Source organism: Sarcophilus harrisii, chromosome 5 (assembly GCF_902635505.1).
Source record: "Sarcophilus harrisii chromosome 5, mSarHar1.11, whole genome shotgun sequence".
NCBI lineage: Eukaryota > Metazoa > Chordata > Mammalia > Dasyuromorphia > Dasyuridae > Sarcophilus > Sarcophilus harrisii.
In genome coordinates, this window is record NC_045430.1 from 86,060,154 (window position 1) to 86,132,242 (window position 72,089).

The 72,089-nt window shown below is 34.3% G+C and overlaps 3 protein-coding genes, 1 long non-coding RNA gene and 1 pseudogene across 4 annotated transcripts; 2 read left to right on the plus strand and 3 right to left on the minus strand.

Moving 5' to 3' along the window:
* The first annotated feature begins 14,286 nt into the window (after window positions 1-14,286).
* On the plus strand, window positions 14,287-15,249 carry LOC100917272 (olfactory receptor 10A4-like). Its single transcript, XM_003772461.1, has one exon. It carries the CDS (start codon window positions 14,287-14,289, stop codon window positions 15,247-15,249), a length of 963 nt encoding a protein of 320 aa, XP_003772509.1.
* Window positions 15,250-16,598: 1,349 nt separating this feature from the next.
* On the minus strand, window positions 16,599-18,865 carry LOC116419417. The gene is made up of 3 exons (XR_004229729.1): window positions 18,688-18,865; window positions 17,485-17,555; window positions 16,599-16,858 (listed from the first exon to the last, which is right to left on the minus strand). It is a non-coding gene; the product is annotated as an uncharacterized LOC116419417 (long non-coding RNA).
* Window positions 18,866-21,008: 2,143 nt separating this feature from the next.
* On the plus strand, window positions 21,009-22,341 carry LOC100917012 (annotated as a pseudogene).
* Window positions 22,342-41,593: 19,252 nt separating this feature from the next.
* Window positions 41,594-42,632, minus strand: LOC100916746 (olfactory receptor 6C1-like). Its single transcript, XM_003772459.2, has one exon. The coding sequence runs from the start codon at window positions 42,630-42,632 to the stop codon at window positions 41,676-41,678; it is 957 nt and encodes a 318-aa protein (XP_003772507.1). The 3' UTR covers window positions 41,594-41,675.
* Window positions 42,633-56,228: 13,596 nt separating this feature from the next.
* Window positions 56,229-57,308, minus strand: LOC100916488 (olfactory receptor 6C3-like). Its single transcript, XM_003772458.2, has one exon. The coding sequence runs from the start codon at window positions 57,270-57,272 to the stop codon at window positions 56,328-56,330; it is 945 nt and encodes a 314-aa protein (XP_003772506.1). The 5' UTR covers window positions 57,273-57,308; the 3' UTR covers window positions 56,229-56,327.
* Between the last annotated feature and the right edge of the window lie 14,781 nt (window positions 57,309-72,089).

Consider the following 72,089-nt stretch of genomic DNA (forward strand, 5'->3'; position numbering starts at 1 on the left):
CTGCTGGATCAAAGGGTATGCAAGTTTAATAACTTTTTTGAAATAGTTCCCTTCCTTCTCCAAAATGGTTGGATTTGCCTACAACTCCACCAACAATGCATCAATGTCCCAGTTTTCCCATCCCTCCAACAATATCATTATTTTTTCCTGTCATTTGCCAATCTGACAGGTGTATAGTGGTATCTTAGAGTTGTCTTAATTTTTTCTCCTGATTAATAATGACTTGGAGCATCTTTTCCATTGACTAGAAATAGTTTCAATTTCTTCATCGAGGAATTGTCTGTTTTCATATCCTTTGTTTTTCAATTGGAGAATGGCGATTTTTTTATAAATTAGAGTTAATTTCTCTATATATTTTGGAAATGAGGCCCTTTATCAGAACCTTTGACTTAAAAAAATATTTTCCCAGTTTATTCTTCCCTTCTAATCTTGTCTTGCATTAGTTTTGTTTTGACAAAACTTTTCAGTTTGGTAAAATCAAAATTTTTCTTATTTTGTGATGTAATGATCTCTAGTTCTTCTTTTTGGTCATAAAGTCCTTCCCTTCCACAGGTCTGAGAGGTAAAGTATCCTGTGTTTCCTCTAACTTTAAAATTTCAAATTTTATCCTAGGTCATGAACCCATTTTGACCTAATCTTGGTGTACGGTTTAATGTGGATCAATGCCTGGTTTCTCCATATTGGTTTCCAATTTTCCTAGCAATATTTTTCAAAAGTAAGTTCTATTCCCAAAAGCTGGGGTCTTTGGGTTTGTTAACACTAGGTTCTATATTTGTTGACTGTTTTTTATCCCTTAAACCTAACCTATTCCACCAATCAATAATATTTTCCTTAAATACCAAATGGTTTTTGGTAACTGCTGCTCTATAATATAGTTTTAGATCTTGGGTACAGTTAAGCCCCTTCTTTTGATTTTTTTTTTTTCCATTAATTTTGAAATTCTTGACCTTTTTGTTTTTCCCGAAACCGGCTTAAAATGAGGGCGGGGAGCCCAAATAAAAGTTGGTTTGGGATATTTTTTATGGCCGGTTTTCGGGAGCTTAATTATTTTTCAATTTGGGAAAATGGTGTTTTTTTTTAAAGTTTTGATTCCCTTTTGGCAGATAATTTTTTCTTTAACGTTTATTTAAACGGGCTTTTTTGGGAAATTTTTGGTTTTTTTAGTGGGTTTGAATGCGATGACTTATGGGTTTTTATTTTGCCCAAATTTCAAGGTGGATTGTTTTTAACGGTAGAATGGGGTTTTTTGGTCCTTATTGCCGGTTAAGCAAAGGTGAAATTTGGTTTTCCTCTTGCTTTTTGTTTTTTTTTTTTCTGCCGTTATGGGCGGCGCCAATAATAAATGGGTAAATTTTGCAACGGTTTTGCTGGGAATCGGTGGTGTTTTGGTTTGGGCCATTTAATTGGGGAAATAGATGCGTGGATTATTTGGGAAAATTTTTTTTTTTGGTTTTGGAAGGATGTTGGATTTTGCAAATTTTTCGATTAATGGGTGGCATTTGGTTTTATTAAATTGGATTATTTAAATAGTTTTTATTTGGAATTTTTTTCGTGGCCTCCTTGGTATTCTTTCTTGGAATGTGTTTTATCCTTGGAGATGATTTTTTTTGTAGTTTTTTCTTATTTTAAATTTTTTTATTCTTTTTCTTAGGGGAGATTGGTTTAATGTTTTTTTTCTGTTTTTCCAACCTTATTTGTTTAGGGTATTGTACCATTTTTGTGTAAAGGGAAGGGAAATTAGGCTTTTTCTTTTTTTTTATTAAATAATTTATATAAATTGGGGTTAATTGTTTTTTTTTGGTTAAATTTCACCTATTTTCCTTTGGGATTTTTTTTTAAAGGGAATTGTTTAATTTTTTTGCCTTTTTTTTTCTGGAAATGGGATTATTCAAAGGAATTTCTTTCCTCCTTTCTTTCCTTGGGAAGTTTTTTTTGGAGGTAGTCATCCATTTTCCTTAGGTTAATAAATTTTTTGGGATAAAGTTGGAAAAATAAATTTTTATTTTTTTTCCTTTTGTTGGTGGAAAGGTTTCTCCTTTTTCTTTTTTGGGATATTAATTTCTTTTTTCCCTTTCCTTTTTTCTTTCATTAGATTTGGCAAAAGGTTTTTTTTTTGTTGGCTTTTTTTTTGGAGAAACCAATTTTGGTTTTTTTTGTTTGTTTTTTACTTTTTCTTTTTTTTCTTTTTTAATTTTAAATTTTCAATTTATTTTTGATTGGGGGGTTTTTTTGTTTTTTTTTTTTAATTTTTAAATTTGTTAATTTTTTTTTTTTTTTTGGCAAGCCTTTTGGATTAAAATTTTTAATCCCACTTTTGGCCTATTTTGGTTGGGCCTTTTTGTATTTTTGGGTTGAAATTTTATTAATTTATTTTTTGGCTTTCAACCGTTTGTTTTTTAAGGTAGTTGTTTAAGTTTAATTTTTTTTTAAAATTTTTTTGGTGTATTTTGCATTTGAAAAGAAAGGGTTTTTTTTTTGTTTTTTGATTTAATTTTAAAGGGTTTTTGTTTTTAATATTGGTTATTTTTAATGGGTTTCCATTGCTGAAAGAAGAAATGTATTTTTTTCTTTTATTTCTTTTTATTTTCTAAAGCCCGGAATTTTTTATTTTTTTTTTCTTTTTTCTTTCTTTTTTGTTTTTTTGGTTTGATTTTTTAATTGTGAGGTGGGTTGGGCTCCCTGGGTTTTTGTTTTTCTTTTTTGGAATTTTTAACTTTCCCTTTAGGAAGTTGGATCTAGATTGGTGATAGAGTTTTAAAGAAAGTTGTTTTTGTATTTTTAGAGGATGGTTTTTCTTTTTTTTTAGATTAATTTTTTTTTGATTTTGGAGGTGGGAAGGCTTTTTTTGACCCTTAAAAACAATGTTTTGTGGCCTTTTCCTTTTTATATGTATTTCCCTTGTTTTTTGTTTTTTAAAAAAATATTTGTGGGGTTTCTGATTTTTGACCAGTTGGTTTTTGTTTTCTTTAAATCTTAATTTTTGCCATTTTAATAACCCAAGGGATTTTTTTATTTTTTTTTGTTTTCCCAAATTTTTTTTGATTTTAAGGGGTTTTGTTTAAATTGGCTTATTTTTTTTTTTTTGAATTTTTCCCTTTTCCTTTTCCCTTTATTTTTTTTTTTTTTTTTTCCCGGTTTTTAATGGGAAGAGAGAATTTTTTAAATTCAAATGTTAATTTTTTTTTTTTTGAGCCAACTTTTGGTGAGGGGTGATTTTCAAATTTTCCTTCCCTTTTAAATTTTGGGATGTGAAAGGTTTTTTGCTTTTTGTGGGATGTTGGTTTTTTTTTACCTTTTTCCCTATCATTTTTCCATATTTTCCCTTTTTGATGTTATATTGTAAAATTCAATTGTTTTTTTTTGGTATTTACAAAGAAATAAATTTTTAAGAGTTGTTTTTCTTTTTTCTGATTTTGATTTTTGGTTGGAGATCAAATTTTTTTTTGGTTTTTTTTTGTAAAAAATGGAATTTTTTGTTTTAATTAAATGCCATTTTTCCTTGAAAAGAAAATGTTTGGGTTTGGTTGGGTGGTTTTTTTTTGTTGATTCCCGGGTTTTTTGTTTTTGGAATATTGATTTGGCCTTTTTGTTTTTTTAATGTGGAGGGGAATTTTTGGTGATTCCTTTTGTGGCATTTTTTAAATTGTTTTTTTTTTTTTTTTTTTTTTTTCTTTAAACCCTGATAGTTTTGAAGGGCCCTATTTTTGGGTTTTTTTTTGGGTTTTTTTTGGAAGGTGTTTCCAGAATTTTTTAATGTTTTTTTACCTTTTTGATTTTTTATTTTGGGCAATTGGTTTTATGGTTTTTTTAAATAGTATTTAGGGGTTTTTTTTTCATTTGTTTTTAAAATTTCCAATTTCAATTTCTTAGAATTATTTTTAAGTTTGTTGTTTTTTGGTAGATAATTTTGGTTTTTTCAGTTTGTTACTTTTTGTTTTTTAATTTGGATTTTTTTTGTTTTAATGGAATTTAGTTTTCTTTTTTGTTTCTAATTTTAAAGAATTTTTTTTTTATTGGCTTTTTTTTTTCTGTATATGGCAAATTAAGGTTTTTAAATTGGTTTTGGTTTGTGGAATTTTTTTCTGGTTTTCCAATTTTTTTTTTTGGTGTTTTTTTTTTTCATTTTCCAGATTTTCTTTTTCTTGGAAAGTTTTTTTGTTTTTCAATTCCTTTCTTTTTGTGGTTTTTTTTTTACTTCTTTTTCTGAGATTTTTTCTTTTTCAATTTTTTGGGTTTTTGTTTTTTGTGGGTGTTTTTTCTTTTTTTTTTACTTTTGGGTTTTTTTGGGAAATTGTGGCTTGGTGTTTGGTGGCTTTTTTTTTTTTTCTTGGGTTTGTTGGATTTTTTTTTGCAATAGAAGTTGTTGATTTTTTTTTTTTTTTTTAAAGTTTGTTTGGTTTTGTTGGGGGTTCCAGTTTCTGCCAGAGCAGGGAGATGAAAAAAGTTTGGTCCGGGGTTGGGGTGTTTCTGGGGAAATTTTTCCCTTCCCCCAAAGGGAGGGTTTGGCATTGTGAGTTTGAATTGGTAGGGTTGTGGGGTTAGTATTGTTTGTGGAATTAAGGGGAAAGTGTTATTGGGAAAGCCCTTTGGGGGTTGGGTTTAGAATTAATTAAACCACCGATTTTAAGGAATTTTTTGGGTTTTGTTTAAGTTTCTTTGGTTTTGCCCGGTAAATTTGGTGAAAGTTTATGGGCCCAAAGTGGGACGGGCAGATTGAAGGGCAACCGGGTTGTGCCCTTCCGTGGGTTTTGCCCCATGGAAAAGTTTTGATTGGGGTTGGGGTTGGGAGTTTTGCGAGATTTGGTTTAATTCGGTTTGAGACTTCCTTGGAATCAATTTCTCTCCCAGTTTACACTGATTCCCTGGCCCCGGAAACAACCTTTTTTGGGGGATTGCAAAGATTTTTTTCTGTTGGTGGGTTTTCTCTTTTTTTTTACGAATTGTAGCAGTCAAGATTACTTTTTGAGGTTGATATAATATTGATAAAGAGGGTAAGAGAAAGAGCTTAGAAAGTCGTTGTGCCTTTCTCCGCCATTCTTGGTTTCTGTCCCCCATAAAATTGACTTTAAGGAGAAAAAATTTTAGACCTTAATTCAATTATGGGTGAAACTTTCCCATCTCATTGAAAAGTGAGAAGGGAAAAGTGAAAAGGGAAGGAATTAGTTAAGCAGAAGGGAATCAGAAACTGTGAGGGAAAAGGTGATGGGGGAGGAACTCTAAGGGGGGAGGAGCGATTAAAGGGAGGGGGTTTGGGAAGGAAGTGGGTTAAAGTTTATACTGGGAAGGGGGGGGAAAAGAAGGGATTTAAAAATAAATAGGGGTTAATAAGATGGGCAAGTTATAATGGGTTTGAGGGGTTTGAGTTGATGCCTGAAGGTCCCAAGTATGTGAGGCTAAATAGTATTGGGCTATACTTATTTAATATACATGATTGGAAAAGAATGGTCCCTCCCACCTCTGTGCAAGTCCTGATGTGTTGTATAGGAAATGGACATTTTGGTGGGTGGAGGCAGAGAGAGGACAGGAAGAGAAGCTGGGAGAGATTGGGCCTGGGTTTGAGACTCTGAGCTGCTGGTTTGTGTGACTGCTGGTGGGCTAAGCCTTGACCTTAGCTGCACAATTTATCGCCGATTCTCTTCCTCCCTTTGGATCCTTTCTTTCACTGAGAATAAAGACTGGACAGTTTTCCCTAACCCTGAATTCCGCTCCTGCTGATTTAAAAAATCACGATCTTTACATTTAGGGCCCAACGGTGGGAACCAAACTGAAGTCTCTGGTGACCAGGAATTTGGGAGTATTGTTAATAGACAAAATAAGGAACTTATTTTTCTTAAAAATAAACCAGTAATCTTTTTGGCCAAAATGGGAAAAAAATGCTGGCTAAAGACTCTCCATCCCGCTAACCCCACCCAAGGGTGGTGCTATAAAAAACATTTGTTAAGCTGGATAGAAATAATGGGTTACTTATAACTTGGGAACAGATAAGGATTTGTGGGTATATTAAAACTGCATCTCCCTTGGTTCGTAGAGGAGGAGCAGATCTCTCCGAAATAACTGGTCCCAGGGTTGGGAAAGATGTCCATGCATTTCCAGAGAATGTGGTCCTCATTCAATTCCATCAAGGCATTTTTATTTATATAATATATTTCCATTAAAAGAAACCCTATCCCTAGAAGAAAGAAAAACCTGTGGCTCCTTCTACTCCTTCTCAAATTAGCCAATTGAATATTAAGGAGGGAAGACAATGGAAATTTTAATGAAACCATTTCCCCAAAGGGCATGGGGAGACTTAAAGTGAGCAAGGGTGTGGTGACCCCCCTAAGGAGCTTGGCCCCACCCCAAGAGGTTGATTGACCCCTTCCTTCCACCAACCCACCCCTCCGGGATTGGAGGGGGAGGGCAGTGGGGGGAGGCAGTGACCGCACCCCCCCCCCAGCATCCCCAGTGTCCAATTCTGAGTAGGCTGCAAGGGCTTAATGAAGGCCGAAAGGGCGTGGACATCCAGGAGCTTCAGCCCTTATCTGTCCTGTAATTTCCCAGTTTGATGCCCTCTGGTCAAAAAGTCCAAGATACCCTCTTTTTAAATAGAAATCATTAAAGATCTTAAAAAAGGGTTTGCCTCTTTTGGGGCTACATCAGCTTATGTTAAGATGCTTGTTACAGAATTTTTTTCTAAGTCTTGACCCGATGACTGAAATCTATAGCAAGGGTATGCCTAGAATGGACAAAATTAATGTGGCTTTCTGAATATAGTGAGTTTTAGGATACAAGCCCAAAAAATAGAAAATATGCATGCATATCACCATGACCATTAAAGGTATAGGTCCAATGCAGACGTCCGAAGGTTAATTATTCAGAGCAGCATATGAGCAAATTTTCAAGTTATCAAATCGGGGGCTTGATTCACAAAAAATGAAAGGTGAGGCCTTCAAAAATAATGAAGGGCGAGAGCCTTTGTGACTTTGTGGGACGTTTGCAACTACTATCAAAGAATTGGGGAAAACCATCAACAATGTTTTAAAACAATTTTAAGGAAAAAAAGGGTGCAGAAGAATTATACTAGGGACTGCACAAGGATGTTTAGAGGAGTTCATAAGACGCTGTGTCACAGTGGGTACAAAATGCCTTTTATCCAGACTAATGAAGACTTCCCCAAGATCCTAATATGGGTAGACAGGGTCCCTTCCGGAAGGGGACTTTTAGAGAACGGCAATGCTTTCAATGTGGTAAAGTAGGGCATCTGAAAGCTCAATGTTGGATAGAGGCAGAGTGAAAAACAAGGTGGGAACAAGACCCAGATCCCATGTCCAAAATGCAACAGAGGTTCCATTGGGCCTGAATGTGACAGGTTCAGGGAAGGGATGAGGGGCCCACCCCGGGGCACCAGGAAAACACTTGGGGATGATGGCAGCCAATGGTGCACCGGAGAGTACCCGACGACCAATACCCCAATGACCAATCAGCCAGGAGCCTAGATGGCAGAAAGGATTACACAATCAATCAGCCAGGGAAGCAACCTGATGGAAGAAAGGGATTACAATTAGGGAGAAAGAGTTGTATGAGCTGAGAAACTGAGATACCCCTGGAGAGGTGAAATCTGTTCCTCTCCAGCCTATGGATCCATTGCTCCAGGCAAATAGGCTTGACCATTTTACCTGTGAGAGAATACAAAAATTTATCCACATATGTGGGAAACTGGGGAATGTGGGTGAAAATCCCAGTCACCAATAAGGCAGCCAATGTGTGACTTATCACCCAGGAGAAATAGGCACAGGTTTACTCATACAGAATCCCAATGCAGCCTGGTGATAGTCACCAGATTCTGATTCCAGATCACAAAACCAGCAATTTGGGGACAGCAGCTGTAAAACTGGACCACCTATGCTCACAATCTATATAAAATGGCCTTCCATTGGAAGGACTGGTAGACACTGGTGCAGATTAGACACATAGAGGTGCCAGCTGGCCCAGTCACTGGCCAAAGATTAAAGCAGACACCTAATTCTGGTGTAGAGGATCAATAGCAGCTGGGAAGTTAGTGGCCCCTATGAGATGGACTTTGAAGGCAAAACAGGAGTTTTACCCTTTATAGTTGAAAAATCCCATTAATCTGTGGGGAAGGAAGTTTTACAGCAATTAGGGAAAATGAGACTTGGTTTTTAAGCAGGGCTGTTGAAGGCCGCCAACACTTTCACCTGTTCCTATCCAATGGAAAACTATAACCAGTGTGGATAGAGCAGTGGCCCTTAAGTAAAGATAAAATTCAGGCCTTATTAGATATAAAGGGAGAGCTTGACCAAGGACACTTAAACCTTCTAAGCCTTGGAATTCCCCAGTGTTTGTTGTGAAAAGAAAGGAAATGGAGGATGTTAACGGATTTAAGAAAAGTGAATGAACAGGGATGGAAACTAGGAACCTTCGCCTGACTTCCATCTCCTACTCAGTTGTGAGAATGGCCCTTTGGGTCATAGATATTAAGGATTGTTTCTATTCTATCCTCTGGATAAGGAGGATATGAAAAGATTTTTTTCAGTGCCCACATTAACTTAGCTGAGCCTTATAAAAGATATGAATACAGTTTTGCCAAAGGAATGAAAACAGCCCTACTATGTGTCAAATTATGTTGTTGCGTTTGTCCAGTAAGAAAAGATTCCCGTTATGCTATTACATTACATGGATGAATTTTGGGATGTGCAATTTGAGGAATAAATGTTAGAGGATGTCAAAAGACCATAAAACACTAAGGAATTAAAATTATAATAGCACCAGAAAAAATTCAAAGACATTTCCTTTTTTCAATATTTAGGATATGAAGTATACCCAAGGTATTTTAACAAAACTTCCTTAAGAAAAGAAAAGCAAACACATTGAATGATTTTCAGAAATTGATGGGGATATCCAATGGATGCAACCAGGTTAGGTTTTGACTACCTATCATAAACTGTTATATGACATTTTAAGGGGAGACAGGCTTTAAATTCACCAGCCAGCTTACAAAAGAAGTCAAGAGGCTTTGGAGAGTTGAACTGGCTTTTATCCAATTGGTTGGAGTACCAAAACCCTTGGAGATATCAGTTTTGACACAAGAAACCCCAGCAGTCCTTCATCAAGGACACAGTGGATAGACGAGTGAACCTCCCGGCATACCAGAACAAAGCCTTACACTACCCAGTGCTTGTGGTGAATTTTATTAAAGGCCCTAAGGAGAGACAATTATCTGGGACAAGACCTGACAAGATATACACCTTTTATACCAATACACAAATTAATGTGTGTTGTGAGACCATCCAAGAAAAATTTTATTAATGGTCCAAATTTTTAATGGGTCTCCATTAAAGATAACTAGACTATTACATAATTCATGGATTCTTGAAGAAAAGTTTCTAAAGTTCCTCAAAGGACCAACTATCTTCACGGATGATCCAAACATAATATTTGTGCTGTGTACCTCATGATCTAACTATAAAGAGAGTGAACTCCTTTTCAGTCCACTAGCAGAATGAATTGTACGCGATCATTCTAGCTCTTACTTATTATCCGGGAGACATAAAATAATATCTATTGGCCTATTCAGTAGGGTGGTCAAAGAATTGCCACGCCCAAATAAAATTTGGGCCTTTTATATATCAGCCTTAAGAAATTCAAGAGCAAGTAGAAAACATCCAGGTAAGATCTATATATTACATGTCCATTCTCTAGTGGACTTCCAGGCCCATATTTGATGGCACCAAAGGCAGATAGCCTTTCTAACATGTTGGTCAATCCCCTTTGTTCCAGGGCCCAGGATCTCATTCTAAATATCATCAGGGTGCTGAGCTTTACGTTTACAATTTGGAATAACAAGAGAGGAAGTTAGAGATGAAAGCCTGTACGGCTTGCCTTCCTTTCCACGTTCTAATGCCTCCAGGGAAGAACGCTCGTGGTTTGAGACCCAATGAAATCTGGCAAATGGATGGACCCATTATAAATCTTTTGTGTCTGTCTTTCATCCACGTTGTGGTAGACATTTTTCAGGATTCACTTTTGCAATTAGCAAAAGAGACAGCCCGAGGGTCACTAATTTCACACAAGCATTTCCATTATGGTTGTGCCACAAAAAAACAGAAATGGTCCTGCTTATATTTCAAAACATTTTACACTTTTGTGTAAGTATAAGATTTTACACACCACGGATACCTTTTAACTCAAGGACAGGCAATAGTGGAGAGGAGAAACAGAGATATTAAGACACATTCCAAAACAAAAGAAAGGGGGAGCCAAGGAACCCTAGAGAACTTTAAATCTAGCTCTTTATACTATTAACTTTGATTTTTGAAAAGATACGGCTCTGGCAGACAGGTTTTATAACCCAGGAAGGTCAGGTCCAGAGCGAAGCCCACCATCTTTAGATAATCGCCAGGTGATGGGAGAACCCAGAAAGTGGTGAATGGAAAGGACTGATAGGTTAACTGTTTGGGGAGGGTTTTTTTATTCACAGGTGGAGAAGGAATCAGATGGGTACCAACAAGCCATATTTGCCTTGTCCATCGCAGAGAGACGGAGCAGACCCTTAAAACAAAGGAGAAGACCCAAGAAATATCGGGTGGCTCTGTTGCTGATTGTGCTCACCATTGAAAGAGGGGCAGAGGGTTTTGACCATGGACATCAAAGAGTTGTTTATTTAAAACCTAGAATCAATTCTTGAGCCAAGGATTTGAAAACCCCAGGAATCATTGGATTCTCTGAGACATAGGACTTGAAAATCCTCAGGAATCATTGGATTCTCTGAACATAGGATTGAAAACCTCAGGAACTTGATTCTCTTGGAAAATGATAAGACAAACACTTAAAATCGCCGGAACTTGGATTCCCCAACACATAAAAAAATACTTTTGCAGGATTCAAAACTCAGGGGGATTTGATTCCTGACATGTGAAACAATGGACAATAGATTGGTTTTGGACTATCTCTTGGCTGATGAAGAAGGTGTATGTGTGACTGTTGTTTACATACCCACCTTCTAGGACTTCTGGTGATCTTTTCCAACACCATGTTGATTTATATTGAGGAAACCAAACTATCACTCTTTGCAGATGATATGATGGTATACTTAGAGAATCCTAGAGATTCTACGAAAAAGCTATTAGAAATAAATCCATAACTTTAGCAAAGTTACAGGTTATAAAATAAATCCTAAAATCCTCAGCATTTTTATACATCACCAACAAAAATCCAACAGCAAGAGATACAAAAGAGAAATTCCATTTAGAATAACTGTTTGACAGCATAAAATAGGGAATCTGTCTACCAAAGGAAAGTCAGGAATTATATGAGCTAAATTACAAAAAAACTTTCCACACAAAATAAAAGTCCAGACTTTAAAACAATTAGAAAAATATCAAGTGCTCCTGGATAGGTCGAAAATAAAATAATAATAAAGATGACAATACTCCCTAAACTAATCTATTTATTTAGTTATACCAATCAGACTTCCAAGAAAAATATTTTAATGATCTAGAAAAAATAACAAAAAAAAATTTATGGAATAATAAAAAGGTCAAAAATCTCAAGAGAATTAATGAAAAAATCAAATGAAGGGGCCCAGCTGTAAATTTGGATCTAAAAACTATATTATAAAGCAGCAGTCACCAAAACCATAGATTAGTTGGATCAGTGGAACAGGTTAGGGTTACAAGACAGAATAGTCAACATAGAAATTTAATTTTGACAAAACCCAAAAGATCCTCACTTTTGGGATAACAATTCATTATTTGACAAAAAACTGCTGGGATAATCGGAAATTAGTATGGCAGAAATTAGGCATGACCCAATTAACACCCCATACCAAGATAAGATCAAATCGGTCCATGATTTAGACATAAAGAACGAGAATCATAAAAAATTGGAGGAACATAGGATAGTTTATCCTCCAGACTTGTGGAAGAGGGAAGAAATTTTGTGACTAAAGAGAACCAGAGACCATTATTGATCACAAAATAGAAAATTTTGATTACATCAAATTAAAAAGCTTTGACAAACAAAACTAATGTAAACAAGATTAGAAGGGAAGCAACAAACTGGGAAAAAACATCTTCACAGTTAAAAAGGTTCTGATAAAGGCTTCATTTCCAAAAATATATAGAGAGCTGGACTTCATTTATAAGAAACCAAGCCATTCTTCAGTTGGATAAATGGTCAAAGGATATGAACAGACAACCAGATGATGAAATTGAAATTATTACCACCTATGAAAGAGTGTTCCAAATCATTATTAATCAGAGAAATGCAAATTAAGACAAATTTGAGAAATACCTTCAACACACCTGTCAGATTGGCTAAGATGACAGGGAAAAAATAATGATGATTGTTGGAGGGGATGTGGGAAAACTGGACATTGAACATTGTTGGTGGAGCTGTAACGAATCCAACCATTCTGGAGAGGCAATCTGGAATTATGCCCCGGTTATCAAACTGGCATACCCTTTGATCCAGCAATGTTTCTACTGGCTTAACCCCAAGGAGATACTTAAAGAAGGGAAAGGGACCAGTATGTGCCAAAATGTTTGTGGCAGCCCTGTTTGTAGGCCTAGAAGTTGGAAACTGAGGGATGCCATCAATTGGAGAATGGTTGGGTAAATTGTGGTATATGAATGTTAAGGAATATTATTGTTCTGTAAGAAATGAATTTAAGATGAATACAGAGAAGCTTGGAGAGAATTACAATGAACTGATGCTAAGGAAAATGAGCAGAACCAAGAGATCATTATATATAAAGATGTAACTGATGGAAGTGGATTTTTTGACAAAGGAGACCTAATTCAGTTTAATTGATCAATGATGGACAGAAGAAGCTAACATCCAAAAAGAAAAAACATTGGGAAATGAAATGTAAACTGTTTTGATTTTTTGTTTTTCTTCCCAAGGTTTCACCTTCTGAACCAATTCTCCTGTGCAACAAGAAAACTGTTTGATCTGCACACATACATTGTATCTAGGATATACTAGACAATTCAAATATATAGGACTGTTTGCCATCTAGGGAGGGGGGAGGGTGGAGGGAAAAATTGGAACAGAAGGAGTAAGGATAATGTTTAAAAAAATTACCCTGGCAATTTCAAAATAAAAAGTTACTATAATAATAATAAAAAAAAGAAGTAATTCCATAACAATTTAGATTTTTAATCTCAGGAATAAAAGTTACACTTTCATCTAGAATTAGATTAGCTTCTACAAAGTAAAAGGTTCAAAGATAAAATTTCCTTGTATATGTTTTCAGAATACTATTAAACTTTCTAGTTCTTGAGAGCAGGGATTGTTTTTGTGCTATTTGTAGATGTAAACTCCATAAAAATCAATGAAGATACAATCTGGGTTTGTAATTGTCCCATTTTATATGTAACAATATTGAAGCACTAGGGAAGATGTAAATCCCTGGTCTCACAACAAGACTTGTTGACCAAGATAATGCACTTATGATGATTTAGTTTCTTCCTTCACCATTATGCTACAGAGAAGACAGTGACTACAGGGACAGGACATCCATTAGGTGTTTTTTTTTTTTGTGTTGATATAGTGATGAGGAATTAATGGTGACACCAAATATATGAAATACTACATAGAAAAGTGAAATGATGTAACATAAAGCAATCTGCCTGTCTAGAAAATCTATTGCAGAAATAAAATTGTCATTCATTCATGTAATTATTTTTTTACCATTCCTCTGAGAGAAAACCAATGGATTATTGGTTCTCTTGTCCCAGAGGATTTCAGCAAGAGTAGAAATATTGCCATCTTACATTTGATGGAGTTGGTTGTGCTTAGAGGCCTCAAGGGAGAAAGAAAGAGAAGAGAAAAACATATTTTGCATTAAGGTAAGCTCAGATATTAACGTCTAAAGGCAAAACTCAGTGTTAAGGAGCATTAATGGTAAAGAGATTATTGGTTCAAAGTAATTTCTTTTGATTTTAGCTTCATGAATATCCTGTGTGGTAAGTTACACAGTTATCCTAGTTCAAATGAAATAAGCACCAGGATTTATTACCATTGGGTAAAGGCAATTTTTTCGCTTTATATTAACTGGTTCCCTAAAAGTTGCAACTAGCAATATTGATTTTTGACATTTTATTATCTTATGCTAGACTCGATATTGGGTGACATTAAAAAGTGTTTAGCACCAAGAATCCCATTTTCTTGATTTTATCCCAGTGCCTTGGTCCAGAAATCACGTGTGTGTGCGTGTGTGTGTGTGTGTGTGTGTGTGTGTGTAATTATATTTATCTTTCAAGAAACTCTTGGTTGTCTCTTTAGATGTCAAGTTCTGAGCCAGTGATGAGGGAAAACCAGACCCTCTGCACACAATTCACCTTTGTGGCTTTCTCCTCTCTAAGAGAGCTACAACCAGTTCTCTTTGTAATCTTCTTGGCCATATACCTATTCACTATATTGGGAAATCTGTTGATCATCTGCCTAATCTGGGTGAGCCCTACACTCCACTCTCCCATGTATTTCTTTCTGGCAAACCTGTCCTTCCTGGAGATGTGCTATATCACCAGTGTGGTTCCTCAGATGCTGGTGCACCTGTTGGTGGAGTCCAAGACCATGAGTGTGACACGTTGTGCAGCTCAGATGTATGGTTTTGCTATCTTTGGGCTCGCAGAATGCTGTCTGCTGGCAGCCATGGCTTATGACCGCTTTGTTGCTATCTGCTATCCATTACGCTATACATTATTGATGAGTCCTCGAGTCTGCCTACAATTGGCTGCAGCATCCTGGACTACAGGAATAGTTATGGAGTTAGTCCAGATCACCTGGATCTTCACTCTCCCCTTCTGTGGCACAGGACAAATTGAGCACTTTTTTTGTGATGTTTTGCCTGTGGTGCAAATGGCCTGTGTGGACACTTCTCAGAATGAGATTGTGCTATTTTCTATTTCTGTGCTCTTCATTTTGATCCCTTGTTTGCTAATTCTCTCCTCCTATGCCCGTATTGTCATGGCCATTTTGAGAATGCCCTCTGCTGCTGGCAGGCACAAAGCTTTCTCTACTTGTTCCTCCCACCTCCTGGTTGTCTCACTCTTCTATGGTCCAGCCATCTTTACCTACCTTCAACCCAAGTCTGCCCATACTCCAGATACAGACAAAGCAACTGCCCTCATGTACACAGTAGTCACTCCTGCACTCAATCCAGTCATCTATACTTTAAGAAACAAAGAAGTGAAAGGAGCCTTTTGGAGAATAATCAAAAGGCAGCCTCCTAGCCAAGCTGCCTAAAGTTGGACCAAAGGCCATAATTAGTAGAAAAAAAAATATCCTACTTGTCTGCTCCTATCAATTCAAGTCTGATAGAAATCTGATGTTTCATCCTCCTCTACATCCTGGTGAATAAACAAGCAGAGGTTTTGTTTTGTTTTGTTTGTTTGTTTGTTTGTTTGTTTTTGGCCTCTTTGTTCTTGCAACAAGATCATCAGCAGGTTCATATACTGTAAATATCATAATGATTTTTTTTTTCTATCACTTTACTTCAGATTAACATAATATGAAGTTAAAGAGAAGATTCTTCATTAGATATGGATGGGAGAAGAGTTGAGAAATCTAGCTGGTTGATTCTATCCATAACAATTATTAAGTTTATGCATGAAGGTTTCTATTTGTCAATCTCACTAGTCCATAACCAGTACATTATGCTTTTTGTTGCATTTTATTCTACTACTGTTCTTTAAATTAAGTTAAAATCTGTCTCCTTGTAAATTTTTGCCACTGCATGGGTCTTATTTCTGTCATTTGGGAATAACTATAATTCTTCTTAGAAACGATAATTCTACAAGAACTGTTTTACAAGGACTTCCCTCCCCACATACACATAAACAGTCTCTCCTTACTACAGACTAAACATTGCAATTTCCTTCAAGTGATCCTAGTTTGGAATTGTTCTAAACCACTTTGACATCCTTATTGGTCAACTCAAGATACAATTTATCTATTCCATGTATCTTCTAAAATGTTTTTCCCAAAACAGAACATGGTATTCCATTTAATTAATCAAAAAGCACCTGTAAGATACTTACTATGTGTCTACTACTGTCATAAGCACTAGGAAATGCAAAAGAAAGATGCAAAGAAAATGCAAAAAAAAAAAAAAAAAAAAAAGCCTGTCCTTGAGAAGCTTACATCCTCACTTGGGACACAGCATGTATTTAAATAGGGACAAACCACATCCATTCACAGGAAGTAAGAGTTAACCTGAGTGTACAAAGCACTAGCAGCTAGGGGATGAAGAAGGCTCCTGTTTCAGGTAATGTGAGAAAAATATAAGATTTAAAGACCTAGCTAAGGACAGGGTGCATTGTAGACTTCTGGGACAGTCTTTGTAAAAGCATGAAAATAGGACATCCAGCACTATATGATAAACAGCAGAGACCAGACTAGTTACACATAGACAAAGTGAAGAGGAATAATAATCAAGAAGAATGGAATGCTAGGTAGAGTCTATGTTGTGAGGTCATTAGAAGTTTGGGTGAGGAGAGATATCAAGGGAGCTCTAAATCATTTTGTTCTAGATGTTATCTTTCTATTTAATGATATACAGAATCCTAGCAATATTTTTTTTTTTGCTACCACAATACCTTCAGTTGAAATGAGTATGCTGTGTATTACATAAAACCTAGTTGGTCTTTTTGATAGGAATTTTTCTCTAGGTAGTTATCCCTCAGTACTTTAAAGTGATTTTTCTTGACCCTTAAAAATACTAGGTTGTGCAGACTTTTTATAATCCTAGTTTTGTCATTCAGTATATCAGATTTCATTACCATATGCATTTTGGATGAAGAAGTCTTCCGAATCTTCAGTGACTTTGTTGATAAATGGTAGTGATGAGGCAATCCTGTAATTCATAATCAGAGATTTCCAGTGGTCACTCCTTATTCCTCCTAGAATCAAATACAAATTCTTCTTTTTTGCTGTTAATGTCCTGTACAATAATTCTTTTTATCCTATTCTAGATTATTTCTACTCATGATCTCTGAGATAATCACGATGGACTCTTTTCTGTTTCCTTACATACTACATGTTACTTCTCATTTCTGTTTTGTTGACCTGATAACTGGACCTTGCTTATCTCCTCCTCCCATTCTTAGAATGTATTCCTTCTTCATTTGCTCTTCACAGAGTCTCTCACTTCAAGCCAATTCAAACACTACCATCTATAAGTCTTTTCACATCTCCTAAACTACTGATACTCTCCCTTCCAAACTACTTTAAATTTTAACTATTTTATTTGTTTTGTATTTATTTCCTTTGTATTCATCCTGTGACAGACAGAGACAAACAGGGAGACAGAGAGACAGAGAGGTAGAAAAAGAATGTCTAGATATTCAGTTGGATAGATAAAATTCATATAAAATTAATAAACATATATATATGTGTGCGTGTGTATATGTATATATGCACACACATGAAAACAAACAAAGTAGTGATATATCTTGTTATTTTAAGAAAAAAAGTACTCACATTAAGGGAGATTGGAAATAACTTCTGTAGAAGATGGTCCTTGAGTTATGTTCAAAGGAAGAAGAGGAACTCTAATGAGAAGAAAAAGGAGGAATGTATTACAGGCATATGGAAATTATATGTACTTTTTTATTCCTCCTTTAGATGTAAGTTCTTTATAAGTAGGCATTGTTTCATTTCTTTTCATTGTGTCCTCAGCACTTAGTCCAACTGCCTGGCTTATAGTAAGTTTTTAATAAATTATTTTTGATTTAAAAAATTATTCAATCAAAAATTCTATAAATAGAGTTTATATCTGGGAAAGCATAAATAGGCCTTGGAATTAGGAGATATGAATTTGGATCTCACCTCTGCCATTTACTGTGTTATGATGAAACTTTGAGCCTCAGTTTCCTGTTTTGTAAAATGGAGGAATTAATCCTTAAACTACCTATTTTGCAGCGTTTTGAGAGGAAAGTGTTTAAAATGCTATAAATGTCAGCTACTATTGTCCTTAATGAGAATTGTTTTGCCATTAACTCTTGTTCATGCTGGTGTATTAATTTGCCTGTAAGTGAAAAGTTGAAATTAAAGATAAATGTTGATATATTGGTCTACCTGCCATCTGGGGAAGGGGTGGAGGGAAGGAGGGGAAAAGTTGGAACAGAAGGTTTTGCAAGGGTCAATGCTGAAAAATTACCCATGGATAAATCTTGCAAATAAAAAGCTATAATAATAAAAAAAAAAAAAAGAAAAAAAATCACATCACAAAAAAAGATAAATGTGGAGAAGTCATTTGCTCTACATAGAGAGTTTTAGGCTCAGGGATACTTGAACTGGTTCAGGAGAGATGATTTTTAAATTTTCAATGTGAGCACTTGTGCTGCAGAATTCAGAAAACACTATTGTTGTATTTATTATCAAGTCTTATATTAAAAAATATTGGATAAAATATCGACAAAACAGATTAAAAAGAGGTTAGTTCCTCTTCTCACTATCAATCCAGTTTCAGAGACTTATAAATGGTGGCATTGATGGATTATTCTTTGATAATAAAGAATTTGAGTCTTTCCATGGGCAGAGAAAGAAGGAAATACTAAGGTCAGAATGTTAGAATATATTTGTGGCCATGGAACATTCATGAAGGGTCACAGAGGCTAAATAACTATTACCAGGGCATATAAGTGAAAGGCATATACGGAAGGACCTGTAAGGTCTGGATACCTTCCTGACTGGGACAATTCATGCCTTCTATGTTTCCAATCTGCCAGTTTTCTCTAGTGATGTCCTTTCTACACTGTCAGATCAGCTTATCTGAAAATGGTTTTTTCATTTTTCATTTGTTGCTCTGTTGATCATATGATCTTCAGCAATTCTATTGATTTTCACTCCTTTGTTACCATTTTCTGTAAGGGAAAGAACAAAGTTCTTTTAAGCCATAACCAAAGATAATAAGCTAACCTATTCAACATGTGTGATTCATCATTTTTAGAAAAATAAAAGAAATGACCATTTTTATAGCCAACATAAGTTTTATAGATTTAAAATACACATAATATATGATTATAATATTTGGTGCTATTAAATTTCATCATTCATTTCAGTGCTTTAACCCATCAAGATCTGTTTGAATCTTAGTTATATCCTCCAGTACATAAACTGTCCTCCTCAGATCTATTTCTTTTGAATTTTTGATTGTCAAATCCATGTTGTTATCCAAAAGAAGCTATTAAAAAAATTTAAAGCACAAGATCATCACAGAAATTGATTCTCATGTTGACAATGAATCATTAATTACTACTCTTTTGGTCTTTATTAGCAGGACCAAACAATGGCCAACTGGGGCTTTGCTTGGGGCCTATTTTTGGCCAATCATTGAGAGTCACAGTAATTGCAGTTTAAGACATGATTCTTAAGAAAGGGGGTCTTGCTAATAAACTCCAAGATATCTTGGGAGAGTTAAGTGAGTAAAACAATTAAGAGCTTCTTCAAGTAAAGATATGGTATACTCTGTGGGCACAGGGAAGAGGAAAGAAGGAAGTAAGGGAAGGAAACAGAAGAGGACAAGAAAGAAGGGAGTAAAGGAGAGAGATGGTAGAGAAAAGGAAGGAAGAAGTGAAGGAAACAAAGAGGGAGGGAGGGAAGAAGAAAGGAAGAGAAGTAAGGGAGAAAGGCCAGAAACCCTGAGGGTCTTTCCCTCTCAGATTTATTCATTTATTTTGACTAAGTGAAAGAGACCATTCTTTGCCTCAATTGCTACCTAATATTAATCATCTAATGTGTGTGACCTCAGTAAATCTGAGACCTGTTAAAATTTTAGTTTAAAAAGCATAAGGTCTGACACTGTATCAAGGACCATCTTAAGCTGTCATCTATATCTGATTCAGGTGGCTCTGCAGGAGAAAATGAGGCAGGTTATCTTGCATAATCTCTGTGAGTAGAGCTGCCCTATTGAGGTCCCACCTAGAACTAATCAGTTAGAAAACTTATTTTCCTTCTCTTCCTCCTCCCTCTCTCTATTTCTTCTTTTCTCCCTCCCTCTTTCATTTTTTCCGCCCTCCCTTCCTTCTTTCATCCCTTTCTTTTTCTCTCCCTCCTTCCATATAGAATAGAAAGTAGAAGGTAATATCTGATCCTCATAACACGTACAAATGAACTAATCCTTTCTTGTGATTAAGCTTCTTTGCTAGAAATATGACTTACTTAACTATTATTTCTCATAACTGGTATATATTATGAACTAAATGGTAGAGTAGATGGAGCATCAACTCTGGACTCAGAGGGACTTGAGTTCAAATCCAGCCTCAGACATGAACTACCTTTGTGATCTGGCACAAATTACTTAATTGTATTTACCTTCCTCATGTTTAAAATGAGCAGGAGAAGAAACTGGTGAACCATAGCTCCATCCAGAAAATATCAAATGGGATCACGGAGAGTCAGAAGTAATTCCATTACAATTTAGATTTTTAATCTCAGGAACAAAAGTTACACTTTCATCTAGAATTGGATTAGCATCTACAAAGTAAAAGGGGCAAAGATAAAATTTCCTCGTATATGTTTTCAGAATACTATTAAACTTTCTGGTTCTTGAGAGCAGGGCTTGTTTTTGTACCTTTTAGAGATGTAAATGCCATAAAATTTAATGAAGATGCAAACTAGGTTTGTAATTGTCCCATATTATATGGGATGTTACAAACATCACTGAAGTACTAAGAAAGATATAAATCCCTGATACAAAAAAAAATACTTTTTGACCAGGAGAATGCATTTATGATCATTTTATTTCTTCTTCCAGCATTATGCCACAGAAAGGACAGTCAGTTCAGAACAGGTGTAATGAATATTGCACCATTACTTTTTTAGTTGATACAGGGATAAGGAATTAATGGTGACACAAAATTTATGTAATGTTATATAGAAAAGTGAAATGATGTAACATGAAGCAATCTGCCTGTCTAGAAAATCTACTGCAGAAATAAAAATGTGATATTGACAGTGATCAGTGTAATTGTTTCTTTAAACATTCCTCTGAGTGAAAGCCAATGGATTATTGGTTCTCTACTCCCAGAGGACTTCAGAAAGAGTATAATTATTGCCATCTTACATTCATTGGAGCTGTTTGTGCTTAGAGGCTTCAAGGAAGGAAGAAAGAGATAACAAGAAAAAATACATTTTGCATCAAGGTAAGCTTGGATATTAATTTCTAAAGGCTCAAAGTAATTTATTTTGATTTTTGTTGCATGAATGTTCTGTGTGGCTTATCTTAACAAAATTGAAATAAGCCTAAAGATGTATTTCAATTGGATAAAAGAAATTTTTATTCACTTTACATTAATTGATTCCCTAAAAGTTGCAACTGGCAAGATTGATTTGTGATATTTTTTATCATATGCTAGGCTCAGTATTGATTGACTTATTAATGTCATAAGTTAACACTAAGAAAGAAGCCCCTTTTCTCAATATTCTCCTAGTGTCTTGATCTAGGAATTGTGTGTGTGTGTGTGTGTTTATATTTTTTTTACCTTTCTATAAACTCTTGGTTGTCTCTGTAGATTTCAAGCTCTGAACCAGTGATGAGAAAAAAAACAGACCCCTCTGCAAACAATTTATCTTTGCGACTTTCTCCTCTCTTTTTTAGCTACAACCAGTGCTTTCTTTGTAATTTTCTTGGCCATGTACTTATTCACTGTATTGGGAAACCTGTTGATCATCTGCCTGATCTGGGTGAGCCCTATACTCCACTCTCCCATGTATTAAAAAAAGATGTTTTTGCCATCTTTGGGCTAGTAGAGTGCTGCCTGCTGGCAGCCATGCCTTATGACCACTTTGTTGCTATCTGCTCTCCATTACACTAACATTATTGATGAGTGCTCCAGTTTGCCTACAATTGGCTGCAGCATCCTGGACAACAAGGAATGGTTACGGAGTCAGCCCAGATCACCTGGATCTTTACTCTCCCTTTCTGTGGCACAGGACAAATTGAGCACTTTTTTGTGATGTTTTGCCTGTGGTGCAACTGGCTGTGTGGACACTTCTCAGAATGAAATTGTGCTGTTTTCTATTTCTATGCTCTTCATTTTGATCCCTTGTTTGTTAATTCTCTCCTTTTATGCCCATATTGCTGCTGGCAGGCGCAGAGCTTTCTCTGCTTGTTCCTCCTATCTCCTGGTTGTCTCTCACGTCTATGGTCCAGCCACCTTTACCTACCTTTAACCCAAGTCTGCCTATACTCCAGATACAGACAAAGCAACTGCCCTCATGTACACAATAGTCACCCCTGCACTCAATCCAGTCATCTATACCTTAAGAAACAAAGAAGTGAAAGGAGCCTTTTGGAGAATAGCCAAAAGGCAGCCTTCTAGCCAAACTGCCTGAAGTTAGACCAAAGGCCATAATTAATAAATTTCATTGTTGTTATTGTTTAGTCGTTTAGTCATGGATGACTCTTTGTGACCCTATTTGGGTTTTCTTCCCAAAGTTACTAGAGTGGTTCCTTCCCTAAGTCAATTCACAGATGATGAAACTGAAACAAATAGGATTAAGGGACTTGACCAGGGTCACACAGCTTTCAAATGCCATCTTCTTGACTCCAGACATGGCACTCTGTCTACTGTATCACCTAGATTTCCATAACTAATAAAAAACTTGTCTAAATAGTATGAATTTGTATTTATCTGCTCCAATCAATTCAAATATAATAGAAATGTAGATCTTTTTTTGCTCAGACCTTTTCCTACATATTGGAGGTAAATAAGAGAGCATAGCAAGTCCTTAAGTAGTATGCTTGATTGTTCTTGCTATATTTTATTATACTCTGTGTTGTTATATTTCCAATATCATATTGAATTTAATTTATTTGGTGCTTTGTTTCCTCAGAAATATGCTAGAGAGAAGATTCCTCTCTAGATATGGAATGAAGAAAATTTGGGGAGGATAGTTGGTAGATTCTATCTATGACAAATAGTAAATTAATTTGTGCTTGAAGGTCTATATTAGTGGCACTCATTTTACCATAGTCAATTCACTTTTCATTTGAATAGGTTTTATTTTAATTCCTTAAAGAGATCTAAAATTTAGGGGCACCTAGGTGATGCAGTGGATAGAATGCCAGGCCTGAAGTCAGGATGATCTGAGTTCAAATCTAATTTCAGACACTTAACACTTTCCTGGCTGTGTGACCCTGGGCAAGTCACTTACTCCCGATTGCCTAAGGGGAAAAAATCTGAAATTTGTATCTCTCATATTTCTACTTACTTTCTTTTGAGGATCCAAAAAGAAGCACCAGCTGTTCACACACCATTTCTCCTTTTCTAGGTTAACTATCACTACTTCTTTCAAATGCTCCACATTTATGATTGAGTCCATTTTCTTTTTTAGTTAGTCACCTCCAAATGAACTTCAAGATACCTATGTCCATGCCAAAATATCTGTCCCAGAACAGAACAAGATATTTCATTAATTAAGGAAGTAAGGTAGTACACCTATTTGTTAGTAATTTATTATTGAACTAACATTATACTAAAGACTGGAGAGACAAAGAAAAAACAAAAAATATATATTTTGTATTCTCAACAAATTATATTCTAATGGGGGTGATAGCCTGTATTTTAAAAATGCTATATAAAAGTACGTTTGTGGTAAATACAAGGTGGTTTCCTAAGGCAAAGTACTAACCATTGGAGTACCAGGAAAGGAACATTGCAATAGGTAACATTTGAGTTGGTCTAGAAGAAAAAAAGAAATGATAAAGAAAGAAGTCCTGAGGAACTGCATAGCAGTCTTTGGGGATAGTCCATGTATTGTCCAGGGAATGAGACATCAGACATTGTGTGAGAGGCATAGCAAGTAGGTGGTATGGCAGGGTGATAATCAAGTGAAGAGAAGTACTGTGTAAAAGAACTTCAAAGACAAGAAAAGATTGAGAAGAGCTTTATATGGTTTTGCTCAGTATATAGATTACCTTTCTCTGGACACTGCTATTTTATGTAGTTCTTAACAAAATCCCATCAGTATTTGGGGGTGGAAGTGAGCTATAACACATCTACCTCTGTGCTTGCAGCACATTAACTCTACCAGGTGTTTTTCATAGGAACTGCTGGTTAGCTAAGTTTCCTTTAGATTGCATTTTATACTTAATTTTTTTCAATTCTTTAAAAAGTCTAGCCTGTGTAGACCTTTTGGAATTCCAGTTCTGTCTTACATGGTGTCAATTATTTATCCCAGTTCTATGTTCTGTGTTGATTGATTGACCATGTCAAATGTATCTTCATTGAAGACATTGATAAAAATGGCAAACAGGATAGGTCTAAAAATATAATCCTGCAGCACATGACCAGAGAATTCCAGTTTTAACTCAGGTAGGTTATAATGTGATTTATTTGTCTGATTTTATTATTATTTAAGATGTGTAGTTGGGATGTTTAATGTATCCTATAGTATAGACATAATAAAAAACAAATCTGGATTGAATAAGGAAGATTATCAATACCTTTAGCTGAAGAAATATTCATGTCATCAAAGGAGATTAGCATTTTTGTATGTAAAGAATGTTCTGTTTCATTTCTCATCTCTGTGTCTTGACACTGGTTTTCCCCCATACCTAGAATACAATTCTCTCCCATTTTCATCTCAGAGACCTTCTTCCTCCAAGGCACAGCTCAAGCATCTTCTTCTATGTAAAGCCTTTCCTGATTCTCCAAATCCTAACACCCTCCATTATCAAACAACTTTATATTTTTACTGCTAGATATTTATTGCCTGGGGTAATTAGGTGGTTTTGTGGATAGTGCACTGAGCCTGGAATTGAGAAAACTCATTTTTTTCAATGTCAAATATAACTTCAGACTCTTACTAACAGTTTGACCCTGGACAACCCACTAACCCTATTTTTCTCAGTTTTCTCATTTGTGAAAATAACTGAAAAGGGAAATGGCAAATCATGCCAGTATCTTCAATAAGCAACCCCAGTGGGGATAAAAAAAATGAACATGACTGAAATGACTTAAAGACAATAAATTAATCTGCACTTATTCTCTATATGTATCTTTTAAAAATATATTATCAATCCCCAAATATTTATTGACATATCAGGCACTATGCTGGGTGGTGCATATATAAGAATCTAAAAAGCAATCTTTTCTTTCAGGATTTCTTTTTTTTTTTGAGACTGGCTTTTCTGAAGCTCTTTTTTCCCTTTCCTAATGCTCTATGTACAATGGTCACTTATAGAACCACAATTCCCACTAGCTAGTATCACTGGACTTGGTTCTTGCTCCATTTCTAACTTGAGTTAGCTTATCCCTCCCTATGCACCAGCATAGTGGCATCCTGTTCTCAGGTCTCATCACAGTGAAGCCAGATTTGGTACACAAACTCCATTGGCTTAGCTCAGTGAAATTCAGAACTGTTGACCTCAAGTGATCTACATCCCCAATCTCCAAAGTAGCAAGTCCTCTCTGTATGTGTAGTCACACCTAGTAAGTTCTTAGTAAATGCTTTCTGATTTTGTGATGTCCTATAATAGAACTATACTTCTAAAGAATCACTAGGACTTGGAATTAAAAGGTCTGACTTTGTGTTCCATTTCTGCCAAACCCTAGCACTGTAGTAGTAGTAGTAGTAGTAGTAGTAGTAGTAGTAGTAGTAATAGTAGTAGTACTAATAGTAGTAGTAGTAGTACTAATAGTAGTAGTAGTAGTAGTAGTAATAGTAGTAGTAGTAGTAGTAGTAATAGTAATAGTAGTAGTAGTAATAAAATGATACAGTGATGTCTTTTGATTCTTGTGTAAATTGGATGTAAGTGAGGCAGAGTTGCATGAAGTCTGCTGCCTCTGTTTTCCAGAGAGGAAGCTGCAGCAACAAGAACAAAAGCAAAAGGAAGGAGGAGAAAGAAGAGAAGAAGGAAGAGGAAGAGGAGGAGGAGAAGGACAAAAGAAGGAGGAGGAAGAGGATTGGAAGAAATAGGAGGAAGAAGAAAATGGGAAAGAGAGTATACCCAAGCAAATATAAGTACACAAAGTATCTTCCTCCAAAATTTATATACATTTTGGTTGTTAACAATTTCTATTTTTTCCCATGAAAACAATATTACAGATTTATGCACTGATAAATGTATATACAAGGTAGGAGGAATATTTTATATATAGTATAAATATAAAATTCCCAAGTGTCATGTTTGTGTGTAGACATGTTTACATATATAGAAACAGATCAGTTTGGATATATAATATTGGTTAAAAGTTAAACTGGGAAGGAGGGTATTGGGGAAAATGTGGAGATGAGGCTTTAAGAAAAAGATGGTACATGAGCAATAGTATAAAAAAAGAGAGATTTTGTAAGGCAGAGATGACTAAAAACAAAAACAAACAAAAAAAAAAAACAAACCATTCACAAAAGTAGAAATGGTTTTATTTCTTTTATTTTTATCCTCAGGACCTAGGAAAGTACCTAGCCTTGAGTGGTATTAGGAAATGCCTTTTGATTTTGTAATGTTCTATAATAGAATAGTTGTAAATAATCAGTAGGATTTGGAATTAGGTAGTTTGATTTTGTGTTTCATGTCTGCCATTGCCTAACGTAGTAGTAGTTGTAGTAGTAGTAGTAGTAGTAGTAGTAGTAGTAGTAGTAGTAGTAGTAGTAAGAGGGGGAGGAGGAGGAAGAGGAGGAAGTGGTTCTTAGAAAAACAATATTGCTCTTACCAGTATTCTTTTAGTTCTGCTTATTTTTGTTTTCATTATTTCATGCAAATCTATCCATGTTTTTCTAAGATAATTAAGCTGATTATTTGTTGTAGCACAATATTATTTCATCAAAACTATATACCACAATTACTTCAGCCATTCCCCAACTGATGGGCATCCCTGCAGTTTCCAGTTCTTTGCCACTACAAATATCTCTTAGACATATTTCAAAACATAGAAGGTATTTCTCTTTCCCCATAATCATTTTGATAAAGAGACCTAAAAGTAATATTGCTGGGAGAACAAATCATCAAGAATATCAAAGTAACTAATGAAAAACTAAGTAAGAAAGTTTAGCTGTACCAAATCTGAAACTACATTATAAGGCTATAATTGTCAAAACTATCTGGTATTGGCTAAAAAAGGAAAAAAAAGTTCATTTGAATAGAAGAGGGATACAATTACAACAGCAAATTGATATAATAACCTTTTATTTGACAAGGGTAAAAACTGAAGTTTGGGGGATAAGAATCATTATTTGGTAAAAATTTGGGAAAACCAATAGACCAATATGTTTACCATATACAAAGAAAACATCAAAATGGATGCATTATATGTCTCCTAGGCAAGGGGGTTACCAGCTTCCTCTGCAGAACAGGGAGAGATGTAAACCGATTTCCGGCTCTGAGGTATGGAAGTGCTCTGAGTGAGTTTTCCCTTCCCCCAACAGGAAGTGGATTCAGCACTGGCTGAGCTATCAAACTGCCCAGTAGGGCTGTGTGGGTTAGTGATTGCCCTAGGCTAGAGACTAAGGGGTGAAAGTGTCACTGCCCCAGGCCAGAGCCTCTTGTGGGACTGTGAGTATTAGCAGCTGACGGCAGACCACGGATTGTACCGAACTCTACCCGGAACAGCATCTCTGCCTGATGCAAATTGGCCCTGGGAAAGCTCTATGGCCCCAAGCTGAGCCCCCCACTGCGCAGGCTGGAGGCTAACCGGCTGTCCCTCCGCGGGGATCCAACCCCCAAGGAAAAGCCCTGACGGGGTTGGGGCAGCGAGCTTTGCTGAGATCTTGCTTTCACTTTCGTTGATACCTCCTAGTAACCTAATTTCTCTCCCAATCTGCGCTGATCTCCCCCCTGGCCCCAGAACCAACCTTTTGGAGACCAGATTTTCTTGGTGGTGAGTTGCTACTTTTATCTTTTAAATTTAGCAGCAAGATATTTTGAGGCTCGATAAATATTGTAGAAGGTAAGAAAGAGCTTGAAAGTTGTGTGTGCCTTCTCCGCCATCTTGGGCTTTAAAACATGAATAAAAAGATGAAAAGAAGATGGATAGTTCATCGAAAAAGAAAGGGTCAAAACCTGAAGAGACAGAAACAGCAAAATCAAAACAGACTGTCCTCCTTTTTAATGATGCCCCATAGAAGAGACCATTAAAGTCTCAAAAGAAGTTAGAAGATAAATGGGGAAAGGAAAGAAAGCCTTACAAGAGAAAAAACTTCCTAAATATGAATTGAAAAGATAAAAAAATTCCCGGAATGAGGGAAACAAAAATTTGTGAATAAAAAAAAAAAAATTTGGAAAATAAGTAGAATTGAAAAAATAAAGAATTCACTAGAAAGTAGGATTTGTAATTAGAAAAAGACAAAGAACTCAAAAGAAAGTAGGATCTGTGGTTGGAAAAAGAAAAAATAATTCCTAAAAAAAAAAAAAAATTAGTGAAATGGAAAAAAAATTCCCAGACCAAAAAAACATTTAAAAACTAATTGGACATATACAGAAAAAAAAAAAGCTAATGAAAAAATAATTTTTAAAAATTAGAACTGAAAAATAGGCTAATGATTCATTGAGACAGCAAAATAGCAAAAAACAAAAAAATGACAAATGGAAAAACCAAAATTATCTTTGAAAACGAAGACTTGGAAAAACATCTAGGAAGTAATCGAGGATTATTGGGACCTTGGAAAACTATGATGAAAAAGAGCCAGATACTTTTTACAAGAAATCATCAAAAGGAACCCCAGATGTAATAGAATCAGAAGGTTAGGATTGAAAGAATTCATTGAAACCTTCTGAAAGAAACCCTAAAATAAAAACCCCAAGGAATATTGTGGCCAAATTTCGAACATGATTAAAAAATTTACAAGCAGCCAAAAAAAAAAAAAAAAAAATTTAAATAAAGGTTTAAAATAGACACCCAAGATCTTTCTGCCTACATTAAAGGAACGAAGGGCCTAAACTGATATTCCGAAAAGGCAGAAGAACTTATGGAAAAAATAAACTACCCCTAAGCTGAGTTTTCTTCCAGGGAAAAGATGGAATTTAATAAAAAATGAATTCCAATTTTTTGAAGAAAAAACCAGAATAAAAAAAATTTGATCTAACCATAGAACTAAGAGACGCAGAAAGGTAAAAATAACTCTTGAGAATTATATTTCTTTCGTGGAATACAAAAAAGAAACATTATAATTTGATTTAAAGATTAAACACAAAAAGGGAAGTAGATATGGAAAAAGTGATGGAGTAAGGTGGGAAGGAGGGATAAAAAGAGGGAAACCACATCCCAAAGAAGCAAAGGAAACTTACATATCAGGGAATTTAGAGGGGAGGAAAACATTGTGTGAATCTTACCTCATCAGAGTTTCAAAGAAAAAAATAATTACATTTGTTTTAGAGAAAATTCTTCTTGCCTTTAAAACCGGGAAGGAAAAAGAAAAGAAAAAGAGTAATAAGGGAAGGGAAAGATTAAAGGGGAGGAGGGATTTAAAAGGGTAAGCATCGGTAAAGTAAGAAAGTTCAAAAAAGGAAAGAGGGTTGGGGGAGGCAAGAAAAGTAAAAAGCATAATCTTTATTAGGATGGCAGGAAATACAGATTTAGTAATTTAACCGTAAATAATGGGATGAACTCCCCATAAAGAGGAGGCAGATAGAAAACTGGATCAAAGTCAGAACCCTACAATATTTGTTTACAAGAAACACAAAAGCAGGGAGATACATATAGAATAAAGGTAAAAGGCGAGCAAAATCTTTATCTTAGGTGAATAAAAGGAGGGGTACCATCCTTATCTCAGATCAACAAAAAGCAAAATTGATCTAATTAAAAGAGATAAGGAAGGTAACTACATCCTGCTAAAGGTACAAAACAACGAAGAATATCAATATTAAAATATATTAAACAAGTGGTATGGATCCAACTTCCAAAGGAGAAGGTGAGAGTTGCAAGAAGAAATAGACAAAAAACTATAATAGTGGAGATTCAACCTTGACCTCACAATTAAAAATCAAACCAAAAAAATAAGAAAGAAATTAAAAAGTAAATAGAATATTAGAAAAATTAGGTATTTAGATCTTTGGAGAAAAATTAATGGAGGTAGAAAGGAATATACTTTCTTCTCAGCAGTTCATGGAACCTATTCAAAAATTGACCAATATTAGGACATAAAGACTTAAAATTAAATGCAAGAAAAGAAATAGTAAATGCTTTCTTTTCAGATCAATAAAAAAACTACATTCAACAAAAGTTAGGGGAAATAGAAAAAGTAATTGGAAACTAAACAATCTCATCTTAAAGAATGATTGGGTGAAGCAACAAATTATAGATATAATTAATAATTTCACCCAAGATAATAACAATGATGAGACGTCATACCAAAATTTATGGGATGCAGCCAAAGTGGTAATAAGAGGGAATTTTATATCCCTAGAGGCTTACTTAAAGCCTTAAAGATCAAAGATCAAATTAAATTTCTCCCCTTGGTTCTGAGAGCTTAGGCTCTTGCTGCCAGTCCTTTTCCTTCTCTCCAAATGAATCCTGGCTGAGAATCCTAGTTTATATGCTCTCCACTGAGTATAAACCAGTCATTGCATCACTAGGAAACCATTATTTGTTGTAGAATTAAATCAATCATACTGAACCATGGCAAACCATTGTCTCCTCAATTCCACTTAGTACCTTGTAAGCATCCTTGTTTCAAGTTCAGAGTTCTGGCCCATAACATTATAGGATACAGCTATGATTCTAGAGATTGAAGTGTGATAGAGTCAGGTGAGTTTGGATCCAGCAAGATAATTATTAAATTATCTTTTTTCATAATTATAACTTTTTATTGACAGAACCCATGCCTGGGTAATTTTATACAATATTATCCCTTGTACTCACTTCTGTTCCGACTTTTCCCCTCCCTCCCTCCACCCCCTCCTCCAGATGGCAAGCAGTCCTATACATGTTAAATATGTCACAGTATATCCTAGATACAGTATATGTGTGCAGAACTGAACAGTTCTCTTGTTGCACAGGAAGAATTGGATTCAGAAGGTAAAAATAACCTGGGAAGAAAAATAAAAATGCAAACAATTTACATTAATTTCCCAGTGTTCTTTCTGTGGGTGTAGCTGCTTCTGTCCATCCTTGATCAATTGGACTTGAATTAGATCTTCTCTTTGTTGAAGAAATCCACTTCCATCAGAATACTATCCCAATACAGTATCATTGTTGAAGTATATAATGATCTGGTTCTGCTCATTTCACTTAGCATCAGTTCATGTAAGTCTCTCCAAGCCTCTCTGTATTCATCCTGCTGGTCATTTCTTACATAACAGTAATATCCCATAACATTCATGTACCACAATTTATTCAGTCATTCTCCAATTGATGGACATCCATTCATTTTCCAGTTTCTAGCCACTACAAACAGGGATGCCACAAACATTTTGGCACATAAAGGGCCCTTTCCCTTGTTTAGTATCTCTTTGGGGTATAAGCTCAGTAGTAGCACTGCTAGATCAGAGGGTATAATAGTTTGATAACTTTTTGGGCATAATTCCAGATTGTTCTCCAGAATGGTTGGATTTGTTCACAACTCCACCAACAATGCATCAATGTCCCAGTTTTTCCACATCCTCTCCAACATTCATCATTATTTTTTCCTGTAATTTTAGATAATTATTAAATTATCAGTGTGAATAGACTTGCAATGGAGAAAGCCATCTACATCCAGAAAGAAGTCTGTCAGGACTGATTATGGATCACAACATAGTTTTTTCACCTTTTTGTTGTTTTCTTGTTTTTTTTTTTGTTTGTTTGTTTTCTTTCTCATTTTTTTCCTTTTTGATTTGATTTTTCTTGTGCAGCATGATAAATATGGAAATATGTATAGAAGAATTGTACATGTTTAACATATTGGATTACATACTGTCTAGGAGAGGGGTTGGGGGAAGAGAAGGAGAAAAATTTGAAACAAAAGGTTTTGCAAAGCTGAATCCTGAAATCTATCTTTGCATATATTTTGAAAATAAAAAGCTATTATTTTAAAAATTATCATTGTGAACATTCAGAGCTCAGAAATTAACAACCACTACAAGACAGGCCTTGATTTATTGTCTTACTGATTGTCTATGCTTAACAATCTGATGGAGGAAAAAAATTAATAAAGGAAATTAAATTTAAAAGTATGTCATGCACTTTTTCCACTGAAAAATTCTATTTTACACATTTACCAGAACCCTCCTAATTCTAAGTATCACTTTAGCAGAGTGAAAATACTAGGGCACTAGATCTTCCTTTTAGGTTCAGTATAGGTTTATTGACCTAAAAGATACTGAAGTGATAGATTACTCCTTGGGTTATAAAGGAGCAGGTGATTGATGGAGTAGGAATGATTGGAAGATGGCATAAGTGTTTGTTTTGTTTGTTTTTTTAAGAAAGACAAAAGCTGATCCCTGTGTGTTTTGTTGAAGACTGACGAGTGTGGAAAACAAAGTGTCAAAGAAAAGTAGTATTGTGTGTGGAGTGATTATTGGGGTGGTTGGAGAAATGACATGACTAGCCAGAAACTGAGAGATAGTTTCTTGTATGAGACACAGCAGGTAGCAATTTCTTGTAGTTAGTGAGATATTGTGATTTGCCGTAGAAAGTGCTTTATTTTGTGAGATTGTTGGAAAGTGACAAAAAGATAGCTACTCCCAGTCAAGTATCTAGTGAATAAAATTAAATACAAACTTGTCCCAGTTCCAATGTCCCAGGGTTCTAGTATCTATAGACAGTGAGGATCAGCCTTAGCAGATCTGATATCAGAACTGGAGAGTTCTGAGGACTCAACAGTTACATGGAAGAAAACATAATGGACATGAAGGTGGGAGGAGATTAAGGAGATCTAAGTATACAAGTAAAAGTATTTGAGATTACAAGATAATCAGAAAGGGGCACATAGCTAGGTAACTGAAATCAGGTGATACAAAGTTCAAAAGGTAAAGTGAATAAGGCATAAGAAGTCTCAAAGTAAAAGTCAGTCTGACTTTGCATCTAACCAATCCAACACTGATGCCTTCTGAAATTCTTTTTGAATCCCTCTCATTCATATGGTCACCACCATGTTTAAGAATTCTGAAATCTTATTGGACCATAATTTATTGGGCCTTTCTCCTGTCTCTTAAATAACATTTTTGCTGTCTCTTAAATAACTTTTCTCTTCATTTACATTGTTACCTCCAATTCTTTGGTTCTTCATTTCTTTCTGAGATCATCTCTCCTGCACTAGCCATTCTCCTCTTCTCCCCATCTTAATTCTTTGGTGAACCATTCAATTGTGTGGTCCTCATCTCTTGAATCTCTTCTTTTCTTCACCAATTAGGCCTAGTTAAGCCTTAGTCTTTGAACATGTTCTCCCTTCATCATGTTTATGCCTACATAGATTTTGTTATCTAAAGGAAGAGAAAAATCACACAGCCATTCTGACTGGATCCACGACAGATTGTCATGCAATTCCAGTCCTCATGGCTGCTAAAAGTCTTATATTATATATCTTCCTTACCAACTTATTCTCCCGATTTCCATTATGTTTCTTCCAACCATTTTCACCTCTCCTCAAATCTCTTATGGCTCTTTTTCCTCTTATACCTGCCCCTTCTCTCTCAGCTGAAAATCTTGTCTCTTATTTTAGAAAAAAAATAATTGAGGCCACTGACTGTGAACTTCCCTGTTTCTCCTTTTCTTCATATTTTATTTTGCAGGGGCCTTCTCCTACTCTCTTCTGCTTCACCCTGCACCACATGATGAAGTGACCTTGAATCCTTTCAAGGCTAAGTTTTATTTTTATCCATATGATCTTACTTCTCATCTCTTTTACAGATTGACCCCTATCTCACCTCTACTCTCTCACTTATTTTTCATCTCTCCCTCAATGTTGATTCATCAAATTTAATCAAATATAAATGGGGGGTTAATAACTGGAAATGAACTATTGAGGAGAGGGCACATTGAAATGGAGGCTTTAGCAAATATTATTAGAGAAATACATCAAACTGTATAGATGAGGGAGGGAGGGAGAGGAAGAGAGAGAGAGAGAGAGAGAGAGAAAGAGAGAGAGAGAGAGAGAGAGAGAGAGAGAAGATAGAAAAGAGGAAAGAGGGGAAGGGGCATAGAGGCAGAGGAAGAGAGAGGGAGGAAGAGGAAGAGAGGAAGGCATGCAGCCCCCTTGCTTCCAGAAAGTTTGATTAGAGGCATTGTTATATTTCCTAAGTTACTCATCTATATTCAAGCCCTATCTAATTGTCAATCATCTTTATATGTTAAAAAAAAATGGCACATCAGAACTGAGGCAGCAATGAAGGCTTTCTCTTAATCTCTCTTCCCTCACACTTGCTCCTTCTCCTAACGAAACACTAGGGGATTCAGTTTAGACTACTTAACATTCCCCAATTGTTGATTATAGCTTTGCTAAATTGGACTTTTAGGAATTTTCAAAACATCCAAACCTTATTAGGAAACTAAATGAATCATTTAGAGATTGCTTAGGGACTTTCTCCAAAGACTATTCAAATTTACTTACTTTGTTATGATCTTAAAGAATCTATGTATGCATATATCTTATTTAATATTTCCATCAACAGGCTAAAAAAGATTTTAAGGGCTTATCAAAACATCAGAATTCCTTTTCCTTTTGCTAAATGGTTACAATGAAATTCCTGAAATCTCAAAGATAATTCTATACTTAGATCCATTCTTTATTTCATAGCAACAGACTACTAAAAAAATTTAATAATCCTCACTGGGATTTATTAAAATAATTTCATCAGCTAGCATAAGGAATTATCGATTGTTATTCTCCCCAAAGATAGAAAAGTTACTAATTGACTTGAAGAAAAAAATAATTGAGAGAAAACTTGGAGGCAAAAGGAGAGGAAGACCTCTTATTTTATTCAAAGTACCTGCAAATTTAAGAAATATGTTTTCCTGTTTAAATTTCAGAGTTAGAGTTATGATTCCTCAATCATTATCAATAAATTTTAGATGGTTTGATATTATTTCCCCATATCTGGGCTAGTTTAATTTTTTAATCTGTTCATTAATATAGATAACATTTAGTGAAATACAAGTGAAAGAAAAGTACTTAGAAAAACATAATCAAATAGCTTCAAGAAACTTTTCCTTTTACTCAGAATATCCTACCAAACTGAAAGAATTCTAATGAATTTTTGGATTTAACATATCTGTGAAATGAGTATCTTGTTAATTTCCTAAAAATTAAAATGTTCACCAAATGAAATTGTTTTCTGCTCCCTGTCTCCCACTGCAAGTTTTCTGATTTCACTGAAGTGGCTAAAAAACAAACAAACAAAAAAACAATGTTTTCTTTCTGTTAACATCTAAAATTGTTGCAAAAAGTACCTTGACTTTGCAATCATTTCCTGGACCATCATCTAGTCCTCTTCTTGCTGGGCCTAATATGTGTGTGTGTGTGTATGTGTGTGTGGGTGAGTGGGTGCTGTATATAGGGTGGAATCAGGGTTTGGCAGGCAACCTTAACTCCTCTTAGGGACTAAATTGGGAACTTCTTTGTCATCTCCTCTGTTGTAATACTTAAATCTCTGCTCTAACATTGTACTATCTGGGCAAAGAAAAATATATTTAAAACCAAAACATAACAATAAAACAAATCAAAACTCCCCTCTTTTTTATTCATATTTATATATTTTTTAATTTCTATATATATATGAACTCATGATCTTACCTATTACAATATAAGCTTTGTAAAAGTGAAGATTATTTGTACTTGATTCTCACACAAATAGCACAATAATTGACAAAACAGGTGGTGCTTAATAATACTTGCAGAGTATTTAATTTAATCAAGCTCAAGAACCCTTCATGAAATTGTTAAAGCCACCCCAATCCCCCTTTATCAAGTTTCCCCAAAAGGTATTTACGACATGCTTAGAAAGGGGTATAGAAATCCTTGTCTTTTAAGTTTAGATATTATCTCCATTTGGAACCACTGCAGTGCTGCCTTGGCCCTAGCCCCAGCCCTGAGCCTGGACCCCAGCATCAGTGAGGCAGGACCTCTGAATCAGCAGTAGTGATGGAGGCTTCTGAACCTCTCAGCCTGGGACACTAGGGGAACTCAGAAGGTCATCAGAGAGAGTCAGTGGCACCAGGGTGAGAGTCCAGTGTGTAGTCCCAGCACAAGTCACACCGGCAAAGCCCAGCATCAGCAAAACAAAACTGTTCCTTTAGCACACTAGATCTTACAGTTACTGTGGGGCAGGGGCACATCTAAAAACCCCAGGGCAGAAAAGAGTCCTTTAGGTCAGATCCCTGCAAGAAAATGAGTATGTTGAGGATATGAATGATTAGGGTCTTTGAGGAAGAGTCATTATTTATGTATTTTTGAAGTCCCAAGTGGACCTTGTCTACTTTTATCTTATGCTAGAATAAGTTTACAAAGCTAACTGATTCTTCTTCAGAGCAAACAATCAGTTTATTTTATCCACGTGCATATGTTTGGTCTAGGTGTGGTTTATAAAACAAATGGGAAAATATTCTGAACATGGATATTTTAAACAATTTCTCAATCTAAATTATATTAGATCATTTTGTTGATATAAAGAGCTAAGGATTTCTCAGTTGATCATCATATAGTATTGCTATGAACGTTATCCTCTTAGTTCTGCTCATGCCATTTTCATCAGTTCTTGTAAAACTATCTAGGTGGGCAAATACTTTATCAACTTTTGGTATGGATACACTATCCTTAGTAAGGAGTAACTCAACTCTATATTTTAAACGAGAGTCTAGAAATCCAAATCCCATTTTCAAGTACCATGTTTATAGCCAGATTTCCTCTTCTACATTCTTTGTCTTCAATGGGCAGCAGAAATGAAAATTCTACTTGTATCGCTTTGATCTTCCTTTTTTTTGCCTAAATCTTTATATATTTAGTACTATGTCTTCTTACAGTTTAATTGATGCTTATCACTAAAGTGAGTAGTAGTCACTGCTTTCATAAGTTTTAGTAGATTCTATGTGATATCTTGGATACAGGACCTGGGGAGGACAATAGTACTTTTTATTTTTGTTTTCAGATTGACAAATAGATATGTCAATAATCACAAGTGAGGAATCCTCATTTATCATTATTCTTTGATTCTTGTGGCTATATTTACTTATTAAATGATATTTTCTATTTCTTCTTCTTACTTTACTATGTTACCCTTTGAAGAACAAGAAGTTAGAAGGTAATAGGGAACAATAATGATAACTTTTGAGTAAAAAATTGACAGACACATGCAGCAAGAAGATTATTCTGACAATATAAAGAGTGATTACAAGATAAAGATGAAATTATGGGCTAGAATGTCTCTTGGAGGTCATGTCATTACCCAGGATAGTGCTATTCATATCTTTTTTTCAAAGGGAAGTAGCTATGGGAAGAAAAAAGAAGGAATATTAAGAAAAATATTAGAAAATAAAATGACATTCTTAGTTTTTGAGGAAATATGAAAAGTAATGGATACAAAAAGTCAAAGACTTCAAATTAGTAAGAATAGATTAATAAATGATGTTCTTAGAAAAAGAAATAGAGAAATTAGGAGATGTTTAGTGAAAAAGTTAAATAACATTTCTCAATGAAAAAAAAGAAAAAATAAATCAAAGATGCAATACAAAATTTTAATCAGTTAATTCTCAAAGGGATAAGGGTCAGAGTTAACTAAACCTGTAATTTCTTTGATAGGTGAATAGGCAAGGAAATTATCTCTCCTAAAGAGAATCAGCAACTTCTAGTAGTAAAGCAACTAACCTAGCATCACATAGCAATAAATGTCGAAAGTGGGACTTGAACCTAAGTCTTCCTAGTTTCACGAATTTTTGGAATTTTTAATATTTGGAATTAAATTAAACTGATCAATAATTTTCAGAGTCAGAGCCAAGGTGGCACAGTAAAGTCAGGAATTTGACCAATCTCTCCCCCAAACTATTGCAAATTCCTTTAAATAATTACTCTGAACAAATTTTAGACCAACAGTAGACCCAAATATTTTCCAACTGAAGACAACTTAGAAGGTCAGCAGAAAAAAATCTGTGACACCAGAGTGAGAGTCCAGTGCGCCGTCCTCATGTAAGTCAAGCCAGTACAGTTCTGGTCCCAGAGCCAGCAAAGCAGGAAAGGGTGTAGGGATCTCTGAAACAGTGGCTGTACTGGTGGCTTCCAGATCTTTCAATCCAAAGACATGAAATAAACTTGGAAAGTAATCAGAAAAGGTCTGTGGCAACAGAGCAGGAGTCCAGAGTGTAATCCCAGTGCAGTATGTGCTAATGCAGTCTTAGTACTATCTTCAGCAAAGCAGGACTTTGTTGCATTAACACATTAAATCTTATAGCTCCAGTGGGTAAGGCAGAAAAGAAGGCTTATAGTTAAATCCTTAATAAAGGATCTCTGAAAATAGTTGCACAAAACTATTGAAGGTTGGGACAATGCACTCTCCATTCTGGAAACAGAGTTCTATTTGAACAAAGACTTAAAAGCTGAATAATGGGCTAGGAAAATGAGCAGACAACAGAAAAAAGTTTCTGACCATAAAAAGTTGACTTTTGAGCAAAAAATGACAAGGTGACAAGGAACATAAAAACACATGCAAAAAAGAAGATAACAAAGTCACAGCTCCTACATCCAAATCCTCAAAGAAAAACAAGAATCAGTCTCAGGCTATGAAAGAGTTCAAAAGGGAATTTAAAAATCAAGTAAGAAAGATAGAAGCAAAATTAGAAAAAGAACTGAAAGTGATGCACAAGGAAATCCCAAAAGCTAAAGAGGAGAAGAATTCCTTAAGAAAGTAATACTGGACAAATGTGAAAAATGTACAAAAAATCAACGAAAAAATATTTTTAAATTAAAATTGAGCAAATGGAAGTTAATGACTTTATAAAATATCAAAATACAATAAAACAAAACCAAAAAATGAAAAAAGTAGAAAAAACAAACATGAAATAGTTCATTGAAAAAACAACTGACCTGGAAAATAGATCCAGGAGAGATAATTTAAATATTAATGGTCTAACCTGAAAGTCATGATTAAATTAACACACCTGTCATACGGATTTACTTAAAGATTTGGGATGGATAATAGTATCTGAGTCAATATTTGAATTTTTTATCTATCCTCTTTTGTAATTGTCATGAGGATATATCTTTTCCATTCAACTTATAAATGTGGTATTGTAGTATATAAAAGAAGGAAACACGTGAAATGATAGCTCAAGAGAATGATGGGGTCTAGTGAAATTTTTTAAGGACAAAAGATACTTGTTCCTCTTGAAGGTAATAAAGAAAGAACCAGTAGAGCAAGAAAAGAAAAGAAAAGAATCTAGTTGAGGGGAAGATTGTGCAAAAAATCTTGAGGAAATACTGGGAGGGGATAAGATAAAGTACACATATAAATGTGTTGGCCTTGGCAAAGAATCCAGTCAATTCTTCATCGAATAATAATGATATGAAGAAAGAACGATGTTTGCAAGAGGTTTTAAGATGAAGACAAAAGGGGGAGAAGTTTACATTAAGAGACCACAAGTTTTCCTAGGAAGAGAAGCAAGATATTCAGATGAGAGGAGAGGAAGGAAGAGATGTGGAGGAATTGAGGAAGGATAGATAAGCAGGAATTAGAAAGTTTGGAATTGCTTCTGTAGGGAGTGAGATAAGGAATCATTTAGGGAAGAGTAAAGACATCTATTGCATTGTTGGAGTGAAGGCCATGGTGAAATTGGATAACATGATTTTATAATGTGTTCAATTAACACACTTGTTAATCCAGCATCTAACAGCTCATGAAGAAGAAAGGAATTTTATGATGGAAATCATCTTAAACTAAGGTTTGGCAAAGAAAGCTCAAAGAGTCAGAGAAATCAACTGTAAAGGATGGTATAGAGTTGAAAAGGCAAACTCTTAAGTAAAGAGTTTAGAGAGAGTAAAGAGAAATTTTAATGTTGATAATGGCCTGAGAAATATGGAATGGTAGTGTGATTAAGGACTTGATAAGGAAGGTGGATAAGTTCTATAGGGAAGACATATAAGAAGCAGCAGAGCAAGAGTTTATGGATAGGACATTATAGTTAGATAAGTGAATGTTTCTAATTAGGGAAATAATGCACTAATGGCAAAATCTACTTTGTGATGATCTCTAATTAAAAAGGGACTGAAGAAATAGGTCACAACATTTAAGGATTATAGGACAAAAGCATTTTAGGTTGCTTCAGAGAAAGTCTACATGGATAGCAAAATCCTTTAGGAAAAAGAGTTAGGCAAAAAAGAGGATAGTGAGCCAAGGATTATACTTCTTCAGAAATAAGAAACAAAGTCCTACGATTTGGAATGCTACAATTACCATAATTTTGACGGGGTGGAAAATTCAACTGAATTTAAGAACTTTAAGGAATGGTGAAATGAAGGAAGCAAATGAAGTCAAAGAAATTTTCTGTCTCTCCCTGGAGGGTTAGCATGAAACATTGGGGCAGTTGGGAAGAAAATGGAAATTGCGGATAACACAGTGGATTGGGACAGGAATGGGATAGTATTGAGGGGAATGGGAATGAAAGAATATAAAGAAAGGTTACAGACAGTTTTCCAAAAATGTATTAAATATACATTATTTAATGTAATGCATAATTATTAACAGAACAAAACCCATAATATGGGCAATAGGTGGTGGTAGATAGAGAAGGAAACTCACAGCCTCCAAAGACTTCTTGCAGAACAAGCAATTAGAGCCTGAGATTTTCATTACTTTAGAGACTAATAGAGATGATAGAAGAAAAGATATTTGGTGATGCTAAATAAGCTATTATTACATAGAAGTCACACAAAGGAGAAAAAAGTGATACACATATAGATGTAAGGAACCTGCAAGAAATAAGCAATCAGAGACTTTAAAGCTATATGAGTTAAGCATTGCATTAAGGAATTATATGTTAAGAAGAAAAGATCAAATAGATGTGGCAAAAAATACATGTCAGGTGGGTGATCAACTAGGAGGAAATCCTCCATTTTGAATGAACTCCCAGTAAAAATCTTTTGGGAAAATATAGACAAGAGTCACATAAAATGGGCAGAACTGGATGAATTGCACTCTGAATCATTAACACAAACTTCCAAATTGAACAGATTACAAATTCACTTGAGCATTTGAATAAGAAAAGCAATCTTCCACTAAGTAATTAACTGTAAAGCCTTATCTACATGTAGATGTTACTTTGGCATCCTTAATGCTATGCTAGTGTAACATATGTTCTAGCAGATTTTATGTTCCATATTTCTAAGTCCTAACAAACTGTAAAGGCTTTGAATAAGGCCTTCACCATAGACAGCTTTAACAACAGACAGATACAAAATGATGATTCATTTTTGGGAGGGAGCACAGGCAATTAAAGACCATTTCTTCAGTCATAGATATATTGTGAATATATATTAATGCAGGGAATACTAGTTCTAAAAATCAATCAACCAATAAGCATTAATTGTATACCTAATTAAAAAAATTTATACTCTATCTACTCTATGTGAAACATTGTGCTCTGGAGGGATATAAAGGTGGAAAATTAAATAATCCTTACTCCCAAAGAGTTATTTTATTTTGTTGAGAGAGAAAAGATACACATTAAAACTATTTGGAAACATTGACATATCAGAAATAAAAATATACATAGATATGAGGGAGCTAATAAAACCTTGACTAAAGTATCAGAAGTCTTTACTCCTTGTATTCAGTTCAACACATTTGTTCCTTTATTTGAAGAAAAGACAATCTTCTGCATCATGTTCATGAAAGCTTGTTTCACTTGCTGATTCCTTAGGCTATAAATGAAGGGATTCAATATAGGGGCAACTGATGTATTAAGCACAGCAACTCCCTTGCTCAGATTAATTCTGTCCTTTGCTGAGGGTTTCATGTACATGAAGATGGAGCTGCCATAAAAAATCGAAATGACAATCATGTGAGAAGAACAAGTGGAAAAGGCCTTTTTCCTCTGACTGACAGAGGGAATCCGCATAATTGTCTGGATGATATATGTGTAGGAGAGGATTATTAATGTCAGTGTAAACAGAAGAGTAATCACAGCACAGAAAAAGCCAAATGTTTCTAAAAACTGGGTATCTGTGCAGGATAGCTGCAAGAGGGGAGAATAGTCACAAATGAAGTGGTCAATTATATTATCAGCACAATAATCAAGCTGAAGAATGAGAATGATTTCAGTGAAGATGATCATGCATGCAATCAACCATGAGCAGACCACAAGCAATGTGCAGACTCTGTTGCTCATGATGGTCATATAATGTAAGGGTTTGCAGATAGCAACATAGCGATCATAGGACATGACGGCTAGAAGGTAAAATTCAGTTCCTCCAAAGAGAATGACAAAAAAGAACTGAGCCATGCAATCATTATATGAAATGGTATTGTCCTCAGTAATAATGTTGCTCAAGAATCTGGGAACACTGGCAGTTGTAAATGAAATTTCTAAGAAGGAGAAATTTCGGAGGAAGAAATACATTGGGGTCTGGAGGTGAGAATCCAGCAGAGTAAGGATGATGATAGTCACATTTCCAGCAATACTGAGTATGTAGGTGAGTAAGAGGCAGAAAAAAATAAGCATTTGAAACTCTGGGTTATCTGACAGTCCCAGGAGGATGAACTCAGTTACCTGTGTATGATTTTTCATTTTTATTTTCTCTCTTATCTAGTAGATCTACAATTTACAAAAAAAGGAAACAATTAAATACAGAAAGCAACAAAAAACTTTTATATTTGAAATGGAGCAGTGATAAAGTATTCGAATTAATTCATTGAATCACTGAAAATTTTATTAATTCACTGTTTTCTTAGTATAATAGATATAAAGGGTGTATGAAAGAGAAGTAAGAGATGTATGCAATTTTAAGGAGGTTAATGTATCTGAGAATATATATATCCAAGTAAAATCTGAAGTAGAATAAAATGTTATAAGTGAGGTGAGCCCTTCCTTTTTCTCCTTATTTAATATCATCTGTAATTGTCCATCAATCTACTTTTTTAGGCTCCTTTTATAATCCCATGTTTAGGTTCATCATATAATAACATAATCCTCCTTCCTTATATATGAAATACCATATTACCTTCTTTCTCCTTCATCCCATTCCACAATGTTCAATTTAAGTCTGCCTCAGTTTACCTGTCTCTAATATGAGTATAAGGGTACTGCCCTTGTTAGTAATAAACTTCATTGTCTTCAACATAATACTTTGTGCATCTTTGAGGCTCTTATTAGTATATTAAATTTTACAGTTGCATATGTACTATATACCTCTTCTATATTGAAATCATAGGAAATAATAAAAAAAGAGAAAGGTAAAAAAACAAAGAGATAAGTTCGGCTAACATCTAGGATGCCTAGGGAAGTTAGGGATGAACCTAAGTTGAGACTATTTGTTGGAAATTTGGCAGAATATCCTGAATCTTGTATTAGGAATAGCCTTCTTGATCACTTACTATGATCACTCTCTTTCATGTTATTTCCTTTCTTAAAATCCAGAACAATAGAAGTTCAGAATATTTCCTTATTTTGACATGCCCTTCATTAAAGTTTACTACAAATTGAATTTATATAGGGGTATTTCATTTTTTTAATCGGTTATATTAAGAAACCACACCTTCATTTTTATATGAGGGAGGGGAGACGAAAAGGAAGGACAATCTTCTAAGAGTTTCAGGTAAAATTCTATATCAGCATCATTAAATGTTTGCCAATGTGGAATGCTAGATAATAGAACTTAAATTTGGAAAGGACTTTTCTAGATAATCTGATTCACTCTTCATTTTATAGATCAGGAAGCTGAGTTGAGAAGTGAACAATTTTCTCAAAGTCACCAGGATAAGAAGGATCAGATCTGGGTGCAAAAAGCTCTTTTGAATCCAAATCTAAAGCTGTTTCTCTCATAACACACTCCTTCTACAGTCTCTACTTTTGGTATCAATCAGTTTGTCGGTCTATCTCCTTATCTATCTATCATGAATCTGTCTATTCTATCCATCTCTTTGTCTTTCTCTCTGTCTGCCTCTCTCTTTCTTTAAATCATATATAAATAATCATTTATTAAGTACTTACTTTGTGCCAAGAACTGAGATAAGTATTAAGGATACAAAGGTTAAAAAACAGGCTTTCCCTAAAGATCACATTTTTAATGGCAATAATAATATGGAATCAACACTAAAACATTTCCAAACCCTCTCTTTCCCTATGCCAAATAATTTCTGGAACATATACTCAAGCATTTCCATATTTCATACTTAAAATTTCAGCAACTGATGTTTATTTCTTTCCATATTGTATGTAAGAAAATTATTTTATCTTGAAAATAAGTTGTTTTAGGATTCAAGTTTTATTAAATAATAGCATTAAATTAAACAATATTTTCTCTTAATATATATATATGATAAAACACTACATACAGGAATCCTCTAATACCCTAAGGTTTTAGATCCTTAGTTATCCTAAATCCCATGGCTAACTTATGTCTTCCTGAATGTGTATAGTCATAACCTAGGTGCTATGAGTAGCTCACTTTCATGACTTTGACCAGCTCTGTTCATCAATAGTCAAGTAGGAATGCAGAGTAATGCTTGAAGTATTTTACAGTAAAAAACAGGATGGAGCTGAATCAGTTTTCTAGATGTTTGTGATTGTGATGATAGTTAATTTTCAGGGCCTTTTATAAATACTCACCTACCTTGATGAAATCAACTAACTTCTCTGTTTCTTGGATTTTCACTTGTTCCATTTTTTTTCTTATTCTCTTGTTTTTGCATTACACAAAGATTTATGGGAATCTCTTACAGATTTCATAATTACTTTAAATATTAGATTCCCTCTTCTCTGTGATGCTTCAAAAAAATATCAGGGAAAAAAATGAAAACCAAAGAAGTCTGGAAAACTTTCTGTCTATTCTTCCCTGTCATTGCTTTCCTTTTCTGTTATGATATCCCTGTGTTCAATTTCCAATCAATAAATAAGGAATTGATTGTGATCACTGGGGGAGTGGTTAAAGATATATACAAATTTTATTAATGTTGAGGGCAGTAATTTAGTTTTATGTTTTGGACAGTAGCAACTACTTCAGAATGATGATAGCAACAACTTCTTTAAAAAATTTATCCATTGTCATTCACCTGATAAAAAAAGAAATTCCCAGGGGTTTCTAATAATAATTTATTTAATAAGTAGTTTTATAACATTCCTCATAATTACTTCAGAAATTAAATTTTCCTTAGTTGTCTGAGAATCTGCCTTTCTTCTTCTCAAGATGGGAATTGTTAGTTTCTAACATCTGTAGATTTTATCTAAAACCAGTAAAGGGATTTTAAAATTTAGAGCTGAAAGAGAACTTTGAGATCATTCTGTCCATTTTCTTCATTTCAAACATTAAGAGTTAAGAGAGATGAAACACTTGTCCTGAACCATATATCTCCAAAGTGGCAGAGCAAGGCTTAAAGCAAAGCCTTCTTATTCCAAATCCACATTATTTCACTTTCTTGGGAAAGGAGAGGAATGTTCTAGTCATGTTTAATAAGCTTTCTTAAAGGTTTCTCCAAGTCCAAATCTATGATTCTATGGATTAAAGGGACAAAAAATAATGATTTTCAATGCTATTCCTAAATATGACAAAATTAATAAATCAACACATGAATAAAATGACAAATTAATAAATGAACAGTAGGAAATAAAATGTTAAATTAGAATTCACATTTGATTTTTGTTCTGTTGAATATAATTGCTTTTTTAGGATATGTCAACATGTGTGATCATGTTTAAGAAGAGTTTTGTTATAATATCAATGGAAAGTAAAAAAGGATATTAAAACAAAAAAAATACTTACTTTTTTAAAATCCTTAATAGCCAACTGTTGAGAATATAACCAAAATATCCTATATGGTTTTTCTAAGAACTGGGAAGTAATGAGTTCATGATGATCATATGGTCTAGCTTGACACTATCTCTCACACAAGTGAATGCTCTCCCATGCATTTTCTGAGATTCTTGCTCATCGTTAGCCAGTGAGGCATGTCTGGAATCATTTTCTACCATGCCATTCAAATAGGATGCTGTCTTTGAGATTCTAAGACAGCTCTAGAAAATACCTCACAAAACACTGTACAAAAAGTAAACTTCTTTGCAAGTCTGAAGATGTCTTAATTTATTGAACAAGACAAAGGTACATAGAGAAGCAGGTTCAGAAAGTATTAAGAAATATAAAACCTAGTCCAGGGTAGTGCAAGTTGGAAAGAGAAGCTCAGGGGACAGTCCCAAAGAGACAAAAATATCTCTAGTAAGCTAAATACCTAAGGAAAGGTAAGATAGGTAAACTAATGGGAATCTGTTGTTATTCTCAGAACTATCCAGTTAATTAATTATCTAATTTTATGGGATAAGATCCTTGTTCAGAATTCTCTGGAGCTATTTAATTATGAGAGCTATCACAAGGAATATTGTAAATTCACAAGAATCCTTTTTCTTACCTACTATAAGACACATTCCACAAAACTGCTTTCTGTTGTTAAAAACAAAATAATTTGCTTTCATTTCCTAAGGGAAAAACTATAAATCCTTCCCCATAAGCTACACATTTACCTTTTCTATTCTTTTCTCTTGTTTTATTTTAATGACTATAGTCAAAAAGTCTCATAGTAACATGTAGAATATCAGAATTCAAAATTTATGTCCTCTGCAATCTGGAATTATTCCAGAGAATGATTTAATTAGTGTGAAAGAAAATAGACTCAATCAATTAATATAGTTGATAGAAATATCAATATTTCTATATTGATAGAATATAGATAGAAATGTTGTTGCCATTTATTTTTCAAGGAGGACCAATTCCCCAACAGGGTAATGTTTTGACGTGCCTGTGAATTATATTTAAGTGATAAAAGCATTGCACAAAGTTGTCAGCCTTACTCTTTCTTTCAGAGTCATCAAAGTCCAAAGGCAAGACACAAATAAGAGCATTGATTTTGTCCTGAAATGGCATCTTCCATGTCTCATCAAGCTCTAAGCATCCCACATCACCTGTTTCAGTCACTTTTTTCATGGACATTGGAAAAAGTTATTCTCATATGCTCATTCCACCAAGACTTCACAGACCCTAGAGGACAGACATTTATCTAATACACTAATGGGTTTTGATACCTGTCAGTTACCCTCAATTTGGTTTAGCCCATCTGCTAACACAATTTTACTATATTCTTGGCATAGATATGCTACAGCTTTTGGAGTCACATGTGAGTCTTGGGTGATTGGTGGACATGAATAATAAATGAGTAATTCTGATAAAATTTGCCAAGAGATATTTTGATGATATTATTCTATGTCAAGGATTTTTAGAATCAAGGTGAACATTTATATCTCAGTTATTGACAAACACAATAAACCAGGCCCTGATTAATTGTTTTATTATTTATCTACATAACAAAGTGGTAGAGAAAATATTAATAAAACAAATTAAATTTAAAAATATATTGTGTAGACATTTTTTTTTATTAAAAAAGTCATTTTAAAACATTTACCAGAATCCTCCTAGTCTCAAATCTCACTTTGGCAGAATAAAAGTTGTGGAGTTCCAGATCTTCTTTTCTTGTTTAATGTAGGTTGATAGATTTAGAAGATGTTGAAATGATGGATAATGCCCTGGGTTATAAAGGAGCAGAAAATTGATGGAAGAGGCACTCAGATGACCCGAGTGTTGTTTTTTGTTGTTGTTTGTTTGTTTTGAGAAACACAGAAGCTGATCTCTAAATGTTTTATTGAAGATCTAGAAGTTGGAAAAGAAAATGTCAGAAAATGGTAATGTTGTGCTTAGAGTGATTATTGGTGTAATTAAAGAGTTAACATGACTATGCAAAAAACAAAAAAGTATTTCTTCTCTGAGAGAGTCAGCAGGTTGGAATCTTTTGTGATTAGTGAGCTATTAGTATTTTTCCTTGAATATTCTATATATTGTGACAATGTGGAAGAGAGAGGTTAAGTAATTTCTTCCAGTCAAGTATCTAGTGAATGAAATTGAATACAAACCTGTTCCAGTCCCAAAACCATAGAAGATTTTGCAGATATTATATCAGAATTGCATAGTTTGGGGTACTCAAGAGTCTTTTCATAAGAAGAAAAAGAAATGGACATGAAAAGGTTTAAGAATATGTAGGTCCAGAATATGGGATTTCTTGTGGTCAGAGAATATTCAGGAAGAGGCACAATGGCTGGGTAATTATAACCAGGTAAAACAAATTCAAAAAGTCAAATAAACAAGACACAAGGAAGTCTGGAAGCAGAGTTCATTCTGAGTTTTGTAGCCAAGCAGTTCAACACTGATGCCTTATGGAATGTTTTTTGGGACCTCTCTTATCCATATGGGTCACCTCCATGTTTAAGAATTCTAAAATCCTTTTATTTGGCCATAATCTATTAACTTTTCACCTCTCCTTCAGTACCCTTTTAAGTAAATAATCAGTTATACTCAATGCTTTCCTCATCTTTCAGAGCCCTTCACTTTCTTCCTGCTTATCATATAACCAATAATGTCTAATTAAGATTTAGTTGTGGAACATTTTATGCCTTTTTCTGAATATCATCAGATCAAACTAAATTTATATCCACATCCTTTGTCTTTGTATACTTCTAACTGCCTTAATAAAGATACATATCTCAAGATTTACAAGTGTCAACTTCCTATGTATGGATGTAAACAGATTAACTTTTAAATAACATGTTTTTTCTTCCTTTTTGCTTTGAGTCATATCTAAAGACACATTTTTTTTTTGTTTAATTCTGTTCTTTTCAAAGAAATGCTGAAGAACCCTCTACTTCATTGGAGATTTATCTCTCCTCTGAAAGATGATAATCAATTTCACTTGGTGGTTCTTAGTTGTAATCAAATGATCTTTGGCTCCCAGAATATGGTATTCCAGGTCCTCTGATCCTTTCCTGTTGAAATTGCCAAATCCTGGGTAATTCTACTGTGGCTCCTTGACATTTGAGTTGCTTCTTTCTGTCACCTTCTACTATTTTTTCTTGGAGATTCTAGTTCTGGACTTTTGCAACTATATTTCTTGGAATTTTCCTTGTGGGATCTCTTTTAAAAGGTCATTGATGGATCCTTTCGATGATTATTATACATTCTGCTTCTAGTGTATAAAACCGATTTTCTTTGATGATTTCTTGAAGAAAGCTATCCAGACTCTTTTTTTTTTTTTTTTTGGTTTTGACTTTCAGGTGGTACATTGTAATATATATAACAATCAGGTAATTGTTAAATAATCTCTCTTGGCTTTACAAGTGAGAAAATAAAAAACAGTGAAATGAATTAGAACAATGAGGCAATGAGGAAATAAAATTTTCCCTCTTTGCAGATGATGTGATGATAAACTTACAGAATCCTAAAAAAACATCCAAAAACTGACTGGAAACAAATAACAGTTTTAGCAAAGTTACTAAATAAACCCCTACAACTCAATTAGCATTTCTATATATATCACTGACAAAATCCATTAGTAATAGAAAGAAAGAGAAATTCCATTTAAAATAACTGTAGAACCCAGAGAGAGGATTGTGGGAACTGAATTTAGATCATAACATAACATTCTCACTGTTTTTGCTTTTGTTTTCTTACTCATTTACTTTCCTTTTTGGTCTGATTTTTCTTGTGCAGCAAGAGAATTGTGTATATATGTTACACATATTGGATTTAACATCTTTTAACATGTATAACATATTTTGGATTACTTGCCATCTAGGGGAAGGGTGGGGGGAAGGAGGAGAATTTCTGAAACACAAGGCTATGCAACGGTCGATGCTGAAAAATTATCCACGCATATATTTTGAAAATAAAAAGCTTTATAAAAATAAAATAAAATAATTGTAAACAATATAAAATATTGGGGGGTCTATCTACCAAGATAAACCCAAGAATTATATGAACAAAGTTGCAAATCATTTCTTATACAAATAAAATCAGATCTGAACAACTGGAAAATTACCAATTGCTAAGGGTTGGATCAAGCTAATAAAAATAACAATTTTATCTAAACTGGTTGGCTTGTTCAGTGCCATACCAATCAAACTGTCAAAAAATTAAAACTAGAAAAAGTAATAACAAAATTCATTTGGAAGAACAGAAGGTCTAGAATATCAACAAAATTAATGAAATAAGAATATAAAGAATGGTGGTTTAGCAGTTACCAAACCTAAAACTGCATTATAAAGCAGTAGTCATTAAAACCATTTGGTACTGGCTAAGAGATGATGGATCAATGTAATGGATTAGATAAATACAACACAATAATCAAGGCCTATAGTAATTAATATTTGATGAATCCCCAAATTCCAGCTTCTGGAATTAGAACTCATTTTTTGACAAAAAATTTCTGGGAAAACTGGAAAATAAAATGTCAGAAACTGGACATAGCCCTACATCTCACATCCCATATCAAAATAAAGATCAAAATGGGTATATGATTTGGGAATAAAGGACCAAATTATGAGAGCAAGCATAATTTACCTATCAGATGTTTGGAGAAGGGAGGAATTTTGACCAAAGAAGAACTAGTGAACATTATGAAAGACAAAATGGGTAACTTTGATTATATTAAATTTAAAATGTTTTTCACAAAATCAACAGAAACAAGATTAAAGGGAAGAACAAAGCTGAGGGAAAATATTTTCATGCAGTGTTTCTAATAAAGTTCTCTTTTCTAAAATATATAAAGAACTGTCTCAAATTTACAAGAATACAAGCCATTCCCCAATTGATAAATGGTCAAACAATTTAACAGACAATTTTCAGATAACAAAGTTCAAGCCATCTATAGTCATATGAAAAAAAAAAAAAAGGTCTAAATCATTCTTGATTAGATAAATGCTAATTAAAATAACTCTGAGATAACCACCTCAAATTTCTCAGATTGGCTAAGGTGACAAAAAAAAGAATGACAAATATTTATGTGAATGTCAGAAAACTGGGACACTAATGCATTGTTGGGGGAATTGTGAAATGATCCAACCATTTTGGAAAGCAATTAGGAACTACATCCAAAGGACTATGCATTTCCTTTGGCCTAGCAGTGCTACTACTGGATCTGTATCCCAAGGAAATCATAAAGGAAGGAAAGGAACTGACAAGTGCAAAAATATCTGTAGCAACTCTTTTTCTGGTAGCAAGTTATATATATATATATATATATATATATATATATATATATATATATATATCTTTTTTTTAACAGGATATATGCTTGGGTAATTTTTCAGCATTAACCATTCCAAAACCTTCTGTTCCAACTTTTCTCCTCCTTCCCCCCACCCCCTCCCCTAGATGGCAGATAGACCAATACATGTTAAATATATTAAAGTATATGTTAAATACAATATATGTATACATATCCATACAGTTATTTTGCTGCACAAGAAAAATCGGACTTAGAAATAAGGTAAAAATAACCTGAGAAGGAAATCAAAAATGCAAGCAGACAAAAACAGAGGGAGTGAAAATGCTATGTTGTGGCTCACACTCATTTCCCATAGTTCTTTCACTGGGTGTAGCTGGTTCTATTCATACTGCTCTATTGGAAGTGATTTGGGTCATCTCATTGTTGAAGAGGGCCACGTCCATTAGAACTCATCATCATATGTTGTTGAAGTATGTAATGATCTCTTAGTTCTGCTCATTTCACTCAGCATCAGTTCATGTAAGTCTCTCCAGGCCTTTCTGAAATCATCCTGTTGGTCATTTTTTTTTACAGAACAATAATATTCCATAACATTCATATACCACAATTTATTCAGCCATTCTCCAATGGATGGGCATCCATTCAGTTTCCAGTTTCTGGCCACTACAAAAGGACTGCCACAAACATTCTTGCACATACAGGTCCCTTTCCCTTCCTTAAGCCCAGTAGTAACACTGCTGGCTCAAAGGGTATGTATAGCTTGATAACTTTTTGAGCATAGTTCCAAATTGCTCTCCAGAATGGTTGGATGCATTCACAATTCCACCAACAATGTATTAGTGTCCCAGTTTTCCCACATCCCCTCGAACATTCAGCATTATCTTTTCCTGATTCTTTCTAATTTCAGGCTTCATGCCCAATGCCTTTTGATATCTAGCTGCTCAGATTGTATTATATCAGAATACCAAGATCTATTGTTTGTCCTTTGTTCATGGAGCAGAAAGGTGATGTCATAACTAGCAAGTAAATTGGATCTAAGTGAGAGAGGGCTCTGCAAAGTCAGCAGCCTCACTCCCTCTTCAAGAGCCATCTGGCTTTATTAGCAAAATAGAGATTAACACAACTGGAAATGATGCTGGATGCAGTGGGAGAAGTTGATCTTTTTAAGCTAATGTCTTTCTCAGGTCTCAGTTTCACTGAGGCAATGATCATTCAGTTATTGAGTCTAAGTCAGAAATAAGGTAAATATCAGCCTCTTCCTTAGTTAAAAATAATTAATGAAAAAATATAATCAATCTAGGAGAGGAAAAACATCAGGGTTTCTACACAAAATAGAATCAATTGCTATTCACACTCATTCTTGAGCCAGCAGATTCCAAACAATGAGTGAGATCAATGATACTGAGTAATGCTGTAAAAAGCATGTTATACTTAAGCTAGCCACCTCACAATGTTTTCCTTGATGAACAAATATTCACTTAATCTCCAGAGCCATTGATAGGCAGAATTAATTCATGATTAATTCAATTGTGTGGAATTGGAGAGGTTTTCTGAGTTCCAAATTACTTTCTATAATGATTGACACAATTCACAGTTTTACCAATAGTATATTATTGTGCCTATACTCCAATAGTCCCTCTAACAGTTACACTCTTCTTCTTCTATTATTCTTGCTAATTTGTTGGATGAGAAGTTGCATCATATATTTATTTTAACTTTTATTTCTCTTATTTTTAGTTATTAATATCATACTGATATGTTGCATTTCTTCATTCAGTAAATATTGGAAGTTAAATTGTTATGGCACAGAACTTATAAATTAATTTAGGCCTCCTTTTCTAGCCTCTTAGTTCCCAGAGCTCATCTGAAACAATTGTAAATGAGACAGTATAAAGAGTATTGTTTACCATTCCTCCAATGCGTTCTATCCCAAGCCCCCTAAATCCTCTTTGGGCAGCTTGACCTGTTACATGATTTGGGTATGTTGGGAGTTATCAATTCTATTCCTTCTGGAGAAGTGTAGGAAAATCAGGCCTTATCATATGTGTGTCTTTTTATGTCCTCCTAAGGTCCTCCTAGGACTTACACCATAACTGTCTCTATGCCCTCTATATTTTGACCAGTGCCATCCTCTAATCCACTAAAGTGCCCTGAGCACCATTAGGATTTACCATCTAACTTGCTGCTTAATTCTTGGAACAGCTGAGTCTTTCCATCCACCATATTGGTAGGAAAATTTATTTTTATTTTCTCCAATCAGTGTGAGTATTTAAGAGTAGGATTGTATAAAATTTTCTGTTTTTCTCTAGTGTTTAACAAAATGTTTTGCATGTACTTATTACTTAATAAATATTTCTCAAGCCTTTCATGGCCCAATCATCTGTGATTAGTACCTCTCCAGTAATTTGTTTGCCTCTTTTTAAAGCATTTAGTAATTATACTCATATAATCTCTGTTTCTGTTGGTATGTGGGTCGCAAAGTATTCATATATTCTGTAGTTATCTATCATTTTTGATGTGTGTTTGTAATACAGAAAGAATAAAAAATAAAGAGTTATGTAGGCTTATTTCAATATTTCATTTATTTACCGCTTATTTTTTAATTTTTTAGTTAAATATCTAAACATATTTACATATTATTTGTAAAAAGACATACTTTTATTTTTCTCTGTTTATACATTCAATTTCATTCTCTTCTTTAAATATAACATCTAACATTGTTATCACATATTAAATAATAGTGACAATAATAGATATTGTTTTATTATTTTTCAGTTATGCCCAACTCCTCAAGATCCTTTTTGGGATGTTTGTTTTTTCTACAAAGATACTGGTGTGATTTGTGAAGAAGGGATGGGAGATGTTTGCAAGAGGTTTTTAAATGAAGATAAAAGGAGAAGAAGCTCAAATTGAAAAAAAAATAAACTTTTTCTAGAAAGACAAGCAAGATTTTCAGACAAAAGGTGATGGAGCAAGAGAAGGACAGGAAAAGGAAATAGACGTTTTTTAATAGCTTCTCTGGGAAAGAAGATAGGGATATATACGTGAAGAATAAAGACACATTACTTTGTTGGAATGAAAGCCAAGTTGAAATTGGATAACATGATGTTGTAATGTGTCCAATTAGTATACTTGTAATATTTCCAGCAGCTCATGAGGAGCAAAGGAACATTATGATAGGAATTATTTTGGGCTAAGATTTGACAAGAAAAGCATAAAAGAACAGAGGTATCAAGACCAAAGGATAGTGTAGAGTTGAAAAGGCTAACTCTTGAGATCAGATTTTAGATAGAGTAAAGGGAAATTTGAATGTGGATGATGACCTGAGAAATACTGAATGGTAATGAAATTAAGGTTATTATGAGGAAGTTGGATACGTTTTATATAGAAGACATAGGAGTAGTGGAACCAGAATTTATGGAAAGAAGGTTTTGGTGAGATGAGGGAATGCCAGGTTTCTAATAAGGGAAATATTGCACTAATGACAAAATCTAGTTTGTGGTCATCCCTAAGTATGTCTAAGGAGGACTGAAGAATTAGGTCATAGGTCTTAAGGGGATTCATTCAGACAGTCATTTTAGATTGGTTTAGGGGAAATGTGTATAGAAAGTGAAATACTTTAGTAAAATGAGTTGACAGGAGAAGTTGTTGAGCCTAGTATTAACAATCCTTCAAAAGGACAGAGAAAGATCTGAGTTTTAGAATATTACAGTAACATAATTTTGATTTAGAAAGAAAATTCAGTTGAGTGGACTTTAAGGAAAGGTGAACTAAAGGAAGCAAATGAAGTTCAATAATGAACTTCAGAAAAATGAAGTTCTGCTTTCACCTGTAGGAGGACCATGAAAGATTAGGGAGTTGGAAAGGGAATAGGAATTGCAAATGACAAAGTGAATTGGGGCAGGAATGGAATGAGACTGAAGGGAATGGAGATGAAAAAATATCAAGAGATATTACAGAAGTTTTCCCAAATTTTCCACGTCTGCCTTAAATGTGCACATAATTATTATAGCAAAAAAGAACAAAAGGCATAGCAATAGTAATTGGTATTAGGCAAGAAGGCTCACAATCTCCAAGGGTATTGCAGAAAGAGCATTTCATTATTTGAGAGACTAGTGGAAGGGATAGAAGGAAAGGTATTGGTGAGTCTATAAAAAGTATTGCTTCATGGAAGTCACAGAAAGAAGAAAAAATGCTATATAGTAGATGTGGGCAATCTATAAGATATAAACAACAACAAAGGAACTCTAAAACTACATAAGTAAAGGATGTCATTAAGAAATTATATGATAGGAAACAAATATGAACCATCTATGTGGCAAAAAAGGGATGTTAGGTAGATGATCAACTAAGAGAAAAAGCAACATATTAGACAAATGCCAAATAAAAAAACCTTCTAGGAGATATGGGCAAAAATCACCGAAAAATGGGCAAACCTGGATGATTTGCATTCTGAATCATTGACACAAACTCCCATATTGATGAGATTGCAAATTCACTTGAGCATTTGAGTAAGAAATCTTCCACTAAGCAATCATTTGGTTTCTATGTATAGATGTGATGTTAACATCTTCAATGCTTTTCTAGTACAACGTAAGTTCTCACAAATCTTATGTTGTATAGGTCTTATTCAATCAGAAATTCTTTGATTAAGGTCTTCATAATAGATAGCTATATAAATAGTAAGCCAGATAAAAAGTGATGATTATTTTTGGTAGGTGCCATAGCAACTCAAAAACCATTTCTTTGGACTGAGAGGTATTGTTGAGATAGATGAATGGAGGGAATACCCACTTCTAAAAATCAGTGAACCAATAAGAATCAATTGCTCACCCAATTTTTAAAAAACATTCATAGTCTACACATACTATATGGGTACATTGTGAGAAATTGTGCTTTGAGTGAAGTATATAAAGGCAGAACATTAAATACTGCCTATCCTCAATGAACTAATTTGCCAATGAATTGGCAAAGACAGTATATATAAAAACAAAAGTTTATCAATTAAATACAAAAATTTGCTGTATGAATTTGTTTTTAAAATTAAAACTTCATTTAAAGTATTGATATATGAGAAAGAAAAAGACCAGATATGAGGGAGCTGACAAAACTCTGGAGTGAGTGAATATCAAAAATATCTAACTCTCATTGCACCGTTTTATTCAGTTCAATAAGCTTTTCCCTTTGAAGAAAATGTAATCTTCTGAATCATGTCCTTGAATGCTTGTTTCACTTGCTGATTCCTTAGGCTATAAATGAAGGGATTCAGCATAGGGGCTACTGATGTATTTAGCACAGCAACTCCCTTGCTCAAAGAGACTCTGTCCTTTGCTGAGGGTTTGATGTACATGAAAATGCAACTTCCATAAGAAATGGAGATGACAATCATGTGAGAAGAACAAGTAGAAAAGGCTTTTTTCCTCTGACTGGCAGAGGGAATCTGCAGAATTGTCTGGATGATATAGGTATAAGAGACTATTATTAATACCAATGTTAATATAAGAGTCACTACAGCCCAGAAAAATCCCAGTGTCTCTAAGAATTGTGTGTTTGTGCAAGATAGTTGTAAGAGTGGAGAATAATCACAGATGAAATGATCAATAATATCATCACAATAGTCCAGTTGAAGCATAAAAATAATTTCTGAGAAGACAATCATGCATGCACTCAACCACGAACAAACTACAAGCAATGTGCAGACTCTATTGCTCATGATGGTTGTGTAATGTAAGGGTTTGCAGATGGCAACATAGCGATCATAGGATATGGCTGCTAGAAGATAAAACTCAGTTCCTCCAAAAAGGATGATAAAAAAGTACTGAGCCATACAGCCATTGTACGAAATGGTCTTGTCCTCAGTAATAATAGTGCCCAAGAATCTGGGAACACTGGCAGTTGTAAATGAAATTTCTAAGAAGGAGAAATTCCGGAGGAAGAAATACATTGGCGTCTGAAGGTGAGAATCCAGCAGGGTGAGAATGATGATAGTCATATTGCCAGCAATGCTGAGTATATAGGCCAGTAAGAGGAAGAAGAAAATGAGAAATTGAAGCTCTGGGTCATCTGACAATCCCAAAAGGATGAACTCTGATACCTGGGTATGATTTTTCATTTTTATTTTCTCTCTTCACTAGTAGATCCACAATAAAAAATAAAGAGAAACAACTAAAAAAAGAGAAAGAAACATATATAAATATGGGCTAGAATTGATATGGAGAAAAGACAAAGTACTAGAATTAATTCATTTAATCATTCTAAATTATTTAGTCTTTGTTATGCTAGTATAGTAGGTATAAAAGGGAATCTGAAAAATAAATAAGACATGGTTGTTGCTTTTAAGGTTAACATAATTGGGGATATATATACCCAAATAAAATATTAGATAGAGTGCATTAGTACCATATAGCTACAAGTGAAATGAGAACTTCCTGTTTATTTTTATTCTTTCATTTAAAATATTCTGTAAATGTCTACCAATCTACATTTTTAGGTTCATCTTTTATACATTCTATCCTTCAGAAAGCCTAGAAATACTCAGAATGCACTTCATTACAAATGTTGTACTTTGCTCACAATCCTTCTTTCTCAACTGTGAAATAGATTATTCTCCTTTAATTCCCCCATCCCAACCCATTCCACAATGTTCAATTAAGTCTACCTCGGTTCGTCTATCTCTATTATGGGGATAATAATGCTTCTCTAATTAGTAATAAACTTCTGTCCTCAGAATAACAATACTTTGTTCATCTTTATTACTCTTTTCATATATCGTAGAGAATTTTACAATTGAGTGTATACCATATAACTCTATGAGACTGTAACTATGATTATAAACACATTTTCCTCTCATTCATACTTTTAATCCCCTGTTATCATGTTCTATCCTCTATTTCTAAGAATGATAAAAAAAAAGAGTTAAGAAAACCAAAATATAAGTGGCGTTAGGAATGAAAGAAAGTTGAAATTATTTGGTGTAAACTTTGTAGAATGTCCTGAAACTTTTATTAGGAACAGCTTTTGAATGATGTCACAATATTATCATTACTTTCCCCTATGCTATTTACTTTCTTTTTATTTTTTAGTAGCTAATTAGTTTATTTAGTATTTTATTTTCCCCAAATACATGTAAACGTTTTAAACAATTGTTTTTAAAAATCTGAGTTTCAGATGTCTCCCTTTCCACTTCACCTCCTCATTGAGAAGGTACGTTTTGCCAAACTTTCAAAAAAATCATTTTGTGAAAGAAAATTTCCCCAAAAAGAAATCTCAAGAAAAAAAAAATAGTATGCTTCAGGATGTGTTCAGAGACAATCTATTCTTTCTTTGTCTATGGAAAGTATTTTTTATTATAAGTCTTTCAGTGGAGTTTTGAATTATTATATTGCTAAGAACAGCAAAATCATTCATACCTGCTCTTCCCATGGTATTGCTATTACTTTCTATAAAGTACATTTCACATTCGCAGAGGAATTTCTGTTTTTTTTCCAAGGGCAAACTATTCATCATTTTTTGTAGAACAATGATATTCCATTATAATCACATATTATACTTTATTCAGCCATTCCCCAAATGATGGGAATCCCATCACTTTCCAAATTTTTGCCCTAAGAGAATATTTAATTTTAAAATATTTTTGTTTTAAATATTTTTGTGCATATAAATCCCTTTCTTTTTTAAAATCCTTTTTGGTATTCATACCTAGTACTGGTGCTGTTCAGTTAAAGTACATGCATGAATATATAACCCTTTAGGAATAGTTTATATCATTTAATTGTTAATGGTTCTTATTTTTTTAATTTGATTCAGTTATTTAAACAATTGAGAAATCAGGTCCTCATCAGTCAAACTTGCTTCAAAATTGTTTTCACTTTTACTTTTCCTAACTGTATTTCTGTTCTGATTATTCTACTCTTTCTTTCTTTTACCTCCCCTTTCTAAAAAGTATTTTGCTTTTGATCACCCTCTCCCCAAATATGCTTTCTCTTTTATCACCCACCCCTTTCTCATAATACTTTTTAGGACTATTTTTTTTCTGAGATAGATTTCTATACCCTTATTGTATATGTATGATATTTCCTCTTTGAGTTGATGAGAGTAATGTTCTCATTTTCCATTCCCTCTTCCTCTTAATCTGCAATTGCATCTTCTTGTCCCTTTTATGAAAGATAATTTACAAAATTCTACTTCTCCCTTTCCCTTGCCTAGTACCTTCCCCTCTCACTTCTTAATCTTATATTTTTAGATATTATTCCTTCATATTAAAATCTCACCTGTGCTTTCCATTTCAAAATACTCATTCCAACTGTGCTAGTGATGAAGAAGTTCTTATAAGTTATAAGCATCAGTTTTCATGTAGGAATGAAAAGAGATAAACATGATTAAGTTGCTTATAAATTTCCTTTCCTGATTATCTATTTATGCTTCTCCTGAGCCCTGAATTTGAAAGTTAAATTTTCTGTTCAACTTTGATCTTTTCATCCTGAACACTCCAAAGTCCTCTATTTCAATGAATTTACACCTTTTCTCCTAAGCAATATTATACTCAGTATTGCTGAGTAGATGATTCTTGTTTGTAATACTTGCTCCATAGCTTTCTGGAAAATCATATTTCAAGACCTTGATACTTTAATGTAGAAACTACTAAGTCTTGTGTTATCCTGATTGTGACTCCATTATATTCAAATTGTTTCTTTTTGGATAATTGTAATATTTTCTTCTTGACCTGAAATTTCTGGAATTTGACTATAATATTTGGCTATAATATTATATATGTGTGTATATGTATATATATAGTATTTATCTTGAAATCTTTGGAGATGATCAATGGAATTTTTTTTCAATTTCTATATTACCTTGTGCTTTTAGAACATCAGCAAAGTTTTCTTTAATAATTTTTTTTTATAAAATGATGTCTAGGTCCTTTTTATGATTATAACTTTCAGGTCAACCAATAATTTTTAATAATTTTTCTCTATCTCTCTTATTTAATTTTCAAAATCCCTTTTGAGCTTTTCCAAGGCCCGATACCAATTGTGCTTTGGATATGGGAGCTTTGATTTGTTATTTTCTTCTGAGTGTGTATTGTGATCTTCCTTATCAACATAGTAACTTCCTATGACCAGAGCCTTTTCCTGTTGTTTGCTCATCTCCCCAGCTTATTATTCAGCTATTACTTCTTTGCTAAACCAGGATTCTAAAAGCTTTAATCATTTTGTGCAGCTGTTTTCAGGAATCCTTCTAGAGACTTATAATTTTTTAGTTCTTCCAAGAAGTTATGATCCTAAGAGAAGTTTGTTTGAGTGCTGCACTATAGCTATAAGTGTTAATGTTCTAAAATAATCAAGACTTTCCTCAGTGCTAATAAAGAGACTTTACCTGATCAGTTTCATCCCCTCTGTGTGCTGAAGCCTCTGGTAGCTGCTACTGCCTCTGCCTGGATCCTTGTTTTCTAATTTGCCAAGGTTCTTTCACCCTAGTGAGACAACATTTCTGCCAAACTTCCAAGTTGTCTTTGGTGTCTCTATGTTGAGAGATCTGGAAACTTCCAGGGCTGCCACTGATTCAAAGGCCCTAAGGCCTAATCCTGGTTTGCTGGCACCAGGACTGAGCTTGGGCTAGGGCTTTGCTGGCATGCACTCTGCCAAGACTGAACTGGTCTCCCACTCTATGCAGCAGACCTTTCCTGCTAAACCTCTAATTGTCATTGGCTGGAAAATTCCTGCACTCCATTTTTTTTTTTTTTTTTTTTTTTTTTTTTTTTTTTTTTTTTTTGTGGAGCCTGATTTCTAAAAATTGTTTAAATTCATTATTTAGTAGGATTTGGAGGGCTTTGGTGGATAGTTCCAGTGAGTCTTTGCCTTTACTCAACACCTTGGCTCCAATAGTAGCTAATAAGTTATATCTCATTTGTTTGCTTTTTAAATGAGAAAGAATTGGAGTCCAGAATTCTTTTCCTATAATGACATGCATTCCATTATAATTTATTATAATTTGAATTTCTAGAAAGGAGTTTATTTTTCTATTAATTTATATTAACAAACTACAACTTCATTTCTATATGAGGGAGGGAAGACAAGAAGGGAGGACAAACTCCTAACGTTTCAAGTAAAAGTGTATGCCAATGCAATTAAATATTTACTGCGGTAGTATGTTCAGTAATAGAACTTTAGTTTGCAAAGGGTGTTACAGATCATCTGAGCAGCAGATCTGTGTGCAAATAGATCTTTTGAATCAAAATCTACGGCCACTTCTATCATGACTCACCCCTTATATAGTCTGTAATTCTAGTATCAATCAGTTTGTCTTTCTGTTTCTCTCTCTCTCTCTCTCTCTCTCTCTCTCTCTCTCTCTCTCTCCCTATCATTAATCTCTCTGTCTTATCTATTTTTCTGTTTGTCTCTCTCTTTCTATCAATTACCTATCAATTAGCATTTATTATTTACTTTGTTCCAAGAACTATGGTAATTAATAAGGATATCAGTAAGGTACCAAAAAAAAATGTTTTGCCCTTGGGGGACTCACATTCTTAATGGTGGTGATGATAGGAACTTTTCTAACATTCCTTCCCTATACCAATTAATCTCTGGCACATATACCAAAGCATTCCTTTATTTCACACTTTCAGCTTCAGGAACTGATGCTTATTTTTTCCATATTGTAGATACCTCCACTTTCTTCTCCCATTTTCCCACTATAAATACTTATGGTCTATGTGGTCTTAGGAAAGATACTTAGGAAAGAAACTCAGTTTCAACAGTAAAATACTGATAATATATACTTTACAAGGTTGTTATTAAGATGCCACTGGGAAAATAATTACATACACCATTTAAGCTTGTAAACTACTTATGTTTCAGGGCTTCAAGTTTTATTAAATTAAATAATATTATTAAATAACATTTTCTATTTTATCAGATATATTAGGACTTAGGTAATTAAGATACATTACATACATATATAAAGGTATTCCTCAAATAACCTAGGCTTCTGGTTCCTCAATCATCTTAAATCCTATAGTCTTCTCTTCCTGGACAAGGACAGGTATAGTCATAACTTAGATGTTATCAGTAACTCAGTTTCTTGATTTTTACCAGCACTGTTCATCAGCAGTCAAGTAATAATGCAGAGGAATGCCTCAAGGATGGAGCTGAGTCAATTTTCTATAGGATTGAGACTGATGATAGTTTACTTTTCAGGGGTTTTGATGAATGCTCACATACCCGATGGAATCAACTCATTTCTCTGTTTCTTAGATTTTCATCAGTTCCTTTTTTCTTATTCTCTTTTTCCTGATTTATACAAAGATTTATTGAAATCTCTTTTAGATTTCATAATTACGTTTTTGATCTAATAATGTTTAATAAGCTTTTTCTGAAGGTTTTTAATTCTTCTTTGAAAGCATTATATGATAATGGAAAAAATGCTGTACTGAGGGAGAAGGGACTTTCACCCAAGTCTTGTCTTTGTCACTTAATGGTAGTTTGATTTTAGGAAAGTCTTTTAAATTTTCTGTTTTTTCTTGTTTCTCATCCCCTTAAGAATTTTGAACCTGATGACCTCTGAGGGCTCTCCAATTCCAAATCTATGATTCCACAGATTAAAATTCAAAGAATAACATTTTCAATACCATCCCCAAATATAACAAAATTAATAAATAAGCAGTAGGAAATGAAATGACAAGTTAGTGTTCATATTTGATTTTTGTTCTGTTGAATGTAAATGCTTTTGTTCAGATATGTCCAGATATGTGATCATGTTTAAGAAGCATGCACAATATTTTGTTATAATATCAACAGAAAGAAGAAAAAATGATACCAAAACCAAAACATACTTACTTGTTGGCAATCCTTGACTGCTTACTGCTTAAAATTTTACAAGAGCATACTATATAGTTTGCTGAAAAACTGGAAAATAATAAGTTCAGTAATTTTTTTAGTATTGTCCAGTACTTCACACACTATTGATTGCTCTCTCTTACATTCTTTGAGACTCTTGCTCATTGTCAGCCAATGGGCAATATCTAGTATCATTTTCTACTTTGCCATTCAAATAAGAATGTCTTTTCTTTGAGATTCTGAGGTAGCTCTCAGGAATATCTCATCAAACATTAAAGAGAATAGAGAATTTAACTTTCCAAAATTACAAAAGATGTCTTATCTACTATGACTGAAATCTGTTCAAGAGAATTAATTCACTGAACAAGGAAACGGTATAATGAAGAGGTAAGTTTAAAAGACACTAATAAATATCAAACCTAGTCCACTTTAAAAACAAATTGGAAATAGAAGCTTGGAGGACAGTGTCCAAAGAGACCAAAAAAAAAAAAAAAACCCTTGTCAAGCTAAATAATTTAGGAAAGTAAGGCAGGTAAACATAGGGGGTATGTAGTTATTTCCAGAATTACTCTTCTGAATAATTATCTAATCTTAAGGGAAAAGGTGACTGTCAGAATTCTCTGGAGCTATTTAACTATAAAGGCAATTATTCTATATTTACTTAACATTCACCAGGAATGGTATAAACTCATAAGAATTCCTTTTCCTACTTCCCATAATACTCATTCCCAACAAAACTGCTCTATGCTGTTAAACACAAAAGAACTTGCCTTCAATTCCTTAGGAAAACTCTATAATTTCCCCCCATAATCTAGCCATTTGTTCTCTATTCTTTTGGTCCTGGTTTATTTTGGTGACAATAGGAAAAAATATATGTAATTGCAATGAGTACAATATAAAGTTCAAAATTTGTCTCCTCCTCAATCTGGTATTATTCCAGAGAAGTATCTAATTATTAATTCATGGGCACTGGAAAAAGTTATTCTAAACTACTCATTCTACCAAGTCTTCATAGGGCAGATATCTCTAATACACAGATGGAGTTAATCTGGTTTAGCCCATTTGCTGAAATGGTTTTCCTGTGTCCTGGGCCCGGCTTGTGCTACACTTTTGGAGCTACATGTGAGACTTGGGTGACTGGTGGACTTAAAAGCTGGTTAAAAACCCCTGAAAAAAGTTTGCTAGCCCTCACACTAGAAACACTAGTCCTCCATGAACAATTTACACTCCCTCAAGATAGCAATAATAGAAACATCAAGGAATAGTGGAAAGAGAAACTAGACTGACATTAGGAAGATATGGGCTCAAACACACTATTTCACATAGATTAGTCACATGCCTGGGTCCAATTCTACCCTTTGTCTTTGTGCTTTATGTGTCTACACATAACACAATAACAAAGTCAAAAATGGGTTAAAATCTTTAGTTCTGGAAGCAGTGTCCAGTGTTGAGGATTGTATATATTCTCATAAAAAAAAATAATAATAAATGGATTTGGGGCCAAGATGGCAGAAAGGAGGCACACATCTTCTTAAGCTCCACGTTTTCCCTGAGAATTTAATTCATGGCAAGCCTCAGAATTAATGCTTGACTGAAAAAAAACCCACAAACAATTACCAAGAGAAGATATCCTTGAAATTCGCCAGGAAAAGTCTGTTTTTGCTGGAGGACACGGTTTTAGATGGGCTCGGGCTGAGAGCAGGCAGCAGCAGTGAGAGTGCAGCGGGCAGCTCATAGCTGAGCAGACTGGAGGGGGCAGGGTGTGATCTCAGCCGTCTCTGCAGGGAGAGCTTTGTTACAGGATTGGCTACTTTGCCCTGGCAGCAAGCCAGCAGACAAGCAGAGAAGCTAAAAACACAGGGGATGAAGAATACAACCCTGAAAAGCTAGGGTCTCTCTGGACCTGGCCACACCCACCCCCCAGTGTCTCAGCACACTCTTGGAGTCTCAGAGTGCAGGTGCAGCACAGCCATCTCTGTCCTGCTAGTGTCTTGCTGCTGCCTCCCGCAGTCTGTAGAAGAAGCTTGGTAACACCATTCAGACTCACCCCCCAAACCCCCCCCCCCAGAAAAAAAAGCAGATTGCATTTGGGTTTTTGTTTGTTTGTTTGTTTTGTTTTGTTTTTGCTTTTTTTTTTTTTTTTTTTTTTTTGCTAGTTTGTCTTCTTTGATTCTTCTCTGGCAAAATAAGCAAAAAATTTATATGGACCTCAACCATTGACAGCATCTTTATGGATAAAGAGTTGACTTTAAACCATGAGGAGACTAAAAACAGACTAAAACAGAATAAATTCCCAAAGGATCATATGATGGGATCCTCGACACAGATGACTCTCATAGTAGAAATTAAAAAGGCTTTCACAAGAGAGCTAGAAGAAAAATGGGAAAAGGAAAGGGAAGCTTGGCAAGAGAATCTGGAGAAATCATCCCACTCATTTAAAGACAGAATGGATAAAAAAATCAAATCCTTGAAAACAGGATTAATGAACTGGAAAAAGAAAATAGCTCTCTAAAAATAAAATTGGCAAAATGGAAAAAAAATTCCATAGAACAAAATAACTCACTTAAAAACTCAATTGGACAATTAGAAAAAGATATAAAAAAATGAGGCAAAGGAACCTTATTATATCTGAGAGAAAGAATGGAGGGGGGTGAACTTAGTGCATATCTTACTGCCATCAGAATTGGATTTAAAAGAAAAAATTTAGAAATATTTGATTTATGGTGAAACTTCTGCCACCTCATTGAAAAGTGGGAGGGGAAAAGTGAAAAGGCAAAGAATAAGCTAAGTGAAAGAGAATACAGAAATAGTGAGGAAAAGGAGTAAGATGGGGGAGGAACACTAAGGTGGGGGGAGGGATACTAAAAAGGGAGGGCTGTGAGAAGCAAGTGGTGCTCACAAGTTTAATACTGGGGAGGGGATAAGGGGAAAGGAAGGGAGAAAAGCATAAACAGGGGTTAACAAGATGACAAGTAATACAGAATTGGTCATTTTAACCATAAATGTGAATGGGGTAAACTCCCCCTATAAAGAGGAAGCAGTTAGCAGCATGGATTAAAAGCCAGAATCCTACAATATGTTGTTTACAGGAAACACACCTGAAGCAGGGAGATAAATGCAGAGTAAAGGTAAAATGTTGGAGCAGAATCTACTGCGTTTCAGGTGAAGTAAAAAAAGCTGGGGGAGCCATCCTGATCTCAGATCAAGCAAAAACAAAAATTGATCTAATTAAAAGAGATAAGGAAGGGCACTATATCTTGCTAAGGGGTAGCATACATAATGAAGCAATATCAATATTAAACATATATGCACCAAGTGGTGTAGCATCTAAATTCTTAAAAGAGAAATTAAGAGAACTACAAGAAGAAATACACAACAAAACTAATAGTGGGAGATCTCAACCTTGCACTCTCAGAATTAGATAAATCAAACCACAAAATAAATAAGAAAGAAATCAAAGAAGTAAATAGAATACTAGAAAAGTTAGATATGATAGATTTTTTGGAGAAAACTAAATGGAGACAGAAAAGAGTACATTTTCTTCTGAGCAGTTCATGGAACCTATACAAAAACTGACCATATATTAGGACATAAAAACCTCAAACTCAAATGCAGTAAGGCAGAAACAGTAAATGCATCCTTTTCAGACCACGATGCAAAGAAAATTATATTCAATAAAAAGCCAGGGGAAAATAGACCAAAAAATAATTGGAAACTAAATAATCTCATACTAAAGAATGATTGGGTGAAACAGCAAATCATAGCCATAATTAATAACTTCACCCAAGAAAATGACAATAATGAGATGTCATACCAAAGTGTGTGGGATGCAGTCAAAGATGTAATAAGGGGAAATTTTATATCTCTACAAGCCTACTTGCATAAAATAGAGAAAGAGAAGGTCAATGAATTGGGCTTTCAACTAAAAATGCTAGAAAAGCAACAAATTAAAAACCCCCAGTCAAACACTTAATTTGAAATTATAAAAATAAAAGGAGAGATCAATAAAATTGAAAGTAAAAAAAGTTATTGAATTAATTAATAAAACTAAGAGTTGTTTCTATGAAAAAACCAACAAAATAGATAAATCCTTAGTAAATCTGACTAAAAAAAGGAAAGTGGAAAATCAAATTGTTAGTCTTAAAAATGAAAAGAGAGAACTTGCCACTAATGAAGAGGAAATTAGAGCAATAATTAGGAGTTACTTTGCCCAACTTTATGCCAATAAATTCGACAACTTAAATGAAATGGAAGAATACCTTCAAAAATATAGCTTGCTCAGATTAACAGAAGAAGAAGTAAATAGACTAAACAGCCCCATTTTAGAAAAAGAAATAGAACAAGCTATTAACCAACTCCCTAAGAAAAAATCCCTAGGACCAGATGGATTTACATGTGAATTCTACCAAACATTTAAAGAACAATTAATTCCAATGATTTATAAACTATTTGAAAAAATAGGGATTGAAGGAATCCTACCCAAATTCCTTTTATAACACAGACATGGTACTGATACCTAAACCAGGTAGGTTGAAAACAGAGAAAGAAAATTATAGACCAATCTCCCTAATGAATATTGATACTAAAATCTTAAATAAAATATTAGCAAAAAGATTACAGAAAATCATCCCCAGGATAATACAGTATGACCAAGTAGGATTTATACCAGGAATGCAGAGCTGGTTCAATATTAGGAAACCTATTAGCATAATTGACTATATCAATAACCAAATTAACAAAAACCATATGATCATCTCAATAGATGCAAAAAAAGCATTTCATAAAATACCAACATCCGTTCCTAATAAAAACACTTGAGAGGATAGGAATAAATATACTTTTCCTTAAAATAGGAGCATATATTTAAAACCATCAGTAAGCATCATATGCAATGGGGAAAAACTGGAACCTTTCCCAGTAAAATCAGGAGTGAAACAAGGTTGCCCACTATCACCATTATTATTAATATTGTATTAGAAACACTAGCCTCAGCAATGAGTCAAGAAAGAGATTAAAGGAATTAGAGTAGGTAATGAGGAAACCAAACTATCACTTTTGCAGTTGATTTCATGGTATACTTAGAGAACCCCAGAGATTCTACTAAAAAGCTATTAGAAATAATTCATAAATTTAGCAAAGTTTCAGGATACAAAATAAATCCCCATAAATCCTCAGCATTTTTATACATCACCAATAAAATCCAACAGCAAGAGATACAAAAAGAAATTCTATTCAAAATAACTGTCCACAGCATAAAATATTTGAAAAATCTATGTGCCAAAAGAAAATCAGGAATTATATGAGCAAAATTACAAAACACTTTCACGCAAATAAAGTCAGATTTAAATAATTGGAAAAATATTAAGTGCTCTTGGATTGGCCGAGTGAATATAATAAAAATGACAATACTCCCTAAACTAATCTATTTATTTAGTGCTATACCAATCAGACTCCCAAGAAAATATTTTAATGACCTAGAAAAAATAACAACAAAGTTCATTTGGAAGAACAAAAGGTCGAGAATCTCAAGGGAATTAATGAAAAAAAATCAAATGAAGGTGGCCTAGCTGTACCTGATCTAAAACTATATTATAAAGCAGCAGTCACCAAAACCATTTGGTATTGGCTAAGAAATAGATTAGTTGATCAGTGGAATAGGTTAGGTTCACAAGACAAAATAGTCAACTATAGCAATCTAGTGTTTGACAAACCCAAAGATTCTAACTTTGGGGATAAAAATTCATTATTTGACAAAAACTGCTGGGAAAACTGGAAATTAGTATGGCAGAAATTAGGCACGGACCCACACTTAACACCATACACCAAGATAAGATCAAAATGGGACTATGATGTAGGCATAAAGAATGACATTATAAGTAAATTAGAGGAACATCTGATAGTTTACATCTCAGACTTGTGGAGGAGGAAGGAATTTGTGACCAAAGATGAACTAGATATCATTATTGATCACAAAATAGAAAATTTTGATTATATCAATTAAAAAGCCTTTGTACAAGGCTTTTTACAAGGCTGTATATAATTGATATAATAAAAAAAAGCCTTTGTACAAACAAAACTAATGCAAATAATATTAGAAGGGAAGCAACAAAATGGGAAAACATTTTCACAGTTAAAGGTTCTGATAACGGTCCCATTTCCAAAATATATAGAGAATTGATGCTAATTTATCAGAAATCAAGCCATTTTTCAATTGAAAAATGGTAAAAGGATATGAACAGACAATTTTCAGAAGATGAAATTGAAACTATTTCCACTCATATGAAAGTGTTCCAAATAACTATTGATTAGAGAAATGCAAATTAAGACAACTCTGAGATACCACTACACACCTGTCAGATTGGCTAAGATGACAAGAAAAAATAATGATGAATGTTGGAGGGGATGTGGGAAAACTGAGACATTGATGCATTGCTGGTGGAGTTATGCATGAATCAAACTATTCTGGAGAGCAATCTGGAATTATGCCCAAAAAGTTATCAAACTGTGCATACCCTTTGATCCAGCAGTGCTACTATTGGGCTTATATCCCAAAGAAATACTAAAGAAGGGAAAGGGACCTGTACATGCCAAAATCTTTGTGGCAACCCTGTTTGTAGCAGCTAGAAACTGGAAAATGAATGGATGCCCATCAATTGGAGAATGGTTGGGTAAATTGTAGTAGATGAATGTTATGGAATATTATTGTTCTGTAAGAAATGACCAGCAGGATGAATACAGAGAGGCTTGGAGAGACTTACATGAACTGATGTTAAGTGAAATGAGCAGAACCAGGAGATCATTATATACTTCAACTATGATACTGTATGAGGATGTATTCTGATGGAAGTGGATTTCTTCGACAAAGAGAAGATCTAATTCAGTTTCAATTGTTCAGTGGTGGACAGAAGCAGCTACACCCAAATAAAGAATACTGGAAAATGAATGTAAACTGTTTTCATTTTTTTTCTTCCCGGATTATTTTTACCTTCAGCATCCAATTCTTCTTGTGCAACAAGAGAACCATTTGGTTCTGCACACATATATTGTACCTAGGTTATACTGTGACATATTTAACATGTATAGGACTGCTTGCCATTTGGGGGAGGGGATGGAGAGAAGGAGGGGAAAAGTTGGAATAGAAGTGAGTACAAGGGATAATGTTGTAAAAATTTACCTAGGCATGGGTTCTGTCAATAAAAAGTTATAATTATTTAAAGAAAGAGAAAAAGAAAGAACGATAAATAAATAAATAAATGTTTTGCATTTGACTGAAGAATAACTTTTCAAACCCTCATTCTTTCTCTTCTAAAGATACCCCTGAAATTCTTTCATTATTTTTTTCTCCCTATGGTACTAACCTTATTGGCTTTTTTTGTAGATAATTATATGAATCACTGAGTACTAAGCTCTTTTTATTGGTACATCTGTATTTTCAATAAAGACATAAATAAAAGTGACAAACAGGAAAGGAGAAAAAAATATAATTCTGTACCATATAATCAGAAAATTCCAGTAGTGAGTCAGGCAGATTTTGATGTGAATGATTTGTCTGAAAAAATAACAAGTTTTTTTTTCTTTTTATGTGTAGTTGGGATATTGAATGTATCCTATAGTATAGACAGAAAAAATGTCTGAGCTGAGTAAGGAGAGTTATCAATTCTTTAGCTGCTCAAATTTTTTATTTTTCTGTCTCTTGATACTGATTGTTCCCCCATGATTAGAATGCATTCTTCCCCCATCTATATCTCAGAGGCTCCTCTTTCAAAACAGTTTAAGCATCCCCTTCTATATTAAACCTTTCCTGATTCTCCAAATACTAGAGTTGTCCATCTCAAAGTCCTTTTTGTTTTCACTATTAGGTTTTTATTTGCTGTTACATTGCACCATAAATCGAGTGCTGGGCCTAGAATCAGGAAGACTCATTTCTCCAAATTCAAATCTGACTTCAGACCCTTAACAGCTGTTTGTTCCTTTCAACCTTTTTGTTTCAGTTTATTTGTGTGTAAAATGAACTGGAGAAGGTGGCAATGCACTATAGTGCCAGGAAAACCCTAGATGGTTGTCATAAAGAGTTGAACACAACTGAAATGATTTAATGACAACAAATTTATTTGCATTTATTCTCTAAATGTATCCTTAAAAAAACGAATTTGATCTCCAAATACTTAATTAGTGAATTCTAAGTGCTAGGTGCTGTACTGGGTGCTCCAGATACAAGAATCTAAAAAGCAATCTTTACTTCCAGGGTTCTAGCATCTTTTTTTCTTTCTTTTCTTTTGGGGGGGGGGTTGGGAGGAGACTGTTTTTTTCTGATTCTCCTAAGGTTGCAGATGCAATAGCCACTGTGCCTTGGCACAATTCCCACTAATTATTATCACTGGACTTTAATCTTAATCCATTTCTGACCTGGGTTGGCTTGTTGTTACTTATAGGACAGCATAATGGAACCCAGCTCTCAGGGTCTCACCACAATTATACCAGGCTTGGTAGAGACACCTGACTGACTTAGGTATATGAAACTCATAATTACTTGAGGTGAAATGATCTACAGTTCTGTTCTACAAAGTAGTAAGATCCTAGGTATGTAACCACATCTAGTAGGTTCTTACTTTTTAATGATACAAACAAGTACATAAAGAAGTACACAGAGTATTGTCCACTAAAATTTATACACATTTCAATTGTTTACATTTGCTAATTTTCCTCTTTAAAATAATGTTACAGATTTATGGGCTGATGAAATGTAGATACATATATGGGTATGTAACATTAATATAAAATACATAAAAACAGTGTTTATATATACAAATGTTTACATATTTAAGCATATATAGGCTTGTGTGTGAGTATACACACATATATGTATGTGTGTATATATTTTTGCATACATATATATACAAATATGTATGTGTGTGTGTGTGTGTGTGTGTGTGTGTGTGTGTGTGTTAAATACCAGGTAGACTGGGAGGGAAGGCACTAGCAGAATTCTGGGGATCAATTAAGGCTTAAGAAAAAATATTGTACATAAAGGAAAAGAGAGACCCTATAAGGCAGAAATTGCCTCCCCAAAAGTACACTTTCTGAATGTGAGATTA

Coding starts and splice junctions, on each gene's coding strand:
- LOC100917272 (XM_003772461.1), top strand. CDS start 14,287: ATGTCAAGTTCTGAGCCAGTGATGAGGGAAAACCAGACCCTCTGCACA.
- LOC100916746 (XM_003772459.2), bottom strand. CDS start 42,632: ATGAAAAATCATACACAGGTAACTGAGTTCATCCTCCTGGGACTGTCA.
- LOC100916488 (XM_003772458.2), bottom strand. CDS start 57,272: ATGAAAAATCATACCCAGGTATCAGAGTTCATCCTTTTGGGATTGTCA.